At 38.2% G+C, this 72089-nt stretch overlaps 1 long non-coding RNA gene across 1 annotated transcript; it reads left to right on the top strand.

Moving 5' to 3' along the window:
* Positions 1-30704: 30704 nt before the first annotated feature.
* Positions 30705-56929, top strand: LOC122688651. Its single transcript, XR_006339532.1, has 3 exons — positions 30705-30717; positions 43700-43703; positions 56791-56929. It is a non-coding gene; the product is annotated as an uncharacterized LOC122688651 (long non-coding RNA).
* Positions 56930-72089: the final 15160 nt, after the last annotated feature.

Genomic DNA, 72089 nt, shown 5'->3' with positions numbered 1-72089 from the left:
AGCTTCTATTAAGTTTACATTTGTCTTGTAGCCAACTATGCTACAGGAGCTATGCTTTGGAAGGAAAATATTGATTTAAAAATTATTGACTCTCATTACTTTTGAAGAGACTGGCAGCATTAAAGGAATTATTGATACTAACATTCTAAGAATTTTATTTCCTACTATGTCAGGGGCCTCTTAACTACTTTTAAGAGACTAAGTTTGAATTAATTGGAGTAAACATAATTTAAAAGTTTCAGAATTTGAATTGCTATGAATTTTAAGTATGAAGTTTTGTAAAAATATTAATTTCTTGGTATTTGCTAACCAGACAGGCTGTTGGAAGTGACATCTAAAATCAACATTTAGTGGTAGACTCAAGGCTAATTTTTTTTTTTTTTTTTTTGGTAAAATGATGTTTAGTTGACATAATCATTATATTAGTTCCAGGTATATAATGTAATAATGGGCTTCTCTGGTGGCTAAGTGGTAAAAAATCCACATGCCGATGCAGAAGACACAGGTTTGATCCCTGGATCAGGAAGATCCCCTAGAGAAGGAAATGGCAACCACTCCAGTATTTTTACCCGCACCAGTATTCTTGCCTGGGAAATCTCATGGACAGAGGAACTGGCAGGCTACAGTCCATGGGGTTGCAAAAGAGTTGGACATGATTTACCAGCTAAACAACAATATAACATAATGTGTTAATATTCATGTATATTGAAAAATGATCACCACAAACAAGCTAGTCAATATCCTTCACAATTTCCTGTGATGATATCTTTTAAGATAGACTCTTAGCAACTTTCAGCTATGCATACAGTATTATTAGATGGTATTATTTAAATCTTTTTATGAACCCTTGAAATCAAAGTCTGGGCCACTAATTTTGTAGAAAAAGCACTGATTTTGGTGTTAGACTCCGGTTTGAAGTCTGAGATTGTCATTCTATATTCAAATAAGACAGTTTTATGTTCTATACAGCTGTGAAGTGGTTTCTGTGACATCCAGGAGATGCTGTGAAGCACAGTGATGGAGGACAGAGATCCTGAGCCGCCTTCTGTGCTGACATCCTAGACCCTCCTCTGGCTCGCTCTGTGACCTGAGGCTGGCTCCGGAATCCCTCTGCACGCTGTGAACAGGAGGACATTCATAATATAGCATGAATATTGAGACTTAATGAGTTAGCAAATGCTTTTAAAGTCTTCTGGCACATATTAAGTGTAGAAAACACACTAAAAAGTTTGCTATGATCACTGTTATTTGTTTATTTTAATTGGAAAAATGTAAATATTATGGAATTTTGGAATGATGGGCTTTGTTAACAGATACATCTATATTCTAATCTATTATTACTCTAACTATATGTATTTTCAAGGCAGTATCTGATATTTCTAAACCCTGTTTTTCATGTATGAAAAGAGGATAGGGATAAAAAACTACTTCAAAAATTATTACAGGATTTCCCTGGCAGTCAGTGGCTTAAGACTCCACACTCCCAAGGTGGATTTCAATCCCCTATCAAGGAACTAAGATCTTGTATGCTTCCCAGTAAGTCCCCTGCCAAAACAAAAAAGGGGGGGTTAAATAAACCATGTAAAAGACATAGCTTTTACACATAATGCATGTATATGTGTGTAAATGCATATGTGTATGCGTAATTGCATGTAGTATATATGTAATCAAGATACCAGTGGAAGTCTTTTAGCCCCTGAGCTGAAAAGGGCCTCAGAGGGACATTAATTAAACATTCTCTCAGTAGCGCAGAACCCTCCATCACAGCTGGAGGCAGTAACCAGAAAGCAAGACAAGCAGCTTCAAGCAGAACATTTATCCACACCCAGCTTAGAAAGCCTTTGCGTTCCCAGTGGGGACTTGCCTTTTCTCCCCTTCACCTGGTCTTTCCCTCTTTAACTCCACTTTTAAGTGTTCTCTCCTCTCCTCTCTCCTCTTCCTCAGAATCAAAATAAAAGATCTTACCTTATTTTATGTAAATTACTCTGGGTAATTTTTACTGTCTTGGAAAGTTTTGATGCCAAAAGGTAGAAATAAAAGTATGTTTCTATCTTAATGTCTATTCATTTCTTACCATATTAAATGAGAACAGATCAATAGATTCTAAGTAAATCTGGAGAGTATATTTAAAATAGTATGTCAAAAATATAAACTGTATTTATATTTATAAAATGTAAATATATAGTTTACATATAATATACACTATAAATTATATTTTATATAAATATAAAAATATCAGACTTCAAATTAAATTTTTAGGACTTCAGAGAACACCTAGTTATTATCAATTTTTTAATCCACTCTGAATACTGAATCACATAGCTGAAACTTCTTTAAGAAGAGATTTTGTTTTATTTTATTGAAGTGTAATTTATTTACAATGTTGTGTTAGTTTTTACTATACAGCAAAGTGACTCAGTTATACTTATGTATACATTCTTTTCCATTATGGTTTATCAGTAGGGTCTTCTTGTTTATTCATTCTAAACATAATAGTTTGCATCTGCTAACACTCATACTTCTAATCTGTCCCTCCTCTACTCCTCCTCCACCTTGATAAACGCAAGTCTGTTCAAGAACAGATTTCTTGTCTTTACATTAAAAATTGCCATAATTTGATGCACTGGAAATGTTTAGTCAGTAACTATCATGTGATTGCATTTATTTTATTTTTATTTTGTGAACCAGCATCATAAGGCCAGTTATTAGCCAAATAAGAACATCATCATGAACTAAAGATTAAAATTGTGTGAGTGCCTCTACACGAGGTGACAATAAGCTGCATGAGAATGAGCCATTTTTCCCACTCCCACGAGGTCTTGGATGTATCAACACAAGTGAAACAGCGATGTGGAAAGAGTACAAATTCGAAGGGGTGGGCAATCCTCTTTCAGAACTTTCATTTCAGCTGAAATTAAAATGTATATTACTGAACCTGAGCTTGGTCATTTGTAAGTGAAGGTAACAGCTCTATTTTGCAGGCTGGCTATGAGCGTTAAAAAAGATGAAACAAGCAAACCGCAGAGAACGGTTGGGCATATCCTGGTTGCAAAATTACTCTCATTCCTTTGAGGGTTCTCCCCATTTTCTTCCACTGAGTTTTTAGAGACAGTCAACTTCAGCCCTTGTAATGTCACTTTTCTTCTAATGGTCTTCTGCTCCAGAAAGTAAGTTCAACACACTGACTGTATTCATTGCTTTTTCCACATCTAAATAAGTATCTGACCCAGCCCTCGCCACCACTCTCTCCCATAGCCCCAGTGTAGCTTTGACACTTGACAGTTTGTTGTATATGGTGTGTTATACATCGGAGGTCCCCCAATAACAACACCTTTGCACAAACAGACTTACTGACCAAACACATAGTGTCGCTATTTTGCTCTTGAATCTGTCCTGTTAGTAAGTGAACTGTCTTTTGCCTAAGAAAATCCATAGCCTAGCAGGGGACTTTTTGGTTGAACATTTTTAAGCGTCAGGTTGGGAAGTGCTCCTTTGATGAGTGAACCGGGAGATGAGTGCTGCTAACAGCTTTTTAGCAGAAAACTTGGAGGCTGCGAGCAGTTAGAGCTGGGTTTAAAGTTAAGCCGTGTGCAGAGGGACCACTCCCAGGAGTTAAAGGAGGTTCAGAATGTCAGCTCACTTCCACCTGTCCTACCGCAGGAAAAGATGAGTCAGCCTGTGGGACCATTTGAAATCTAGGTACAAGTAAATACAAACCAGAAAAGAAGCATCCACTTAAAAAGCTTATATATGTATATGTGTACACACACACACACACACACACACACACACACACACACATATATATATAGTCCTGGAAGCCAACTCTGTGCATCAAGCCCCTTCAAGGACAGATAGATCTTCCCCTCTGGTGGTGGTGTCTGGTTTTTCTTTGATGGAGACATTCTCCTAACTTTCCTTTGATGACCTGACTGCCAGTAACAGACATGTATTGATGGTGACTGCCTTTGATCTACAAATTTGCAATTGTTTGGGTCTTGGAAGATGCCAAATCTGACCCAGGACTAATCTGTCATTTTCTCTGGCAAGGTTTACAAGTATACTTGCAACTCATGTGTACAAAGTCAAGGCACACATTCTAGGTGTGGTGATTACTTTTAGATATGTATTCCACTTAGATCTTTCAGAAACACAAGTGAAATAAGTGGCTGTGATGCTATGCACATTCTTAATTATCTGCACTTTTTATATTTATAATGTCATTTATTAAATGACATTATTATGGCATGCACACATGGGCATTCCTGCTCTGAAGCAACACTTTCTTTACCCTTTCTTCTTTTTCTCTTTTTCATTTTTAAACACATTGCTAGTTTACATATTTCTTTCTAGAGGGACCAAGTACTTTTGAATTCTTTCTCAGAGGAAACAAAGGCAAAACAAATTTCTTTTAACTGTATTATATATCTCCTTTATGTCCCCATAAAACGCAGGTGCTAAGATGCTCTTTCATCCCAACACCTGCATTTTATGATTCTTATGATATAATATATTTTATTTGTGACTCCTTAAAGTAAATTTAAATGCAAACAGAAGAAATGGGATTCATTTAAAATGAAAGACAGGATGGCAATATGTTTATCTGAACTAATATTTTTAAATACCTATCAACCCAGAAAGGATTCATATAGGCTCTAAAAGATAAATGAAATAAATAGTCTTATCTGCCATTTAGTCACCTTTTATTCCTTTTATTATGGATCACAACTGGAAATTTTTGATCAAATTGCAAGTCGATCTCTTAAATGATAGGCATTATTATACTTGGATCTGAGTCATCTATGCTTACAAAACCTGACAAAACCATGAAAGTCTCAAGTTTTGTATAACTCAGGTGCTGTAATTAATTACACATTCAAGAAGATAAAAGAAAATGCCTAACTGAAATTGGCTATAACACTTCTAATTTTCAAATAATGACAGAATTATAAGTGAAGCTTCATAATGAGTTTTCTTTTGTTTTTTAGTAGCATAGACCTAATCGAGAACCAACGTCTCAAAGTAGATGCTGCATTTATAGTCTAGGTAGGCTACCCACTCCAGTATTCGTGGGCTTACTTAGTGGCTCAGCTGGTAAAGAATCTGCCTGCAATGAGGGAGACCTGGATTCGATCCCTAGGTGGGAAGATCCCCTGGAGAAGGGAACGGCTACCCACTCCAGTGTTCTGGCCTGGAGAATTCCATGGGCTGTATAGTCCATGGGGTTTCAAAGAGTCAGACACAACTGAGCGACTTTCACTTTCACTTTTAGGGCACAGAGGAATGCCAAGGGGAAAATACATGACAAGAGAGGAATATTTTATTAAACAACAGTTTTCCTGAAAATATACTTCTGACTAAATTACAAGACTTTGGGGAAAATGATTCCTTTGACCCACACTCCGTTTAGGGTAATTCAGAACTGAATAAAGGCACAGAATGGTTGTATTGGCTGAGATCAACTTTAAACATAATGTCTTCAATTTCATAATTACAGAAACAAAGGAAGAAGCCATGAGAGATGTCCAAAGATAATCTATCACTGGACTTTATGTGGAAAATCATCTTCTCCTCACACAATTGTGTTTTTAGGGTGGGTTGGTTATTTTCAAATCAACCTAGAAAGAGGTATCTCCCCAAAATGAAGCACTACATTTAAATGAGAGTTTCAGTCTTTTCTTAGAGGCTGTGAACTTTTAAGCAACAGCATCCTATCTCTAACACTCAGTAAACCATCCTGAAGACAGTCATGACAAATCTACTTTATGAGGTCGTTTGGTGAATAAATAATGAAGTCCCTCGTGTAGCACTGCTTCTGTGCTCTGAAATGACTGGAAAGGTGTAATGACTCATTCCTTTAGTAGTATGAAAGTATGCACCCAACTTTATTCCCCAGTAGGCAAGGATTCCAGGCTATGATGGAAATTGTTTTTATTGCTAGCACTCATGGCCTTTCAGTCAGGCCCAATACAGATACTAAAAATGGTATCATCTCCTTTAACTTTCCTCCTATGTTCCTTGGCCGTGGCTCTCTCCTGAGTCTGGCATTATTATATCTTTGGGTAGAATTTCGTTTGGACCATAGACCCTGCAGTGTAGGTCAACTGTACATAAGTTAGTCTTTGCTTTCTCTCTCCTGCTAATGTAGTCCACCTCTCCTGGCACAACCATGGGAAAAGGAGGAAGTAAAGGCGTTTAAGGAATGAAAAAAAATACCACAGTTCACTGATGGATACAAAGCATAACAAATGGGGAGGTAAGGTAAATTGTCTGGCTTACTCTCTGAGCCATCCCTTACAAACTGCGTGACCTCAAATCACGCTACTCTCCTGTGAGTCAGTTTCTTCACCTATAAAATGGGTGATAATTTAGAAGTGTTATAAAAATGAGACTATCAGAGGAGTTAAATGAGTTAAGAGTCATAAGGCATGTAGAACAATATCTCTAAGTTTTACTAAGTTAAAAAAAAGTGAAAGTAACCATCTTTATTATGCAAGCAGGTGGCTCCTATTTAAGTTGTCTTGAACTTATGAATTAGGGACTGTATTTCCCTAATTGGACATTTTAAAGGTGATTTGGTTGCTGACAGCTTTATTACAATGAGCATACAAATGGCTGATATCAGTCTTTCCTTTTAACATCTTAATTAAAAAGAGAGAAGACAAAAAGAATAAATAAGCTGTCGTCCCACATTTCAGTCATTAGAGGAATCCCATTGGAGTGACCATCTGAAGTGAAATTCAGTTGCTCAGGCATCAACTTTAAGTGGATATTTGATCCACTGAATCACAGAGTCATGCCCAAGATCTCACACAGGTGGACAAGACCTGCCCCTTCTGGGAATGTCTACTAGGAGGATGATGGCCACGCAGAACAAGAGAGGAAATCCACATAGAAATCCAGCAGTCACGTAGGAAGAAACTGCCCATTTCAGAGCTGAAACTTCAGGAAGATATAGAAACATCATAGATAAACTAACAGAATATCATTTCTGGTTCTTGGTTTCAAGGAAAGTGTTCTGATCTCACTAATTTCAAGAGAAAAATAGAATTGGTACTTGTAGTTTTTACTTTTTTGTCTTCCATTAGACAAGAACAAAAGTTCAGTTGTTTTTTTTTTTTTTTCCTAAACCATCTGATTTTAAGGAAAAGATATGTTTCACTTGTAGAATTCTAGCAGGAGGACTTTATCTAATTCTGAAAGACTAGTTTAGGATACATTGAAATATGACATGATAAAGGGGAATGAGGTGGCGTCCCCCTTTACCAGTGATAAAGAACCCACCTCCCAATCCAGGAGACATAAGAGACCCAGGTTCAGTCCCTGGGTTGGGAGGATCTCCTGGAGGAAGGCACGGCCGCACACTCCAGTATTCTTGCCCGGAGAATTCTATGGACAGAAAAGCCTGGTGAGCTACCGTCCCTGGGGTTGCAAAGAGTCAGACATGACTGAGGTGACTTAGCATACACACGCAAGGGGGATAAACAAAGAACATCGTCCTTGGTCTGAGAGAAATGTTCTGGGGATTTCCTTGGGAATCCTGGCACTGCCTTGGGTGGTGTTTCCCGTCTGAGCCTCTGGGTGCTCGTCTGCAAGGTGAGAGCAATTGAGCTGCGGTGTGGATTAGGTGAGGTGTCTCAGGCAAAGCTGTGTATGATTGCATCTGACATTTAGTGGGTACTTACAAATATTTACTTATCTCCCTTTAATACCATCAAAGGTAAGCTGAATATACAAAAAAAATTACCAGGAATGAAGAAAAGCTTAATAATTGCTTGTTAAAAATAACTGTTCATGCTTTGAGTGCATGTATCAATGTCTTGAATGTTTTCATATGATGACAGATGGACAGTTATGTCAGCCCTCTGTCCTGACCCCACACTCTAAAGAAATTTTTCTTTAATAATGTTAAAGATAGGTTTATTTTGTTTGCTTGTTTGGCAGCAAGTACCATTTATAAGTATCAAACCTTTGCCTAGAAAGGAAGAGGAAACTTTGAGAAAGTCATTTAATCTGCACATAGTTCCTGTTTCTTTAACAAAGATGTCCTGAAATATGACTCATGGGGAGTGAGTTTGCAAAGTATTTCTCAATTTATCATTAATAATAGAACATATTTACACCACCACCACCAACAAAAAAAAACAGATTGTAATACTAGGTTATCTATGTGTCTAAAGGAAAACAGATATGATTTTAGACTGAGTGAACCATCAGATTTCGAACTTTCCTTATTGGTACATCTCAGATCTATTAAAACTTTATACATTTTTATCTCTAGACACTTATTATTACATAAGCCAAAAGAACATTAAGCTATGGTATTTAGAAGTAATCACTCAATCTTTAGAAATACCCCACTTTTATATTTGCAGTTTTAATTAAGCCTGAGTGGGTAGAAAAATGTTTCAAAACCGCCAACCTATTCAAAAATGAAATGCGCAAAGGCAGATATTTGTATTCTGTGATCAAATTCATGGAAAACCTGTTGAAGTGGGAGACGTCTAGTGCTTCTCAAGATAGCGACTGTTCTGCTTAATGGATTATCAAGAATTTATTATATAACAAATGCTGTTTAAATGTAAGCAGTTCCTTTCTTTCAGTAGAGAAGGTTTTAAACAGTATGTGATGATGATGCCCATTCACTAAGCCTCTTCCAGCCACTCTCACAGAGACCCTGGGTTTTTTCTTTTACCTAAATTATTCCTGATCCTTTGATTCCTAGCCCCACCTCCAAATGGGGACCTTATCTTGTTAATTTTTCCCCTAATTTCCTCTCTCCCAAGAGAAGGAGTTAAAGGGTCCTCTCTCCCTCCGACAAGCGCAACCACCTTGTTTCACCCTGCAGCCCACTCCATCACTGCAGGAGACGCGGGGCCTCTGGGATGGCTGCCTGGCGCTGATACCAACGAGGGTTCTTGGCCTCCTTAATCAATAGAAATTGACTAGAGGCAAGACAAGAAATTCAGGCAAGGCTTTATTGTGGCCCATGCACCCACATGAGGGAGGGAAAACAAGTAAAAGTTTCCTTGGCTCTTTACCTGAGCTGGGAGTGGGGGGTGATTTGGCTCTTTATATGGGGCAAGGGCAGGGATGTGTCTGGGGCTGGGCCTGAGGGATGGGTTAGGTGGTTTGCACACCTCCTTGTGGCAAGAGAGTTCCAGAAAAACATCTACTTCTGCTTTATTGACTGTGTCAAAGCCTTTGAGTGTGTGAATCACCATAAACTGTGCAAAATTGTGAAAGAGATGGGAATACCAGACCACCTGAACTGCCTCTTGAGAAATCTGTATGCAGGTCAAGAACCAACATGGAACAAGAGACTGGTTTCAAATTGGGGAAGGAGTACATCAAGGCTGTATATTGTCACTCTGCTTATTTGACTTCTATGCAGAGTACATCATGAGAAACGCTGGGCGGGATGAAGCACAAGCTGGAGTCAAGATTGCTGGGAGAAATATCAGTAACCTCAGTTATGCAGATGACACCACCCTTATGGCAGAAAGTGAAGAGGAAATAAAGAGCCTCTTGATGAAAGTGAAAGAGGAGAGTGAAAAAGTTGGCTTAAAACTCAACATTCAGAAAACTAAGATCGTGGTATCCAGTCCCCTCACTTCATGGCAAATAGATGGGGAAACAGTGGAAACAGTGTCAGACTTTATCTTGGGGGGCTCCAAAATCACTGCAGATGGTCATTGCAGCCATGAAATTAAAAGACACTTGCATCTTGGAAGAAAAGTTATGACCAACCTAGACAGCATGTTAAAAAGCAGAGACATTACTTTGCCAACAAAGGTCTGTCTAGTCAAGGCTATGGTTTTTCCAGTGGTCATGAACAGATGTGAGAGTTGGACTATAAAGAAAGTTGAACACAGAAGAATTGATGCTTTTGAACTGTGGTGTTGGTGAAGACTCTTGAGAGTCCCTTGGACTGCAAGGAGATTCAACCAGTTCATCCTAAAGGAAATCAGTCCTGAATATTCATTGGAAGGACTGATGTTGAAGCTGAAACTCCAATACTTTGGCCACCTGATGCAAAGAGCTGACTCATTTGAAAGACCCTGATGCTGGGAAAGATTGAAGGTGGGAGGAGAAGGGGATGACAGAGGATGAGATGGTTGGATGGCATCACCGACTCAATGGACATAAGTTTGAGTAAACTCCAGGAGTTGGTGATGGACAGGGAGACCTGGTGTGCTGCAGTCCATGGGGTTACAAAGAGTCGGACAAGACTGAGCGACTGAACTGAACCAAACTCAACTTGTAGTGTTTAGTTTGGAGGGGCATGCACAGTACCCTGCTTTTGCTCCCAACACCTGGTTTTTGCTGCTGACTCCAGAGAGGCAGTTAGGTCTTTTGGTTTTTTTGTGTCTTCATCCAGCATTTGTTCCAACTGCACACGCATGCAGTTGTTTTCAGTCCCATACAATTTCTTTGTATTTTGTTGTTTAAGGAGAGGTTTTCCCAGGACCAGACACTGCAGCATAGTGTTCTGGATCCCAGCCTGTCTCAGTCCCTTGATGAAATCTCCTGATGGCTGGCTGAGAGTGTTGTGAATTCTCAGCTCTGAAATAGCACTTGGGGCCTCTAACTGGAGCTTTCCTTCCAGACACCCCTCTCCTGACTCTTCTTCCCATTTTCTGATCTCTCTAGCCATCCCAGTTTTCATTAGCTTCAGTGTCATGTGTGAGTGTGTGCTCAGTCATGTCCAAAACTCTTTGCAACCCTGTGGACTACAGTCTACCAGGCTACTCTCTCCACGTGATTTCCCGGCAAGAATACTGGAATGGGTCGTCATTTCCTCCTCCAGGAGATCTTCCAGACCCAATGGTTAAACCGGCATCTCCTGTTTCTCCTTCATTGGCAGGCAGCTTCTTTACCACTGAGCCACCTGGGAAGCCCTAACGTTACTATGTCATCATCCGTTATCTGTCTAGAATGCCTGCTCCTTCCTGTTTTCTCTTCTTTGAGAAGCAACTATACCATCTCTTGCCCCTGGTAAAAAGTACATCAGCTATCCCCTCCTTTATAAAGCCTTTCTAATGGTATTTTGTTCTCTCAGCCATACTGCTCTTTGATCACGTATTGCTTCTCCTACAAAAAACAACTCTGTAATACACGGACATACTTATGGATGTGTTTCCTTCACCACAGCAGGAGTCCCTGCATGGATGGATTCTGTGTCAGTTCTCTCTGCACCCACAGAACTTAGCATATTAAATATGCATGCTTTAAAATTAATAAACAAAAAAGCAATTAGGTAATATTTTGAATAAAATAATAGTCAAATGAATGAATAAATCAATGAATAGTCAAGTAGGTGAACAGATACATAAATACACAAGAATAAAAGGATGAGACTATAATGACATTTTCTATTAGTTTTCCATATTTGCATGTTCCTGACCAGATGTAAATATTGCATATGCTTGACAATGCAACTGTGGGTGTGGGAGCTGGTCAAACAGATACGCCTGGATATGCAGAACTCTAGACTACCAATTACACCCGAATTATCCCCACTTGGGAAAATGGAGCCACATTTTTATATATCAGGGCTACTCGTAGTTGAGGTTCAGACTGTGGGTGGGATTGTGTGGTGAGACAGGGACAGGCGTAATTTATTATCAGACACTAGTCACAGTGACTAGGAGCTGGGGCACCACCTGGGAGAACTGTTCAATAATATATGAATCTTTAACCACTTATAGGACAATGAGATGTGTTGACTGAGATATGTGGGTTTTCCCCAGGAACACTTTATATTAGGAGCTTCCTCACTATTGCAATGAAGTGCCAAATCCAGTTCAGACATTTCCTTTTTAATGATGCACCATCTGCCCAACACCACACACACACACACACACATACACACACACACACACACACACACACACACACACACAGAGCCACCACCAGTCTCAAAGTTCTAAATATGGTTTTAAAGTAGAGCAATTGTGAATAGAAAGTTATAAAGCTCTTGAAGTTAGTAAGTCACTGCCTGAAATTCTACATGTGTCCCTTTCTGCTTCCTTGGATAAATAATGAGAGTGGGGCGGCCCTGAGAGTCCAGTGGTTGAGACTCCAAGTTTCCAACGCAAGGGACATGGGTTTAATATCTGGTCAGGGAACTAGGTTCCCACACGCCATGCAGGGTGACTAAAAGATAAAAAATAATAAAAAATAGCAGACGCTAAGAGCTTTATTTTTCCATCTACATAATGGGATTGCTTCCTTGTGTGCTGTGCTGTGCTGTGCCAAGTCAGCCAGTCATGTCAGACTGCTTGCGACCCCATGGACTGTAGCCTGCCAGGGTCCTCTGTCCATGAGGACTCTCCAGGCCAGAATACTGTAGTGGGTTGCCACGCCCTCCTGCATAGGATCTTCCCAACCCAGGAATCGAACCCAGGTGTCCTGCACTGAAGCAGCTTCTTTATCATTTGAATCACCAGGAAAGCCCAAGAATCCTGGACTGGGTAGCCTATCCCTTCTCTAGGGGATCTTCCTGACCCAGAAATCAAACTGGGGTCTCCTGAATTGCAGGTAGATTCTTTACCAGCTGAGCCACCAAGGAGGCTTCCTTGTTTTAATTAATGGTTTGTCTTCGAGGGATTTAGATTCAGTTCAGTTCAGTTCAGTCGCTCAGTTGTGTCTGACTCTGACCCCATGAACCGCAGCATGACAGGCCTCCCTGTCCATCACCAACTCCCGGAGTTTACCCAAACTCTTGTCCATCGAGTCGGTGATGCCATCCAACCATCTCATCCTCTGTCGTCCCCTTCTCCTCCTGCCCTCAATCTTTCCCAGCATCAGGGTCTTTTCAAATGAGTCAGCTCTTCGCATCAGGTGGCCAAAGTACTGGAGTTTCAGCTTCAGCATCAGTCCTTCCAATGAACACCCAGGACTGATCTCCTTCAGGATGGACTGGTTGGATCTCCTTGCAGTCTAAGGGACTCTCAAGAGTTTTCTCCAATACCACCGTTCAAAAGCATCAATTCTTCCGTGCTCAGCTTTCTTTATAGTCCAACTCTCACATCCATACATGACCACTGGAAAAACCATAGCTTTCACTAGATGGACCTTTGTTGGCAAAGTAATGTCTCTGCTTTTTAATATGCTGTCTAGATTGGTCATAACTTTCCTTCCGAGGAGTAAGCATCTTTTAATTTCATGGCTGCAATCACCATCTGCAGTGATTTCGGAGCCCCCCAAAATAAAGTCAGCCACTGTTTCCACTGTTTCCCCATCTATTTGCAATGAAGTGACAGGACCGGATGCCATGATCTTAGTTTTCTGAATGTTGAACTATCACTTTTAAATATTTTCGTCATTATATTATTACTGTTCACATTGTTGTTACTCCACCTGCACTAATGTTATTTCAAAGTAAAAATTGTTGAAAACAAGCATATTGTTTGCTAACCTTCCTTCAAATTTGGATTAATACATTTATTCTGAAGTGATGATATATATATATAAGTATATATTAGCATATTATGAATTTAATAATATTGGCTTAAAAAATTTTGGTTGAAAGCAAACTAGTTGATTAGACATTTGATTGATAGAATAGGGAAGTAATGAATCTTTACTATCATTTTACTTATCTTTAATTTTTAATACTTTAAAAGAATTTTTTGCACACCATAAAATATTTGTAGCATTTATCCTACCTTTTGCTGTTTTTGTTATTTATTCTAATTTCTTTTTAGCTTTTTCCATATACTTTGATTTATTCAGAAAAGTGAAAATTTGAAAATCTATATAAGTATGAAAAATAAATATATCATTAAATAAATCTAGGTATATCAGTTTCCTGGACTGTACAGTATCTAATGTAGAGTATGTATTAAAATTATGCTGTTGTATAAAGATATTGAATGGCATAGGAAAATGGTTATGGTATATAAGGGGAAAATATGTAGCCTATGACTTAGAATATTCAGAGTTATCCCAAATACATTGGGTTGGGGAAGGTGCTGAAAATACATTCACCATAACATGGTATAAGGTTGAAGTCACTGATAAATAATTTTCACTTTTTGGCATTTTCTAAATTACATACATTGAATACATAACATTGACTATGTTATTTTATTAGAACATTTAAAAAATTAAGATGGGCTTCCCTTGTGACTCAAACGGTAAAGAATCCACATGTAATGCAGTAGACCCAGGTTCAATCCCTGAGCAGGGAAGATCCCCTGGAGAAGAGACTGGCTTCCCACTCCAGTATCCTTGCCTGGAGAATTCCACTGACAAATGAGCCTGGCAGGCTATGACCCATAGGGTCACAAAGAGTCAGAGAAGTTTTATGAGTATTCATTTTCAATTACATATTTCTCCACAAACAAAACTAATCCAAACTAAATTTCCTTTTAAACTAAGTCTGAAAGATCTAGTGTCTGCCTCTAGTAGTGACCTTTAAGTTATATTTCTTCCATATTTTATGTATTTTTTTCTCAAGTTGGTCCTCAAACTAGCTAACTTAACTGTTTCAAACTCATTCCCTGTAAAAATGTGTTACCAGTCTCTAACATTCTGCTTTCTATCAAGACTCACGATAAACCCCACCACTATTTCCTGACGCCAACTTTAATTTCTAAGTCACTGGCTATGGCTTGTTGGAGGCACTTGAAGTCAGTCGGACCAGGGTTTGAAATCCAGTTCCCCACTTTGTGACATGGAGAAGTTTATTTATTTCTCTGAAGCACAGTTTACTTACTTAGCAAAATGAAATAATAATGCACTTACCTCTCAGAATATTCATAGAAATGATAACATTACATTTACACATTTCTCCAGGTGATTTCTTGCATATAATAAGTCCTCATTAAATTCCAGTTTCTAACTTCACCCTCTTCTGGCCTTGTACTCATGCTTAGCAATCAATCCTTATGCTGATTATCATTTCATAGTTACTTTGAATATGTTATTTGTTCTATTGTTTATTGTTCCTTTCTTAATTAAAAAAAGTTCTATTATTTGGTAAAGCAAGCATAAAACCATTGCAAGTGATGAACCAATGTAAAAGTACATGGAGAAAAACTTAATTATAGACCTACATTCTTGCCTCTTAATGAAGTAATTCATACTAACAAGTTAGAATGATGATTTCCAACTCTCTCTGAGCACATACAAATAAAATTACACACATCTGGGATATCTGCTCTTGTTTTTGTTTCATTTTAACAACTTGCTTTAATTTCATCGACATCCTTGTAGAACAATGATATCAATCTAGATACACATTCAGATAATTTCATAATTTTACTATATGTATAAACTCTTCTGTGCTCAGTCATTCAGTCATGTCTGACTCTTTGCAACCCCATGGACTGTAGCCCACCAGGCTCCTCTGTCCATGGGATTCTCCAGGTATGAATATTGGAGTGATTTGCTATTTCTTACTCCAGGGGATCTTCCCAAACCAGGGAATTGAGCCTGAGTCTCTTTCATTGGCAGGCAGATTCTTTACCACTATGCCACCTGGGAAGTCATATATATATTACAGTTTGTTAAATTTGTATGATTTTGATATACATTTAATTTTTTATTTTTTGACACTTTGTCTAAATCAGAAAGCCAGTTCCCACTGTTAACATAATCCTGTTCCCTCCCCCAACATTCAAAGGATGAGTTATGATGGGTCTACTGAGTGTTTATTTCCCTTTCCAGATGAAAACACCATAAATTGTTGTTAAGAAAGTGTTTTAGCCCTATGGCTCCAATGGTAAAATTCTGCCGGCAATGCTAGAGACCAGGGCTTGATGCCTGGGTCAGGAAGATCCCCTGGAGAAGGGGATGACTTATCCACTCCGGTATTCTTGCCTGGAGAATTCCGTGGACTGAGGAGCCTGGTGAGTACAGTCCATGGAGTCATAGCCAGACATGACCGAGTGACTAACACTTTCACTTTTCCTTGTTACTTAGGACTCCATTCATTGTGACTCAGGATTATGAGGAAAAGATCAACAGAATTTCAACAGCTCCAAAGGAAACATTGGTGAGTCACCAAATCATTCATGAGACCACCAAACTTTACATTTCTTGTTATTTAAACAATAAATGTCCTCTGGTTGTAAAATTTTGTTAATTCAGTCTCCCCTTAATTGTTAATAAACACCTTCAAGTACACACATAGCAGGAAGTTTTGAGTGTGTATGCTGCCAAAGCAAGCATGAATGTTAATATTTTAATTTCTCAAGTGGATGAATGAAGGTTACATATGAAAACCTGACGACCTTTGTCTCTTTCTAAGTTTCAGTTGGCCCTTTATCAGGAATGGAGCCCACTCCTTGGGTAACATATTACTCAGTATGGTAGAGCTATAATTCATAGATCTGTAAACTCATGCAATCTGTTTTTAGAGCTAAATATACTTTAAGCATCAAAACAAACTTGAAATGACATATAATCCATGCTTGAGGAAGTGGTTTGGGACATTGGTTAGAACATTAAATTAGCTCATTATTCCTTAAGACATGTTTTAACTGGTTCTTATTCCTTTCTTATTAACCAGGTTTGAGGTCCATCTTTACTTTCAAGTCAAATATTAGCTCTAATTATCCTTACTTAATACTTATTATGATCAGGATGCTACATTATATACTAGGAATACAAACACATAAGAAACAGTCCTTTTTTAATTCAATACTTCTTTCAATGAATATTCCTTGAGCATCTTATGATACCTTTACCTGATGCTTGGATAATATGTTGTGTTAGAAGTCAGGGAGCTCACAGAGCTTATAGGAAAGGGGCTGTTCCTAATAACTTGGTGAGAATGTGTAAAAGAAGAAAAAAAGGAAGTAGGGATGCACTTTAGGCATGAAAGATTGCATCAGCAAAGCCAAAGAACTGGGAATGCACAGGATTATACTGTGCATAAAACATAAGCATAAATATAAATATAAAACATGTATATAAATAGAATATATATTGTAATATATAATATATACATATATTACACTGTGCATAAAACATAAACAGAAGAGTTTGAAACGTATACACTGAGCCTGAGGAGACCATCTGGGACGGTGGCCAGATACCCCACCCCGGTTTCCTTCATCTGACTGTGCAATGCAAGTGATGATTGTAGGGGGAATGGGGGTCTGAAAAGACTTTCAAGGAGGAACTTGAAGACATTCTTAAAAACTAAGAAAGAAGTCTCAAAAGCATAAACCTATTTTCCCATTATTTATCGTAATTTAAGGAGAGTGCAATATGTCCGCACAGAGAACATTAATAGGAATCAAACAGCCCTCCCCTGTTTTTAGGGCGTGAGTGACTACTGCGGGAGTATGTCCCCCAGGTCTGAATCGGACTATAAAGACAAAATTTTTGAAAAATACCACACGCTGAGAGGCCTCTATGATCGTTGTGTTTGTTTCTGAAGTGTCACTACAAAGATTTATAATGAGATGTTCTGGAGGACATACAGGAAACTTCAGCCAATTATAGGGAGTGGTTCAAATCCAGCCTACCACCTGTAGGATTTGTAGGGTGCTGGAGCTAAACATAGTTCTTACATTTTAAAATAATTTTTAAAAATAACACAAGAAGAATAATTTTTCACAATAGAACAATTATGTGACGGGGAAGTTTCTGCGTCAGTTAGATTTGGGGGGACATAGTCATGTTTGCTTGTTTATGCTATCTGTGGTAAATTTTGCACTAAAATGGTGGCGCTTAGTAACTGTAACAAGCTATAAGGCCTGCAAAGCACACAAACCTCACCACTAGGCCCTTTATAGAGTTTATTTCCCTGTTCCTGACAGAGAGGTAATCATCAGCTAGCTAGTTATGCCCACAAGCACCAGGGGTGACTGTCTAGGCAGGTGTACTGAGGGGGGTGCTGAGACTCAGGGGGACCAACGCTCTGATCTGGCCGCACATCCTCCTCCTTCCGCAGCTGGTCTCCTGCTCTGGCCCCCACGCAGACAGAGGCCCAGGCTCTCTTAATTCTCTAGCACTGACTTTCACTGTTCAAAAGAAACGTCAAATTTTACCTGTCTGTTAAGAGAGGGAGTTATTAGCAAATGATGTGATCAATAAGAGGTCAATTTCAAAAATATACAAACAGCTCATACAGCTCAATAAAAAAAATAAATAAATTTTTAAAAAATGGACAAAGGACCTAAATAGGCATTTCTCCAAAGAAGACATCCAGATGGCCAGCAGGCACATGAAGAGATGCTCTGTATTGTTCATTATTAGAGAAATGCAAACCAAAACTACAATGAGGTATCACCTCACACCAGTCAGAATGGCCATCAGTAAAAAGGCGACAAATAGTACATATTGGGGGGGGGTGGAGAAAAGGGAACCATCCTGCTGTATTGACAGGAATGCAAATTGTTGCAGCCACTATGGAAAAGAGAGTGGCAGTTCCTTAGAAAACTAAGAATAGAGTTGCCATATGATCCAACATTTCCACTCCTGGGCACATATCTAGAGGAAGCCATAATTTGAAAAGATACGTACAGCCCTATGTTCATAGCAGCACTGTTCACAATAGCTTAGACATGAAAACAGCCTAAGTGACAGATAAATGAAAGGATTACATTATATATATAATGGAATACTAGTCAGTCATAAAAAATCATAAAATAATGCCATTTGCAGCTACACAGATGGCCCTAAAGATTATCATACTAAGTGAAGCAAATCAGAAGGAGAAAAATAATATATCATTTATATGTGGAATCTAAAAATGTGATACAAATTCACTTACAAAACAAAAATAGATTCACAGGCATAGAAAACAAACTTATGGTTACCAAAGAGGAAATCAGAGGAGGGACACATTTGGAATTTGGGACTGACAGACACACCCTCCTATGTATAAAACAGGTGAACAAGGACCTACTGTATAGCACAGGGAACTATACTCAGTATCTTGTGATAACCTATAATGTGATAGAACATGAATGTCTAAAACATTGTAAATCTTTGCTATATATCTGAAACAGTGTAAATCAACTATACTTCAATAAGAAAAAAAAAAGTTAAAAGAGAGGGAGGGTTTAGAACCAGCTATTGCAGGTTGAAGGAAAGAGGTGTTTTGCTTTAGGCCTCACCTGGGTGCTCAGTTCTTTGTCCCCAGTGTGCTTATTTAGGCTGTGATGGTGGTGGCCAGGTGGGGATGGATACATATTCATCTCTCCCATTCTGCACCATTCTCTCCCAAAACCACATCCAAACTTCATGTTCTAGTTCTGAATTCAGCTGTTTGCCATTCTACTCTCTTTGATTTCTCTGAATAATGTCTCCCTGAATTCTGAGCCTCTTTACAAAGGTTCTACTGTCCCTTACTTGAGCTTACTCACATAACACGAGCTGATAGCATATATATATATAGCTTGGGCTGCCTTCAGGAGACTCCTGAGTCTCAAGTAAACACAAATAGAGAGATAAGTTTTTTTTAATTTACCTCCAGATGAAATAGGTTAGATGAAATTTTCAAAAGAAGAACATGCTTTGGGACTTCCCTGGTGGTCCAGTGCTAAAGCACTTTCACTGCAGAGACTGCAGATCAGTCCTGGTCAGGGGACCACGATCCCATATGCTGCATCGTGTAGCACGTGTGTTTTTCATGAATTTCCCAATGGTCTAGTGATTACACCTTGGCATTTTCATTGCCTAGAGCCCAAGATCAATGTCTGGTCAGGGGGCTAAAATTCCACAAGCTGAGTAGTGTCACCAGGAAAAAAAAAAGGAACAAAACGTGGACACTTCTTCCAATAAAAGTCAAGGTGATAATTTGATCGAGGGACAATCTGACCCTTTAAGTAGACATTTACATTTGCAAGGACACAATAATAATAACCCTTTCCTTAAAAACACACTTGTGCTAAGCAAATTTAAGTAAAGCACCAGCTAAACTAATATTGTTTAACATCTATAATAAGGTTCACAATTTCCTGTGACCCTTGTCATTCTGATTTTGTATTAAATGTCATCCTGTAGGTAAGATATGGGTGAATGGTGCGATGTAGTCGATGATGATTTGAGTGCTTCTCCCCTGAGAGTCTGTTAAGGTATACATCTCAACTCTTTTCTATGATTTGTATCATATTAACTTAAAAAAAAAGTATTTTATTGAAGTACAGTTGATTTAAAATACACTAATTTCTGTCATACAGAAAAGTGATTTAGCGATGCATATATATGCATTCATTGTTTTTCTTTTCCATTATTGTTTACGATAAGATGTTGAATAAAGTTCCCTGGGCTATACAGTAGGATCTTGTTGTTTATCCATTCTCTATATTCTAGTACATTTGTGTCACATTTTAAATTTCACATGTAAGTGGTATCATATGGTTTTCGTCTTTGTCTGACTTTATTTAGTGTGATAAACTCTAGGTGCATCCATGTAGCTGCAGATGGCATTATTTCATTCTTTTTATGGCTGTGTACTATTTCATTTTGTATGTTTACCACATCTTCTTTATCCATTCATCTGTCAACAGACATTTAGGCTATTTCCGTGCCTTGGTTATTGTAAATACTGCAGCAATGAACACTGGAGTGCATATAGCATTTTGAATTTTAGCTTTGTCCTGATATGTGCCCAGGAGTGGAATTGCTAGACAATATGGCAACTCTATTTTTAGTTTTTAAGGAACTCCCATATCATTGTCCATAGTGCTTGCACCAATTTACATTCCCACCAACAGTGTAGGAAGTTTCCCTTTTCTCCATATCCTCTCCAGCGTTTATTGTTTGTAGACTTTTTAATGATGGCTCTTCTGACTAGTGTGAGTTGGCGCCTCATTGTAGTTTTTATTTGCATTTCTCTGATAACTGGGGATGTTGATGTTGTGGAAATTGCTTTAGAAATTATGTCTTACCATTGCTTAAAAAGCGTGTGGCAAAGGCAATTTTAATTTCATTATCCTGTCTATTTGTTCTTATTTAGATTCTGTATATTCCATATTGAGGACTTACTTCCATTTCAGTGCCTCTGCATTCTCTTGTAACCCACTATTACATTTGAAATCAACATGAAGCTTTCACTATTTGAAACATAGACCTCTTAAGGATTTATCATCGTGAAGAGAAAATGTTTTTATAGTAGTTGGCACTGCACCAGTCTTTGCTGCACTGTTAGAACTGAAGGAAAGTATTTTTTAAAGTATTTTTTCACTTTCAACCAATACCTTTGGAGTAAGAGAATAAAGAAAGTGGACACTTGCTTCTTACTGCCCCTGGTGAAACAAGTTTGTGAAAGAGCTTGGATAGTTTTAGCAGAATGAGGTTTCTTGGGGACCACCAAGAGGTCATTAGCAGTGCCAGTTTGGGTATTTGAATAGGCACTGTTTCTTTTCACATTTAATACACTTCATGGGAAGATAGTTCTGTTCATTATATTTTATTTATGTCTGATGTTCAATGACCCAGATAATTTGCCTAAAATCATGCAGCTTTTTGAAAACTGAGGCAAGAGTCTGTCTGTCTCCTTGATTCTTTGATCATAAGCTGCCTAGTCACTTGCTCACCATCCGCCCATAGAGGATAGAGTCTCTGTGGACAGCTTCTAGTCACAGCCTCCTCCTTAAGCTTTATCACCTCACTTCTATCAAAGTCCCAGAGAGAAATAGCCAGATGGTCAAATTAAGCTTATTAAAGAGGTTTTACTCATAAAGGATCAATTTACAAAGACATAGACAGAATGCCGATGAAACACACACAAAGTCCAGTAACCCAAGGCCAGATAGCAAAGAGGGAATAATTACTGGGACCTTGAAAGATAGTTGGGCAGATCAACCTTCATTTACAGAAACCATGATGATGGGCACAATCAGTCCAAAATAACCAAAAGAAGTAGAAGCCAGAGGAACAAATACCTTGATTTAGTTTTCCTTCCTTCTCCAATCTTCTGGTTGAATCCATAGGAGCACCTTGATATTACCTACACAAGTCTGCCTCATTGGTCAGAGGACAGAGAGAGAGAAGATCTGCTGGATGGAGGCAAAAAGGGGAGACATCGGGCATCCTTCTGCTCCCTTTCACACTCTCGTCTTGATCGCCTCTCTAGTCACAGATACATAGGCTTTAGCCTCCTTTCCACTCCTTGAACATGCACACAGACCAATAAATTTCTTTTTTAGGAAAAAAAGGAACAGAACATGAAGATTTATAAAAGCATGTCTATCCAAACAGCAAAAAGTAAGAAGTCTTGTTCTGAAGAAAACACTAAGGATGTGCCTAAACAATCATTTGATAAAGAGATCATGATCTCAATTATTCATTTTAACAGAAGCTAGGAGTAGAGATAAGATCATAAGAGCAAAGTCACTGAGAGCTAGAACTAAACGGGACAGACAAAGTGAGATGGAATGAAGATAGCCGGACTTCTTGGAATTTATTGGATGGGACCATAAGGCTATTTGGCTGTGAACAGTGCACTATCCTTTAAGAAAAGTACGGAAGGAACCTAAAGGTAATTGAGGGCTGACATTTTCTCTACAGACTCACACTGCACAGGCCTGGGAGCAAGGCTGCCTCCATCCTGGCTTCAGACAGTGAGACTGAAGAGCATATAGCCCCATGGGTGAGGCTCAAGGCATGGACTTCATCAATGTCTTAAACAAGTTACTGCATAAAAAAGTTACTGGGCAGCAGACAGCTGAACCACTTTCCTCATTTCTAAATTTCATTGCCTAAGAGAACATTTCACTGGATCCCATCAAAGTTCAACCATAGTTTACTATTTGTCTTAGGATAAAAGCATTATTTGGCCTTTCTTTCTTAGTCCAACTTTACTTTTAAAAACTACATATTTGGAACATTATACAAAACTATCATTCATCTATGTTTATTTCCCAGTGGTGTGTTGGGCTAGAGGAGACCCTCTTGGCCTAAATTCTCTGGTTGGTGAGTAGAGATGGTTTGAGACAATTGAAGCCAGCTGATTGTGATTGCATGACTCATCTCACGTGAATTTAGTTAGAGATTCCTCTGCACCACACCTTGGTCATGCAACACGGAACAAGACTGAGAAGGCCACACCCACCGGCAGTCAACATCACAGAGAAAAATGAACACGCACGCAGACCAGTGAATTATGTAATTTCACACAGTGAGACACTGATGAGAATGGGTTAAGGAGGTCTGTGGAGAAATCACAACAACACAGGTTGGAGGCTGAGGGTACTGATGAACATGGAAGATTTCTCAGGGAGACCAGTGAGAAGGTAGTCAAACAAAAGCCACGGCCACAGCGTGTGTGAAGATCTGGAGTGAGGAAGGCTCTCTTCAAAGGTGAGCAGGAAGGATGTGACGCTCTAGTGGCATGAGCATCAGGAAGGCACAGAGAAGCGGAGTGAGAAAAGGGCAGGGTCTCTTTTAGAAAAACCAGGAAGAAACTATGAAACTAAAGAGGAAGACCTTTTCCTTACTCAAGACCATAGAGTATGGGAATCTAAGACCCCGGTCAACCTGCATAGCCTTTTCTGCCTACACTCTGCAGTGACACTGACCTGGAGCAAACTACGATAAAAGTGGTCTGAAACTTAAGCCCTGGGGTTGCTTCTCCGTCCTGGCCTATCCTACATGCAACACGGTCTTCCAGTTTCATTGGAAAGCAACCGTTTAACCAACTTGCCATCCAGTTGGATTTCTCTGTGCCTTTGCTATTAAAAATTGTGCCCCCAAGCAGGACCTTGGGTCCATTGGCACTGTCAGTGATGTAAGCATTTCCTGGGAGGAGGAAGAGAAAACTTTTCACTACCAGTCTGCTGGGGCCTGTGCAGACGGTGCTTCAAAGGAGTCCCTCTGCACTTGGAGTCCATGAGCCAATGGGCTATGCAAAGACATACATTTCAGGACTGGTTTCTCTGTTCATGTTCAATTCTGGTGCTTAGGAGCAGGGACTTGTGCTGATACTTTGGGCAAAAAAGACACTTCCTTTAAGGAAGGGAGCAGGCCTGACCCTTATGCTCAGTAAGGGGTAATCGTAGGCTTTTTATTTTTCTTGCTTTTATTCCTTTTTGTTGGCCTTGTAATGGGTTTGCTTACAAAAGATGTATTTTGTTTAACCAAATATTAAAAATGGAAACTTTGTACATAAAAATAAATAATAATAATTCTGTCCCAGGTACAAAATAATTTCATCGCTATATCACAGACAACATTCTACTTATCCCCCACTCAAATGCCAGATCTCTTATAAAATAAAACCTAATACCCAGAATTATATTGAGTTTCTATGTCCCTATATTATCACTTCATGTTCATTTGTTTAGTATCACTATACTTATTTCATTCTTCTTGCTATTACAGTTATGTATCTTTTGTTTGTTTGTTTCATCTTGATTCTGGAATCCAGGAGATCTGAGACGTCATGGGTCCTAACATCATTTTCTCATTTGATCCAAAAAGCATCTCCCGAGAATGCCTGGTGGCAGAATGAAGCTTTCAGAGAACTTGACCAAATACTGTGTTTTGCAGACTTGTTTTTCCACCCTCTACTCATCTGAAAGAACTGAGCACAGGTCTTATTTTATTCACATTTACACCCATAAGACCAAACAGAATTCCTTACAGCATGCAAATGCTCAATAAATAGTGATGAATGATAAATGAATAGAGGTTGGAAGTTTAAAAAAATGTTATTTACTGAATTCAGTTTAGAAATTCAGAAAAAGTCAAGAAGTGTTTTTGAATACTCAGGTTGTACAAATGAAATTTACTAGGTATTGAAAACTAAAAATTACAATTCTAAGTTAGAATTCTCTTACTTTTTGAAATAGTTTATTGTGGAAAATTGTAGTACTGCTTCATCAAAAGCTCTTAAAAATATGAACATTATTAGGGTTTGATTTCACCAACAAAATGATATTTATCTTGTAAATAGAAAAGCATTATTTAGATCTCAATTTTTACATCAATTTTTTTTATAAAATGAAAGTCTACAGTGCTAGAATATTTATCATTATATATTTATATCAGATATAAATATGATTTATAGTACACATTTTCAATAGTAGCTCAAAACTTTATTAATAAAATGTACTTCCTATATCAATATTATTATAAAACTTGTCTTATATATTTGTATAATTCATAATTTGTACCTTTGCTCAATGAAATTGTGGGTTTTTCTTGTGGCTCAGCTGGTTAAGAATCCCCCTGCAACGTGGGAGACCTGGGTTTGATCCCTGGGTTGGAAGATCCCCTGGAGAAGGGAAAGGCTACCCACTCCAGTGTTCTGGCCTGGAGAATTCCGTGGACTGTATAGTCCATGGGGTTGCAAAGAGGACAGGACTGAGCAACTTTCACTTTCAGTTTTCAATGAAATTGTAGACAAAGTATATTAAATATTGGTATTTATGATATCAACAAATTAATGGGTGATTTAATTATAATTAAAAATGAATTACTTCAAGCCCATGATTAAAAGACTACTGGTGTCTAGTTACACTTAGAAATAATTCTCAGTTTGAAATGATGTATCAGAATTGGGGAATGTAGCTAAGTGTTGAAGACAAGTGAGGAAAGAAAGTGACACTTAACCATGACAGCTATGATGCATTTGCCCAAGTAGAGCAACATTACAGCAGGAGAAAACGGGTGCATGTGTATCACTACCATGAATTATGGCAGGAGGATTGGATATCGTCTTCGCTTGCCTCAGCATTATCCTTTCCACAGTCATCACTCCTCTCCCCCCTCCCACAGTTTCTCCCCCCTCCCACAGTTATTGCTGGTGTTTTCCTAAAGGATAAGATGGGAGTTTGCTTCACAATCCCATTTGTTCTCAAGGCATTCCACATTCATCCCTTCAGCAAACTTCCACTTGCAAAGTCTTTCATGGAAGAAATAGGAGAGGCCGGGTTGTACACCCAGGTAAAGAAAGTAGACATTAGATACTGAAAATGAGGTCCTTTCATTGGTGGAGTTACCATCAACATTAAGTTACTTTCTCTCCTTCATCCTGCATTTCCCCATGGAAGATTATTGACAGAGAGGCATCTATGAATCTGTTCCAATTCTTGAAGATATCTAGCTCATAATGTACAATAAAAATATGTTTATGTTTCCCCCAAGAAGATGAAAATGTTTTCTTCACCTTTCTTTACAGAAAACACACTTCAAACTCAATGGCTCAATGGAAAAGACTTCTGCGGATCCTATCATAGCTCAAAAAAGCAATATAGAAAACACTGATCCATTTATAATATAATACAGTTTATTTAATGGGGTATGAATCATATTTTCATACCAAGTAGAAAGAGATGTGACAGTTTGAGACAGATTCCTCAAAGCTGATGCTAAGGAAATTTCTGTAAGAACAAATGTTTCTTTAATCACTTCTCTTCTAGTATTGGAGATACGCTTGCATAATAAAAATGTTAAAGTTGACAAAACTGAAATTCAACCAGAGATGGAGTGGGAGCTTGCACTTGGCATGGGGAGCATTATGGTCATGTGGGATTTCATTTCTCTTTTTTTTTTTTTTTTACTTTGCTAACCTCTCCTCTATTATCATCTTTCCTAATAAAATAAGAAATGAAAAATTTCATTCCCTTCCTCTTCGCTCCCTTGCAAAACTCCCAGAATTATACCCACAACTCCCATAACTTTACTTACTTGGAGAAGTAATCACTAAAACCAAAATTTAAAAGTCCTAATGAATAATAAAAATGCTAATAAAGCACATCTTACCTTTCAGTTTCCATCTAGTTCTATACAATAGGCCATAACTTTGATTTACCAGATAACTAAAGAGATACTTGTTTTTAAACAGGAATATGACCATACTTGTTTTTAAACAGGAATATGGGTTTCTATGAAACCCACCATAGAAGGGGTTTCTCTGGTGGCTCAGAAGATAAAGAGTCTGTCTGCAGTGTGGGAGACCCGGTGGGTTGGGAAGATCCCCTGGAGGAGGAAATGGCAACCCACTCCAATATTCTTGCCTGGAAATTCCATGGACAGAGAAAACTGACAGTCTACAGTTCATGGGGTCACAAAGAGTGGGACATGACTGAGCGTCTTCTCTCTCTCCCTCCATGACCACAGAATTGGCTACAATGAGGCCATGACATTAGGTCCTGGGCAGAACTAGGGGGCAGAGGAACACCATTATTAGCCCTTGAGTTTCTGAGTAACCTTGAGTAAGTCACTGAAATTCCATGTCAGTTTCTTTAAACCTGAAATGAAAAGCTTTTGCTAGATAAACAACATGTTTTTCTAGGTATACAATTACAGATTCAAAGTGAGTGTTGAAGGTAGAAAAATAATCTAAGAATTTTGCTAACCTGATCAAGGTATCACCAAAAATCCAGGCAATTTCAAACTCCCAGCAATGTCTTCTTTGAAAATGAGCGGGCACTCATGAGTGTTGTGAGTAAAACATGATTTGGATGAAGAATCTTTCACAGACACGGCTGAGGAAAAGAGTCATTTTTGCAGAACACATTATCATTTAAATTATTTTCCATTGACACATCAAAATTACCGATTAAAAAGGTTTTAAAAAAAAATTGAGCAGACAGGAGCTAGCTCTGAGAATTCCTGGTATTTCTTTTGACTTGAAAATGTATATTGCTATGCTAAGCTTATGATTGAATAGTTTGCAAATTGCCTTTTTTTTTTTTAATAGTTTGAATATCTTTGTAAAACAACAGTCTCACCTTGAATTTTTAGGTGCTTTCACTACTTTAAATATGACACAATTAAATGTATCTATGAAACAGAAATAGACTCACAGACTTAGACAACATTACTTGTGCCAAAGGGGATGGAGGGGTGGGGGAAGGATGGACTGGGGGTTTAGGATTAACAAAGGTAAACTATTTTATATAGAATGGATAAAGAACAAGGTCCTACTGTATAACACAGGGAACTATATTCAATACTCTATGATAAAGCATAATCAAAAAGAATGTGAAAAAGGATACATATATAGGATTAGCCAAAAAGGTCATTCTGGTGAACTTACACAAAAATTTCATTTGAAATTTTGTAATGAATTTTCATTTGAAATGAATTTCATTGAAATTTCATTTTCATTTCATATATATGTACATATATATGTACAACAAATGAAATTTATATATATATATATAGGAGAAGGAAATGGAAATCCACTCCAGTACTCTTGCCTGGAAAATCCCATGGACGGAGAAGCTTGGTAGGCTACAGTCCATGGGGCTGCAAAGAGTCGGACATGACTGAGCGTATATATATATAAAACTAAATCACTTTGCTATACAGCAGAACATTGCAAATTAACTATACTTCAGGAAGTTTTTTTTTTGAGGTTTAAAGGCAAAAAACAAAAACCTCACATTTTCAAACTTCACTTTTATGGCTAAGAAACTGTTCATGATAAATATTGTAAAATAAATGTATATACTTATTAACTGTTTCACTGCTGATATTTATAAGTTGAATTCTAAAAATATATATATATATATATTTTGAAGCAACCAGACTCCTTTTTTTCTTCTGCAAAGTGAACAAAAATATATCTTGGTTAAAGGGTCATTTGGATGAAGAATCTGGCCAAATTTAAACAAAGACATGAATATAAGAGTGGCGTGACTGAGTGGTTAATTCTGCTGCCTTTTCAGTTTGCTATAGTAAAGTGATCACAAGAACTATCACCATTCTAGGGCAACAGCTGATTTTAAAACTTAATGTTATGTCTACTTTCCAGCGCCATAATGCCTAAAGTTGTCCTGAGCTCCCGTAATCATCCCTGTAGTCCCTGCTGATTGATTTTTTAATCCCAGATTAATAGAAATTGGGGATCAGAATGATGACAGTAGAAATCAGAGATGATGCCTCATGCCTTTGAAGAAGCCGATGGGAAATTACAATTTATTTGAACTTTTGCATTTACGTCTTTATGAAATTCAAGAAATAGTGGCTCAAAGCAGATCACATGAGAAAAATCCTTTATTTCTTAAAAAAAAAAAAAAAATAGTGCTTGCAGATTGTCCAGCTGTTATAAACGAGGAAACTCATAGACACGGGTAAGAATATTCACTAATCAGTCTGACTGTGAAATGCTCTTGATAGATTAGGTTAGACAAGAGCAGGAAAAGCTTGCTGAGAGAAAAGCCGGGGTCTAGAAGGATTAAAGAAGCCAATGCAATGTTAAAATGAGAACACGGCTGAGCACAACCCTCCGCACGGAGAGATGCCTGCCTGAGACTGACACATAAGCTTATGTGAGCAAACAGTCCCTCAATGTACCGTTTAGTTTAGCAAATATTCCCCCCAAGCTTTGCTGAGTAAACTTTCTTTTAATTATTTTGACCTTTCGGGTTACTCAGTTTTGTTCATCGAAAGGTGTGAAACAACAAAACATAAAATAAGACCTAAAAATAAACATAAGCAGCATCTATCCATTTCAATAAATATATGTGGTTGAATATGTAATTAATTTGTATATCCCATTATATTGCCAAGAACTATAAAGACACAGACCTTTCTATTTTAAAAATAAATGTCTTAGAGCTCAGAACAACACCCTTCAAGGATGTTTTCCATCCATCTTCAAAATCTTTGCTATGATTTAAAATTGTCCTTGAGACCCCTGTCGAAGGACTCCGCCGTGGTCAGAATTCAGGGAAAAGGGGAACAAGGGGCCTGCGTTCACCTCCTGTTGGAACTTTTCCAATTGCAGTTACTCTCGCTACCACAAGGTGGCAGTAGTGAAAACCAGACCATCGCGCCTGGTGGACTCCGGTCACCGCGTCCACAGCCGAGCGTCTCTTCACTCTGCGGAGTAAAGGAGCAGCTGAGAACCCCGCTGTCTCGAGCTTAGGGACGTATCAGCATGCTGGCACCTGATTCAGTAAAGGTGCTCTGCAGACGCAGGGCAGCTGCTACCTTCCAGGAAGGGGGCTTCTTTCTTCCCAGAGAGCTTTTGCTAAACCGTATTCACCAGGTGCTTGGTGGTAGTAGCTTTATATAGCTAATTGAAATAATAGCAGTCATTATTATAGTTTATTATTATATAAATGTGGCTGTATGCTAGAGTAGTTAGTACAATTTACATATGTTCGCTTAATCTTTACAATCCTAGGAAATTAATCCCGTGGCTCTCGTTGTACCGACAAGAGACTAAGGCGCAAAGAGGTCTGCGATTTGTCCGCAGCCACGCCGCTTGCAGCAGCGTGTATTAAAGAGCTAGGATTAAAGCCCAGTTCCTCTGACACTACTGACCGTGCACTTCCCCAAACAGGGCAACTCTCTCAGCTAATGCACAAGCACCCTCCCCGCCCAAGCTGTCTGAGGGGGGCTTATGGGCCCTAACACGGAGAAAGCCCCTCAAACTCTCAGACCCCCAAGGCCCAGCCCTATTTTTAACCCAAAGGAAAAAGTGGGTGATTGCAGTGGACCGCTTTGAGAGTGACTTTTAGTCACTCGTATTCAGTGTTTTTGTTTCCAGGAAGCTGGGAGGACAATAGGATCTCATACCTTTGCAGTTAGGGATGCTCCCAGGACCGGTTCTAACTGGGACTGAAGGACGTTTTGTTTGTTCAGGCTGAAACATTTCCAAGTGATGCAACTTTAGCGTGTCTTTCATACCATTGCCCTGGAGGACGTCATCACTTCCAAGCTGAGTGGCAAAAATGCAGTGGGAAACAGCTCATAAAGCTCTATATAAAAATAAATAGATAAACCAATCAAAAAAATGGGCAGAATATCTAGACATTTCTCTAAAGAACACATACAGATGGCCAAGAGGTATGTGAAAATATGCTCAACATCACTAATTATTAGAGACATGCAGATAAAAACTACAATGATGTATCACCACATACCACTCAGAATGGCCATTATCAAGAAATCTACAAATAATAAATGCTGGAGAAGGTGTAGAGAAAAGGGAACCCTCTTGCACTGGTGGTGGGAATGTAAATTTGTACATGGACTGTGGAGAAGAGTGGGTAGGTTACTTAAAAAAATGTAAGTAGAACTACCATATGACACTGCAACCCCATTCCTAGACATACAACCTGAGAAAGCTATAATTCAGGAAGTTTATATGCACCCCAATGTCCATTGCAACACTATTCACAATATCCAGGACATGGAAGCAAACTAAATGTCCATCAGCAGATGAATGGATAAAGATGTGGTACATAAATACAAGAGAATATTCAGTTCAGTTCAGTTCAGTTGCTCAGGCGTGTCCAACTTTTTGCAACCGCATGAACCACAGCACGTCAGGTCACTCTGTCCATTACCAACTCCCGGAGCTTACCCAAACTCATGCCCATTGAGTTGGTGATGCCATCCAACCATCTCATCCTCTGCCATCCCCGTCTCCTCCTGCCCTCAATCTCTCCCAGCATCAGGGTCTTTTTTAATAAGTCAGCTCTTTGCATCAGGTGGCCAAAGTACTGGAGTTTCAGCTTCAACATCAGTTCTTTCAATGAACACCCAGGACCCATCTCCTTTACTATGGGCTGCTTGGATCTCCTTGCTTTCCAAGGGACTCTCAAGAGTCTTCTCCAACACCACAATTCAAAAGCATCAATTCTTTGGCACTCAGCTTTCTTTATAGTAAGAGAATATTACTCAGCCATAAAAAGGAACAAAATTGAATCATTTGTAGAGATGTGGATGAACCTAGAGTCTGTCGTACAGAGTGAAGTACGTCATAAAGAGAAAAACAAGCATCATACATTAACACATTATATGGAACCTAGAAAATGGTAGTGATGAACTGATTTGCAGAGCGAGAATGGTGGTGTTTGGTAGTTTAGTCACTAAGTCATGTCCGACTTTTGCAACTCCATGGACTGTAGCCTTCCAGGCTCCTCTATCCATGGGATTCTCCAGGCAAAAACTCTGGAGTAGGTTACTGTTTCTTTCTCCGATCCAGGAATTGAACCTGGGTCTCCTCCATTGCCAGCAGATGATTTACCGACTGAGCTATGAGGGAAGCCCAAAATGAAAATCGCTCAGTTGTATCCGACTCTTTAAGACCCCATGGATTATCCAGTCCATGTAATTCTCCAGGCCAGAATACTGGAGTGGGTAGCCATTCCCTTCTCCAGAGGATCTTCCCAACCCAGGGATCGAATCCAGGTATCCCTCATTGCAGGCACATCCTTTACCAGCTGAGCCACCAAGGAAGCCCAAGAATACTGAAGTGGGTAGTCTATCCCTTCTCCAGCAGATCTCCCAAACCCAGGAATTGAACCGGGGTGTCCTGAACTGCAGGTGGATTCTTTACCAGCTGAGCTCTCAGGGGATCCGCATGTAAAACCGTAACTAGTGGGAACCTATTGTATATCACAGGGAGCTCAGCTCAATGCTCTGTAATGACCTAGACGGGTGAGATGGGCTATGGAAGGGAGGTCCGAGAAAGAGGGGATACAAGTATATGCATATACATATATATTCATATATATAGCTGTTTCACTTTGTTGTAGGGCATAAACTAACACAACACTTTTAAGCAATTATATCCCTATTAAAAAATAATCAAAAACACACTGGAACCTCATCAGCCAAGGAGGGTGAATGAGTGTGTGGAGCCAGGCTTTGACCCCATCCCCACCTCCCCACTAAATCATAATGGAAAATGGACCCAAAAATAAAGAAGTCTTTACTGTGCTATGAGATCCTGTTTAGTATTTTTTTTTCCATTTAACCTATTTTAACTCATAGAGGAGTTTCACATGCATCACTCAGACAGATTTTAGCAATTCCCCACTCTCTCCATGAACACCTATATGAAAACCTGAAGGCAGATTTTCTGGCCAACTTGGAAGGAAGATAAAAAGGAGTTGACTACCATAAACAGATGAAGGAATAGGAAGGTGGGTTCTGGAAAGAATATGGCTGAAGAAACTAAGAAGATGGAAAGATTGCCCTTTAATAGAGGGGGCCAGAGAGCTAAGACACTGTCAGACATGAACCTGGTCTGACTTGAATGAAACCGATCACCTTATTGAGACTATATCTAGGACCACTGGCAAAGGGCACTGCAGTGATGTCTGCACGTGAAAGCATGGCCAAACTAGAGCCGATGGACTCCAGTCCCAGCCAAGAGAGCGAGACTGCCTCTGCCCGTGAACAGACACCAGGTCAGCACCCTTGCTTGTCAAGTGCTCTCAGACCCAGGGCTTTTCTTTCATTTAAAATCACTTATTAGATTCATGGGGAAATATTTTTAAAAAACGGAATTATACTATAAACACTATTCCTTGCTTTACTTTTTAACAATTATCTATGTAAGAGATCTTGTATATCAGTTAAACTGAAACAGTTTAATAATATTTCATTGTATTCATGTATCATAATTTTAGTTTTTTTCTTTTTTTTTTTTTTTAAATTCAGGTATCCAAGTTCTTGTTGTGACTGAAGTTGCTGCAATGGACATCTCTTGTATATTACATTGGTAAGTGTGTAAGATGAATTGGAAAAATGAATCCCTTAGCTGCTGGGCCAAAGTATATATGCATTTTTACTTTTAAAGACATTGCCAAATTTCCCTCTGGAAATTTTGTGCCAGTTTATACTCCCATCAGCTTTTATGAGAGGTCTTGTCTCTCCACACACAGGCTGGTATTGGGAATCATTAAACTTTTCTCATTTTTATTTTTCTGATAGAAAATCCTTATTTTATTGTTCTGACTTTTATTCCATTTGTATTTTGCTGCTGATGCCAAAAATCTTTTTATATGCTTATTGGGCATTGTTCTGTACATGGTAAACTGTCTGTTTATATTTTTTGCTGATTTTTAAATCTCAGGTGGCAATATTTTTTCTTATTGATTCATATAATTTATTTTTAATTAATGAAATTAATATTTTATATATCATATTATGATTACAAATTTCAACTTGATTTTCATTTTTTTGAATTGGTTCACATTCTTTTCTGTCATAAATATATTTGAAAGATAATATAGTACTACATGTTAGACTATCTAGATATAAGTTACAGTTCTACTGTTTTACTAGCAATGTGATATTAGGCAAGTTACTTAACCTATCTGTGCCTCAATTTTCTCATTTATAAAATGGGTATAATAAGTTAACCTACTTGTAGGGCTTGCTGAGGATAAATAAGCCTGTACCTGTAAAATTGTAGCATGATGTATAACTTATGGTAATTTTATGTTAGCTCTCATTTTTTTCTCTTTTTCCTGTGGTCAAATATATCAATATTTTCCTTTATAGATATAGGATAATCAGTTTTGCTTAGAAATCAGAAAGTTTTTGACACAAATTTTAAAAGCAAGTAACATGAACAAATTAGATCTCGATATATTTGGCCTGTGAATTTATCCAAGATTAACTATGTAATTAAATCTAAGTGCACCTCTGGGATATCTGATATCCCAGCAACTTGGAATGCTTTAGAATTTGCAAAAATGTTAAAGAAAAATGTGAAAATTGTTTAGAATTATACAGTCCCAGTGATGTGTGTGTGTGTGTGTGTGTGTGTGTCTGGAGTCTCCCACTTCTAAACTGTATTTGGAATGTGTAAAATACCCTCTTGCCCACGATGTTCTTCACATAATTGGTCTCAAATAATAAGGGTAAAAGGGCTGGGCTTCTTGGAGAGGATTTTGTTATTTTTCCTTCTAAGGGAGGAATGCTGCTGAGACATATACCCTTTATTGCTCCACACATTCACCTCTGGAATGTGGAAGTTGTTTTATGCAGTCAGATGATTTATATAAGACATTCATGAAAGGCATAATTTGCACACCCATGTCGAGAGTTCCTAGAAAGACAGTATCTGAGTTATATGTCTAAGACAGAGTGCAAATATCTAGCAGTGAAGCTTCTAACTGGTAGACTTATGTCTACCAACATAAGTAGATCATGCAAAGATCTAAGGAAAATCGCCTGGTCCCTAGGTGGACAAACTTTAACCAGTGGTATAATAGAGGTGTTTAAAGCTCTTTCTGTGCAGAAAACATTGGTTCATGGAATGTCAATGTGGCTAGATAGGCTTTTAAATTCTGTTAAAATTCCAAAGTGGAAGCACAAGCCCCTCTTCTCCCCTTCTTCCCAGCCTCATGTGTTTCTCTAAGTAGCACGGACTTGAAAGTTGAGATAAAACTAGACTTAGTGTCTGGTTCTATCATTTAACTCTGTGTATCCTTACTTTCAAATGTAGATGTTAATGTGAAACAATCAGGATTATTAATGAAATTAACCTACAGAGGTGACATATATGAATGACATAACTTTTGTTTACCTACTAATGTTTTTGCTATTGTCATTAATTACTCTCTTCAATATAAAAGTTGATCACATCGCAGATGTAGAATAGTGAGAGTTTTATTCTCATGGTATATTTACATGTTTTAGAGGAGTCAGAACCAGGTCACAATTTTATTACGGGGAAATCACCTGTCTTTGCCATCTTCAGGAAAATATGAGCATTTTCTAGCATACAGGGAGGACAGCAATGCGACCTGACAAGTCCTTTCTCTGAGCCTCGTCCTGATCGGACTCCTTGCTGACCCCCCACCTACGTCTATAACAGAAAGCCGAGTGTCTGGGAAGGACGGTGCCCTGAGACTGCCGTGCCCGGTCTTTTATTTTTATTTTTCAATTTTTACAATCACTTTTATTGGAGTGCTTCAGTGTTAGTTTCAGCTGTACAGAGAAGTGAAACAACTATGTCCATACATATGATACATATGAACATGTATCTCCACTCTTTCTAAGACTCTTTTCCCGTGTAGGTCATTACAGACTTTTGAGTAGAGTTTCCTGTGCTATCCAGTCTTTTGAATACTACATTTAGAAAGCACTCCTTGAGAGATGTACTTAAATCACATTATGGTGATTATATGGTATAAGAATATGGAAATTGACAGAGACAGTCTTTGGATAAAATCTCACCACTTGCAGTAATTGATTTAACAAACATATATTGAGCGTGAACTATGTCCTTAGCTCTGTGCTAAGCTTTGTCTGACTGACTTTGTGATGGTGAGTAATTTAAAGACTATATCTGTATAAAACTATAACATTTATATAATAGTATAGTGTACATGCTCATTAAATGTTAAGCAGATGTCATTTATACCATCTGTGCACATATATAATGATATATTTTAAAGTTCTTAACACTGAAGTTATCTGCAGTATGTGTTGTATACATGTGGATTCAGTTTTTAATCTACTAAATATTAATGTGCTATCAGCCTCCTACATAGTAGGACTTTCAAAGATGACATTAAGTCTTTATGTACAAAGCAATCTCACTTTTAGCATGACAAGGTGCTTACAAGTTCTAACAAATTATTATTCCTAACTCACTACCACCACTCTACTTAGAAATCATAGCCTTGAGAGGACAAGTAGGAGAAGGGTTTGATAAGAATATTGGAAAATGAAATTCTATAAGATAAGGGCAAGTGAAAAAGAGCTAATATTTTCAAAATAACTCTCCCAGGCACTTATTAGATATTTGCAAACTTTACTCTCATAAAACCTTATAAAATGGATAGTATCTCTATTTTTCATAAGAGAAAAATGAAGCTTAGATAAGTTATAAGCTTTGCTCAAGATTACACAACTAATAAAAGGCTCTGCTGGAATTGAAAATAAGGTTTGCTCATTTAAAAACTAACAAATTTGTACACAATTGAAAGTGGGAAAAAACCCTTAACTTTTCTCAAACAAAATAAAATATGAGACTAACAGGAAAAAAAAAAAAAACAAGTAGGGAAAAATTATTGTCTAAGGTCAGAGAACTTGTTCTGCTTGTTGAGAATGTGTATCCTTAGGAGGGTTTCTACTATAGAATGTGATGATTTTAAATGGCTTATTTACTGTAGAATCAGGGCTTCCTAGAAGTGTGTCATGAACAAAAATAATTAATGAGAAAAAATCAATAATAAGATGAGAAATAATGCAGAGAAGATTTGGGGGGAAAAATTAGAAGGAAGGCACTTAACTTTAAGGCTAAGAGACATATTCAGACAGCTGACTATAATTTGGTGACCAAAAATCATTGAATATAAGAAGTCTAGTTGAAAGTCACTCTTGCCAACACAAACCGATGTTTAGCGAAGATGTTTTGATGCTAGGTTTAGTTTAGGGCTCACTATGGTGTATAACACATTGATCAGGATTCCCAAAGATTTTCTGGATAAATGCAGATGACTCAGCAAGACATCTGTGGTGCTGTTACATGTTGGGGGGGAGACAGAACAAGCAACCACTGCAAATTTCTGTCTATAAAGTGGTTGAGGAGACCATGAGTGCATCTCACCCTAAAGACCCTGGAATAAACTGAGGAAAAAGGTGGTCAAGATGAGGATCAAGGCAGATTGGACTAGCAAAAGTTCAGGAACTTGACAAATTATGCCCATACAAAAACCTGGAAATGAATGTTTATAACAGCTTTATTCACAATCACCAAAGACAGTAGCCAATCAAGATGTCCTTCAACTGAATTAACATATTGGGCTACAATTATACAATGGAATATTTTCAGAGATAAAAATAAATCAGCTATCGAGTCACAAAAAGACATGGATGACTCTTAAATGCTTATGCTAAGTGAAAGATACAAGAAAAGGCTACATACTGTGACTGCATGATTCCAAATATAGGACATTCTGGAAAAGGTAAAGCTATAGCAGTGGATGAAAAGGCAAAATTATAGTGATTGCCGGGAGTCTGAGGAGTGAGGAGGAAGCTTGATTGGTAAAATGCAGAGGAATTTTTAGAGTGAGAAAATTTTTCTGTACAATACTATAGATATATGACATATGCACTTGTTAAAATCAATAGAACTTTAGAGAAAAAGATGAACCTCAATGCATGCCCCAAAATATTAGAGGTAAGGTGATCTCGGGATAGAATACAAGATATAAGAAAATAATTTCACTGTATTACAAAAGTATGAAGCAACCTCTCTGAATGAAGTAGGAGGGGAAGATGCTCATCTAAGTAAATTTGGATATAAGTTGAACCTGTAAATCTAAAGATACAAGAAACTATACATAAACATTGTAGGTAGGGCTCCCCTCATGGTTCAGATGATAAAGAATCTGCTTACAATGCAGGACACCCAGGTTCAATCCCTGGGTCAGGAAGATCCTCTGGAGAAGGAAGTGGCAACCCACTCCAGTATTCTTGCCTGGAGAATTCCATGGACAGAGGAGCCTGGTGAGCTACAGTCCATTGGGTCAGAAAGAGTCAGACATGACTGAGTGAATGACACTTTTCTTCTTTCCTCTGGATAAGTAAACTCATTATTATTTTGTAATAAAGAATTGAATCATTACTTTGGAATAACCCAGATGGGAAAAGATTCTGAAAAAGATTGTGTACATATATACATATAACATCAAACAAAATTCTGGTAGTCATTTTTTCCCCCAGGAATCAACAAGCTAATACTAAGATTTCTATGGAAAAATTAAATAGCTTCCAGTAGCCAAAACAATAATGGAAAAAGCAATAAAATTGGAGGAATCACACAGCCTGATCCCATGACTTACTATAATTCAGTTCAATTCCATCACTCAGCCGTGTATGACCCTTTGCCACCCCGTGGACAACAGCATTCCAGGCTTCCCTGTCCATCACCAACTCCCAGAACTTGCTCAAACTCATGTCCATCGAGTACGTGATGCCATCCAACCAGCTCATCCTCTGTCGTCCACTTCTCCTCCTCCCTTCAATCTTTCCCAGCATCGGGACCTTTTCCAGTGAGGCAGTTCTTTGCATCAGGCGGCCAAAATATTGGAGTTTCAACTTCAACATCAGTCCTTCCAATGAACATTCAGAACTGATTTCCTTAGGATGGACTGGTTGGATCTCCTTGCAGTCCAAGTGACTCTCAAGAGTCTTCTTCAACACCACAGTTCAAAGGCATCAATTCTTTGGCCCCCAGCTTTCTTCATAGTCTAACTCTTACATCCATACATGACTACTGGAAAAACCATAGCTTTGACTAGATGGACCTTTGTCAACAAAGTAATGTCTCTGCTTTTTAATATTCTGTGTAGGTTGATCATAGCTTTTCTTCCAAAGAGCAAGCGCCTTTTAATTTCATGGCTGCAGTCACCATCTGCAGTGATTTTGGAGCCCAAGAAAATAAAGACTGCCACTGTTTCCATTGTTTCTTCATCTATTTGCCATGGAGTGATGGGACCGGACACCATAATCTTAGTTTTTTGAATGCTGAGTTTTAAGCCAGCTTTTTCACTCTTCTCTTTCACTTTCATCAAGAGGCTTTTCAATTCCTCTGCATTTTGTGCCATAACAGTGGTATCATCTGCATATCTGAGGTTATTGATATTTCTCCCAGCAATCTTGATTCCAGCTTGTGCTTCATCCAGCCTGAAACATTTCCCATGACGTATTTTGCACATAAGTTAAATAAGCAGGGTGGCAATATACAGCCTTGACATACTCCTTCCCCAATTTGGAACCAGTCTCTTGTTCCATGTTGGTTCTTGACCTGCAAACAGATTTCTCAGGAGGCAGGTAAGGTGGTCTGGTATTCCCATCTCTTGAAGAATTTTTCAGTTTGTTGTGATCTACACAGGCAAAGGCCTTGGTGTAATCAATAAAACAGATGCTTTTCTGCAATTCTCTTGCTTTTCCTATGATTCAACTAATGTTGGCAATTAGATCTCTAGTTTCTCTGCATTTTCTAAATCCAGTTTGAACATCTGGACGTTCATGGTTCACATACTGTTGAAGCCTGGCTTGGAGAATTTTGAGCATTACGATGCTACCATGTGAGGTGAGCACAATTGTGCAATACTTTGAACATTATTTTGCATTGCCCTTCTTTGAGCTTCCCTGATGGCTCAGAGGTTAAAGCAGCTGCCTGAAATGTTGGAGACCCAGGTTTGATCCCTGGGTCAGGAAGATCCCCTGGAGAAGGAAATGGCAACCCACTCCAGTATTCTAACCTGGAGAATCCCATGGAAAGAGGAGCCTGGTAGGCTGCAGTCCAGGGGGTCACAAAGAGTCGGACATGACTGAGCGATTTCACTTTCTTTCACTTTTCTTTGGGACTAGAAGGAAAACTGACCTTTTCCAGTCCTGTGGCCACTGTTGAGTTTTCTAAGTTTGCTAGCCTATTGAGTACAGCACTTTCACAGCATCATCTTTTAGGATTTGAAATAGCTCAGCTGGAATTCTATCACCTCCACTAGCTTTGTTCATAGTGATGATTCCTAAGGCCCACTTGACTTTGCATTCTAGGATGTCTGGCTCTAGGTGAGTGATCACACCATAGTTATTATATGGATCATGAAGATCTTTTATGTATAGTTCATCTGTGTATTCTTGCCACCTCTTCTTAATATCTTCTGCTTCTGTTAGGTCCATACCAGTTCTGTCCTTTATTGTGCCCATCTTTGCATGAAATATTCTCTTGGTATCTCTAATTTTCTGGAAGAGTCATTCATTCCCATTCTATTGTCTTACTCAATTTCTTTGCATTGCTCACTTAGGAAAGCTCTCTTATCTCTCCTTGCTATTCATTGGAATTCTGCATCCAAATGGGTATATATTTCCTTTTCTCCTTTGCCTTTCACTTCACTTCTTTACTCAGCTTTTTGTAAGGCCTCCTCAGACAACCATTTAGCCTTTTTGCATTTCTTTTCCATGGGGATGGTCTTGATCCCTGTCTCCTGTACAATGTCATGAACCTCCGTCCATAGTTCATCAGGCACTCTGTCTATCAGATCTACTCTCCTGAATCTCTTTCTCACTTCCACTGTATAGTCATAAGGGATTTGATTTAGGTAACACCTGAATGATATAGTGGCTTTCCCTACTTTCTTCAGTTTAAGTCTGAATTTTTCAATAATGAGTTCATGATCTGAGCACAGTCAGCTCCCAGTCTTGTTTTTGCTGACTGTATAGAGCTTCTCCATCTTTGGCTGCAAATAATATAATCAATCTGATTTTGGTATTGACCATCTGCTGATGGCCATGTGTAGAATGTTCTTTTGTGTTCTTGGAAGAGGGTGTTTGCTATGACCTGTGTGTTCTCTGGGCAAAACTCTATTAGCGTTTGTCCTGCTTTCATTCTGTACTCCAAGGCCAAATTTGCCTGTTACTCCAGGTATCTCTTGACTTCCTACTTTTGCATTCCAGTCCTCTATAATGAAAAAGACATCTTTTTTGGGTGTTAGTCTAGAAGGTCTTGTAGGTCTTTATAGGCCCATTTTATTTCAGCTTCTTCAGCATTACTGGCTGGGGCATAGACTTGGATTACTATGATATTGAACAGTTTGGTTTGGAAACAGAGATCATTCTTTTATTTTTGAGATTGCACCCAAGTACTCCATTTTGAACTCTATTTTTGACTCTCATGGCTACTCCGTTTCTTCTCAGGGATTCTTGCCCACAGTAGTAGATATAATGGTCATCTGAATTAAATTTTCTCACTCCAGTCCATTTTAGTTCACTGATTCCTAAAATGTCAATGTTCACTCTTGCCATCTCCTGTTTGGCCACTTCCAATTTACTTTGATTCATGGACCTAACATTCCTGTGAAATACTGTTCATTACAGCATGGACTTGACTTCCATCAGCATGGACTTGACTTCCATCAGCATGGACTTGACTTCCATCAGCATGGACTTGACTTCCATCAGCATGGACTTGACTTCCATCAGCAGTCGCATCCACAAATGCGTGTTGTTTTCACCTTGTCTCTGTCCCTTCATTCTTCCTGCAGTTATTTCTCCACTTTTCTCCAGTAGCATACTGGGCACCTACCGACCTGGGGAGTTGATCTTTCAATGTCATATCTTCTTGCCTTTTCATGCTGTTCATGGGGTTCTCAAGGCAAGAATACTGAAGAGGTTTGCCATTCCCTTCTCCAGGGGACCACGTTTTGTCAGACCTCTTCAGCGTGACGCATCCATCTTGGGTGGCCCCACACATTGTGGCTCAGAGTTTTATTGTTAGACAAGGCTGTGGTCCATGTGATCAACTTGATTAGTTTTCTGTGATTGTGGTTTTCATTCTATCTTTCTCTGATTGATAAGGATAAGAGGCTTCTGGAAGCTTTCTGATGGGAGAGATTGACTGTGTGGGAATCGGATCCTGTTCTGATGTGCGGGGCCTTGCTCAGTAAATCTTTAATCCAATTTTCTGTTGATGGGTGGGCTCTGTTCCTTCTCTGTCCTTTGACCTGAGACCAAACTATGGTGGAGGGGAGGAAGGTAATGGCGACCTTCTTCAAAAGGTCCTGCCCATGCACTGCTGCACTCAATGCCCTCACCTCTGCATTCGGAGACACCTGGAGGGCTCAAATAGAACCTTGCGCTCACCAGGACGCAGAGACCCCACGGAGACTGAGTCAGACCTGTGTCTGAGTCTCCTGCTGCAGGGGAACCCCTGTCACACAGCCTGGGGCCTAAGCCCTCTTGGAGGAGGTCACCGTTAACCCCCCATAGATCCGCAGAGCAGATGCCCCACAAACTGCAGAACAATTGTACCAAAGAAATTCTCGCACTGTTAAGAAAGTTCTAGGACCCACAGCAGGTTCCCCAACCTGGAGACCTAGCAAAGGGACTGAGAACTTCCAGAGAATTTGACTTTGGAGGCCAGTGGGATTTGATTACAGAACTTACACAGGGCTGGGAAAACAGACTCTTGGAGAACACAAACAAAACCTTGTGTGCACCAGGACCCAGATGAAAGGAGCAGTGAATCCACAAAAGACTGACCTAGACTTGTCTATGAGTGTCCAGGAGTCTCTGGTGGAGGCATGGGTCAACAGTGACTTACTATAAGGCTACAAGATTTAGGGACATATTAGTCAATAAAGCAGAGTGAAAAACAAACAAACAAACAAAAAAACAACCACATACATATACATGTTTAACTAGCTTTGGAGTAATAATAATTGTATGTGATATATGTAAATCTAATCTTGTATTAAAACTCATGAAATTATATACAGAAAATAAAGTTAATTTTGCTTTTTGTAAATTTCAAAATTTGAATACTTCAGAGAAAAGACATGCAAATAGTCAATAGTCACATGAACAGAAATATTTAACAGAATTAATAATAAGGCTGTTTAGTTGCTAAGATGTATCTGACTCTTTTGCTATCCCATGGAGTGTATCCCCTCAGGCTCCTTTGTCCATAGGATTTCCCAGGAGAAAATCCTGGAAAGGGTTGCCATTTCTTTCTCCAGGGACTCTTCCTGACCCAAGCACTGAACTTGCATCTCCTACATTGGCAGGAGGAGTCTTTACCATTAAGTCACCAGGGAAACCCTAGTAGCAGGGAGATTCATATTAATATCACAGCATGATACAGTTAAATACCCATTTAATTGCTAAAATTACAAGGAGTAACTGTACAAAGGGCAGCAAAAATACATAGCGCTGTTGTGGGGTGACGGTGTGAAACACACCTGATAGAGTCTCTTTGGAAAATAATTCAGCAGTTCCTAGTAAAATGCAACATGCATTTATTTCAATCTAGAAATTATACCCCTAGGCATATACTGAAGGAAAATGAAAACATACCTTCATATGAAAACTTGCACACAAATAGTCACAGAAACTTTTTTCAAAACAGGTATAATTTGGATATAGTTCATCAATGATTGAATGGAAAAACAAATTATTGTATATTCATACAACATAATACTACTCAGCAATAAAAATGCAGGAAGTACTGATGCACAAAACAGCACTAGTGATTCTCATAAACATTACTATAAACAAAGGAGGCTGACAGAAACGTGCACATCACACGATTCTGCTTGTTTGAAACGATACAAAGATAATTTGAATCTTTATTTAGAAAGGTATTAGTGATTGTGACAACATCACGAGATTGTCCTAAAAGAGAACTTGTTTATTTATTTATTTTTGGCCTAATAGAAATATTTTATATCTTTACTTTAGCATTGGTTACATGATGTATAAATCTGCCCAAATTCATTGAAAGACACATTGAAGCCAGGTCATTCTAACATACGTAAAACTACACTTCACAAGTTTGATTTTAGGAAATGAAGTGAAATAATTGCATTTTGCCTCAGAAAAAGTGGAGAGATTTTATCTTTTGCTGCTTTCAGTAAAAGAATTGCTGAAAAATGTTCTCAGAGTGACATGACTCCATATGAAACCTCACATCTGAAGGAAAGAAAAAAGAATACCAGACAGTGCTTTAAAAAAAAAAAAAATCTATCTTTGTGTCTATCTATCTACCATGTACCTATGATCTACCTGTCTGTGTATCTACTCAGCTCTCTATCTGTCATTTCTGTGTCTCTGTTTCTCTCTTTCTGTCTCTTTCTATCTAGTCACCATCTATGCATCTACCACCTAACCATTTATCTTTTTTTTTTTTTTCTTTTTTCTTTCTGTCTATTCACCATATTCTCTTTCACCTAAGAAGTACTTCTGGCTTTGTATATCTCTAGTAGAGCACATGCTACATTGTAGTATAGTTGGCTGTTTTATATGTCTGATTAATTTGATTTTGTGTTTCCCAAGTGTGTAGACTCCATTGGTCTTTCTCACTAATATTTTTGCAACAGTTTGAATGGTTTCAAGCTGATTCAGCAAATAATTGTGAAAGAATGAAAAATTTAACTGGTGGAAAAGCTGAACTCTTGATGCTGAGAAAACGTTTCCTATTTTTCATAAGAAAAGTCCATTGATGAGTGAGAATTTAAAGTTTAGGGACCAACTGTAATTTTTATTTACCATGAAAGAAAAATAAAATAATCATTTCTTTTTAAACAGACTACTCTAGGCAACGCAACTAATGCAGTGTAGCTTCCACATTGGAAAAGATAGTGGTCTAATTGAGATTAGTAAAAGGCCTACACACATCACAACATAAATATTAGATACACAAGGAACAGTGATATTCAGACTTTATGAGAGGGAATCATTCGAAGGACATAAAAAAGCAGAGAAGAGAGAGTGTCTCTGTGGATTAGTTGGTAGGTTAGTTTGAACAACAATATTTTGGTTGAAAAATAAAGGGCATTTCTAGGGAACAAAGGAGACAAACAGGAGAGGTTTTATACACAAAGTGCAATGAACTCAGACAGGCAAGTTATGTGGGGATCAAATTAAGTGTAATCTTGAAGGACAAACCTAGACAGCGTATTAGAAAGCAGAGACATCACTGCCAGCAAAGGACCATATAGCTAAAGCTATGATTTTTTTTTTTTTTGCCAGTAGTCATGTACAGATATAAGAGTTGGACCATAAAGAAGGCTGAGCACCAAAGAATTAATGCTTTCGAATTGTGGTGCTAGAGAATACTCTTGATAATCACTTAGACTACAAGGAGATCAAACCAATCAATCCTAAGGGAAATCCACCCAGAATCTTCATTGGAAAGACTGATGCTGAAGCTCCAATATTTTGGCCACCTGGTGTGAAGAACCAACTCATTGGAGAAGACTCTGATGTTGGGAAAGATTGAGGGCAGGAGGAGAAGTGGGTGACAGAGGATGAGATGATTGGATAGCATCACAGACTCAATGGATGTGTAACTGAGCAAACTCCGGGAGATGGTGAAGGACAGGGAAGCCTGGCATACTGCAGTCCATGGGGTCGCAAAGAGCTGGACACGACTGAGTGACTCAACAACAACAAAATCTCAAAGGAAGTGACAATAATTTACTTGCTATTTTAGAGATGCTATTGAAAGCTTTTTATTCCTTAGAGTAATCCACTGCACTCATATGCTGAACAATATCTTAATAACTTTTATGTGCCGCTCCCTGAGCTAGGCATTTCATATACACTATGCTAAAAAGCTATCACAATATCCCTAAACTGAGAGTAAGATAGGTTACTGACATTGTCCAAGATCAAATAGGTAACAAGCAGAGGAGAGCTGTAACGGACTTCTATGACTCCAAAGAGTCCTGTACTCCTACTCTATCTGATTATAAACAAGGCTATGCATTTCCAACACCGTTTAGAATCCTCCAATCCTCCATCCCAAGTTATTATCACAAGATGTGCTAGCCTGAGCTTTACACTCCCCATCCATTTCCAATTGCATTTAAATTCATACCCATGATCTTATAAGAAAGATCTTTACTTCATTGGGTGCTGCCTTAGTCTCCTAGCAGTATCTACACCTAGCAGAAGATAGAACTTTATCATCTGTGATAACCTTGAGAAAAAAACAAAACCAAACCGAAAACCAAACCCTGTTTATTTGGAAACCAACACTTCCCAGAGTTTTGTTTCTTAAACTGCTTGAAAATTCCCAAGAAATAGGTTTCTGCTAGATCTGGCTTCTCTTACAACTCCTGCCTTGTCATTACACTCCATGGGGGAGTGGGGGCGGGAAGACTTGAACTCTGTTTGAAGGAGAATTTTTAAGGTTATAAGGTCTGCAGATTAGCTTTTACACATCATTTTAGGAAATTTTCAAAGTCCCTAACAGCCCACATTACAAAATGAATGAGGATGTATGCTCCTCACCCCATGTGGTTTCTCTCTATTTAGCAGGATTACTTCCTGGGCTTAACAGATACAAATCACTTTTTAATGATCTTTCCCATTCAGACATTTGATCTCCTAAAGAGCTGTTGGGTGTATTCAGTGATATGCAATAAATGAGTGCTGCACAAAATATAAAGCAAGGGAGAAAATGGTCCATTGACTCTGGCTGAGGCACTATTCAAATATCTCAAGACCTAATATTCTACTTTAACATGAATCCTTTAAAGTTGTATTTGTGTGATTTCTAGAACAAGTATGCTCCTGGCTCACTGATCGGAAAGGTTCTGTCAGCTTTGTAGGCATGAAAACCCTCAGAGAACAGATTCTGTTAGTGAGCTACAGTGATCAGACACAGCAGGTTAAATTTCCCTTGGATTATTGTTCTTAGGATAGCATATCAAGACACAAATGCCATCACCAAATTATGTATACATCCTGACCAAAGACAGGGGTAGAGAAAAATAATTATGGTGAATGGTTGTCTGATGCCCCTGAGATTCAACATTCTTACTCTGGGAAGATGTTTCTCTTTATCATTCTTCTCTGCTGTTGCCTCTGCCATTCACTTTTCCCAAACAATGTGTCACCGTATCAAAAACATGTATCCAGTGTTTATTCATGTTTCTTTATCACTGGCTATTGTAAATATGTACAGGAATGAAACATATTTTGTATTCATGGGATAGTGTGCTAAAAATAAGCCACTAATGACACTTTCATGATACACCTCATAGACTGCATTCCATGAAGACAAGACATCTCTTCCACAGATTCTTCAGGCACATTAAAATATTCCTAGTGTTTGGGAAGACACCCCAATTTATAACTACCATTTTAGGGCTTGAAGACCCCATACCCTTTGAAAATATTTCAGAGATTTATGGTATGTGTTTTTGTATGTGTTTGTATGTAGAAAATCCTATTTTCTCGTCTAAATGCTAACTCTCTCAGATACAAAAATCTGGCAACATAAGTCTCATTTATTTTTGCATCCAGATGATATTTTAGGCTTTATTCTTTCTAAATTTACTTTCAGACATACAATAACTTAGTCTGTCTGTACATACAAACAGGAAAGCTATGACAAACCTAGACAGCATGTTAAAAAGCAAAGGCATTGCTTTGCTGAGAAAATCTGTATAGTCAAGGCTATGGCCTTTCCAGTAGTCATGTATGGTTGTGAGCGCTGGACCACAAAGGCAGAGCACTGAATAATTGGAACTTTGGAATTGCAATTCTTTGGAATTCCAGTACTTTGGAAATGTGGTGCTGGAGAGGAGTCTTGAGAGTCACTTAGACAGCAAGCAGATCAAACCAGTCAATCTTAAAGGAAATCAACCCTGAATATTCATTGGAAGGGCTGATGCTGAAGCTGAAGTTCCAATACTTTGATCACCTGATGTGAACAGCTGACTCATTAGAAAAGACCCTGATGCTGGGAAAGAGTGAAGGCAGAAAGAGAAGAGGGTGACAGAGGATATGATGGTTGGATGGCATCACTAATTCGTGGACATGAACTGGGGCAGACTCCGGGAGATGGTGAGGGACCACGAAGCCTGGCGTGCTGCAGTCCATATGGTCACAGAGAGCTGGACACACATAGGTGACTGACAACAGCAACAACTAAACTTTAGACAAAATTATTTTGATTCATCTTCCAACTCACTACCTCTTCATCTGTATCCATTCTATTCAACATCCAGTCTGTTAAGTTTTCTAAGTCTTAATTTTGGAAATAAATACTCAAATTCTAATGCTAATTTATTTGACAATTTGTAAACCAGAAGACATATTCCTGGTATCTCTATGAAGATGTGACCTCCCCAGCTATGAGACATTCTTTTCTGTTGATTTTGGCTCCTTTCATATTTTTGGTTGAATTAGTGAATTTTAATTATTCTGCTTTGGCAAATTCCTGCTTAACTGCCTGTGTTATGTGCTGAAACCGGCCAGCTGAGGTGGTGGTAGGCAGGGTGTGTGCTGCAGGTGATAGCGGGTTTTCCTAAGGATGTGGAGAATTCTTTCTTTCCCTGCTTTGAGAAGGCTAAGGGGGCAGCTTCCGATGGATGTGACCTCTGAGTAAAAGCCCTTGCAGATAGCTCCTTCACGTGAGCAATGTAAGCAGACGCACGTGAAGGTTTACCTTCTCTGAGTACAACCCTTTTATTTCCTGACTGCCGTCTGGTGGTAAGAAATTTCCCAGGACTTTTTTTTATTGCATTTCAGGCCATGCTGTTACCTGGGTCTATGTATTTGGCTTGTTTTGCTTTCTAAATTTGGAAATTCTTCACCATGTATGATCTGCTAATGGCGCTTTTTTACTTTTTCACACAGACTGCTTATTAACGATGCTTCCTTGTGCATGTACCCTGTAAAGACTACTGTTCTAGAGCTCAAGTTCAGGATTCAGCATGAACCGAAGGGACAAAAGCCCTGTTCTTACTCATCAGTTTGGAGAACAAGACCATTACCAGACAATTAAGAAACAATACAGACAGTTCAGGGCTTCCGAGGTTAACACTGAGCTTAAGAGTATGCAGGCCAGTGCAGAAGACAAAGGAGACTGAGTCAGGAATATCCCCTGGAGTGAGAGATGGAAACCCACTGCAGTATTCTTTCCTGGAAAATTCCATGGACAGAGGAGCCTGTCCATGGAGGCTACAGTCCATGGAGTTGCAAAGAGTCGGACATGACTGAGTGTCTAAGTATGCATAGATAGTTCAATGACCAAAGTTAAGTATCTCTAAATTTGATAAAGAAAGAGAGGAGGGAAGGAAGGAAGATAGAAAGAAAAGGAGGAAGGGAAAATAGGAAAAGGAGGGAAAGAGGAACGGACAGAGAAGAGGAGGAAAGAAGGGAGCGAGCAGGGAGCAACAGAGACTGACCGGGTGCCGCTTCACGCTGCGCGGGGAGTGACGTATCTCTGAACAAGTGCCCTTTGAACAGTCACTCGAATGAAATGACGGAAGCATGGATACGTGTGGGAGAAGATAAACAAAACAATACGAAGCTTTGAGGGAGGTATGTTGCTCATAGATAAAGGGTAAGACATTTGGAAGGCCAGGGCAGATGGATTTTTGTGAGCAACAGGGGGAAGAATAGTAATTTGAGTAGGTGGTTGTAGATCCAGGCACATGATGGAGACCTGGTGCACTGGGAAGACCCAGAGGAATCGGGTGGAGAGGGAGGTGGCAGGGGGGATCGGGATGGGGAATACGTGTAAATCCATGGCTGATTCATATCAATGTATGACAAACCCACTGGAAAAAAAAAAATAATAATAATAAAAAAAAAACTATAAAAAAAAAAGAAAGAAAAAAAAGAAATACAAAAAAAAAAATAAAGAGATAATTACAAAATAAAAAAAAATAAATTATATCATCATCATGTCAGATTATCAAAGTTCTATATTTCATCCATAAAAGGGATTAATTCTTTTTAAAAGCATTTCCCATTGATATTTTCCTCTTATGATGACTATTGATATTATAAGAAATGAGTACTTTGTAGAACATATATCTTGAGAATCTTGCAATAGGAACAGTTGCTACTACATATTGGTGATTTTATGATTTTGACTCAGAGGTCAGATCTACATTGCCTGACTTCTAATCAAAATGCATTTCTATAATTCCACATCTTGACCCAATCACATATATTAAATTTTCCCCATTTCCTCACAGGTTGCAAATCATAGCATATATCTTCAGTTTAGAATGTAAGAAACAGAAAAGTATAAAGCTTTTTGAGAATCAATCTATAGGTATTGCCAGCCATAAAACTTAAAGGCCAAAGTGTTAAGATTAGATGTTGCATAAGTCAGGAACTTATGTGGGGATTTTGATTCTGACTGCATTGATATTGTATATTCTGTATTGGTTTTAGTCAGTGATAAGAAGTTATCTATCATTGTAATTGTCACTTTTCCCTTTCATCCTGTATTTTAAAAAAAATTATAATATTTTAAATACCTTGATTTTGATAGTAATAAATTTATCTAAAGCCAATTCAATTTAGGAGGAAAAAAAAACTATATATATATATATATTTTCAAAATATCCTTATCGTGTACTAAACACTTGCTGTTCACAGCCTTACATGAGTCTCATTTCATGCTGATATTACACATTTGAAGCAGATATTAAATCCACATTTTAAAAAATAGCAAAGTTAAAAATTATTTTCTTCTTGCTTAGAGAAATGTGGTAGGGAGATAATAGAATCACATTTCCAGCACCCTTTCTAATGCTAAGATCAGTAGTAAATTACACTCATTAACCAACGTTTATATTAAAAAATACAAAAGTCAGTGATAGAATCCTTACCTTTAATAATCCTTACCCCTAAAATAAACTTCATGCCTAGCATTGCATTTATAATAATAATACTGACAATTTAAGATGTTTTTCTATACATCATAAATTCATGTCTTTTATTTTCCATACTCCTTAATGTAAAGATAAAGAAACAAAGGTTCTGATGGATCACAGTTTGCCAAAGTCCTGCAGCTGCAGAGTGGCAGAGCCGAAACGCAAATGCAGCTGCTCCACCCCAGACCATTTCCCAGGGAGCTCCTGCTGTCTCTCTGCGCCTCACCTCTACCTGTGCTAAGCTCAGTGAAGCTTTCTCTCTGGGGGTGAATTAGCTATTTCTAGATATAAACTCAAGGTCTTAAAGAAATGAGCACAGTCATGATTTTTTAAGATATATGTTGAGCTCACTTATCCAGCCTGATCAATGTCTGAATACAGTGAATATAGTGGGGAGGGGAAATGCATAGGAGGAAACGAAAATAGCATTATGCAAAGTGAATACAGAAGGCGGTGACAAGTTCTGCATGATTTAAGGGCAGACAGAAAAAGATTGGTCTTATTTTCTTCAGGATGAACCCTTGGTCTCTCCTCATTTCACAAGGGAACAGCATATCTCAGAAAATGAATGTATCTTCAGATTTTAATGTCATCACCACAGAACTCTCCGGAAGGTGTTGTTATGACCTTCCCCCACACTGGAGGATTTCATGATGTATGTTCTGTTGATGAAAATTCAGAAGACCAGGGGAGCTGATGAAATATAACTAAGTGATTCAGAGAGTAAATATTGGGTTCAGTGCCTGGTTGCCTCGTATTTTAAATATTTCAGTGCTCCCTGCATGACTGGACAGGGGTAAAGTATTCACTATTTTGCAACTTCAGCCACACACACACACCCCTTAACAACATCATTCAAAATGCGTACTGTCCTCTTTAGAGTCATGGGCTTTTGATGATAGTAATCAAAGAATACTGCCTTTGTAGATTGGAGTCATAGCCATGTTGAGAAATGATAACTGTTAAGGACATTTCTTTTCGGTAACTGTGTGCTTTGCTAGGTCCCTTTCTATGATTTAAAACTGCTGACAGTGGGATTGGAGGGAGCAGGGTTATTTTCTCCCTAACAGAGTGAAAAGTAACATAAGGAAGGCAGATATCCATGCCTGGAATATGTAAAAAAATTGATCTGTAAAAATAAGATGCACTCTGAAGGAAAAGCCAATAGGAAAGATTAGAGATTAGAAAGAGTGGTTTGCATACTAATGCAGGCCAGGATTCAGAGACCTGGGATGTTAACTTAGAAAATGGGATTTAGATGGGAGATGTGTGTTTGGGGGCTGAGGGAGTGATAGGCAGAGAAATAATGCCTGGGGTAAGGAGCAGGCTTCCTTGTATTCATCTTGCCTTTAATGAAGAAAGGAGATCTGATTCAGGAGACAGAGACAGAAACATTTAAATATAGAAAATTCTCCTGTTCTCTATGTAATGAGTTATTTTCAGTCTTCTGGTTTAAGTACCCTGACAGTTAAGCAAATACACAGAAATGAAACCATGAGGATGACAAACTAAACTCTTGAGCATCTGGTTCTATAATGCATTAAGCTTTTCCCATAGTAAGAGTCCCCTAGGAGCCACATAAAATATGAGTAAGTAGCTTGACAACTAGGAAAAGGTTTTGAACTGGGAATCTGGAAGTGTGCACTGTGATCTTATGCTGTTTACAATGACTGTAAGCTTTGTCTTCTTTGACCTGATGTTTCCTGCCTGGTAGAGATCACATCCCTTTAGGTACATATGTATGATATTCATAGATGAGTTTTTTTGTCTCCATATTGTTATCTAATCCTGGTAAAATTTTGTGAGATAAATATTATACTTTCTTTAGGGACAATGAAACTGATGCCTAAAGAATTTCAGTAATTTTTACAAAATCACATTTCAAAGTCTTGTGGAGACAAGACTAGGGGAAAAAAAAAAATTTCTTTTCTCGAGAAGGTGGTTATGAGAACAAGAAGGGCTTCCCAGATTGCTCAGTGGTAAAGAATCTGCCTCTAGTACAGGAGACTCAGGTTTGAGCCCTGGGTCGGGAAGATCCCCTGAGGAGGAAATGGCAACCCACTCCAGTATTCCTGCCAGGATAATCCCATGGATAGAAAAGCCTGGTGGGCTACAGTCCATGGGGTCACAAGAGGCAGACACAAATGAGTGACTGAGCATACAGGCATGAGAGCATAGAAAGTGTAGGGGACTTTATTTTTATATCCTGTCTACATTTGTAAACATACTTGGTTAGGGATCTATTTGTGTAAAACTCTGCAAAATAAACATAATTATTTCATGGCATCTTCATGAAAATTGAAAGAAGGAACACACTTTTTGAAAAAAATATATCTTAGAAAATGGACCAAAACAGACTGGACAATCTCTATACGTGTATTGTGTGTAGATTTTTATAGATATCTACCACCACCAACGGAGAAGGCAATGGCACCCCACTCCAGTACTCTTGCCTAGAAAATCCCATGGACGGAGGAGCTTGGTAGGCTGCAGTCCATCGGGTCTGGAAGAGTCAGACATGACTGAGTGACTTCACTTTCACTTTTCACTTTTATACATTGGAGAAGGAAATGGCAACCCACTCCAGTGTTCTTGCCTGGAGGATCCCAGGGACGGGGTCACACAGAGTCGGACACGACTGAAGCGACTTAGCAGCAGCAGCAGCAGCAACACCACCATCAACTCTTGAGAGTCCCTTGGACAGCAAGGAGATCAAACCAGTCAATCTTAAAGAAAATCAACCCTGAATATTCATTAGAGAGGCTGATGCTGAAGTTGAAGCTCTAATATTTGGCCACCTGATATGAACAGCTGACTCACTGGAAAAGAAGCTGATGCTGGGAAAGACTGAAGGCAGGAGAAGCGGGTGACAAAGGATGCGATGGTTGGGTGACATCACTGATGCAATGGACATGAACTTGGGCAAACTCCAGGATATGGTGGGGACAAAGGAGGCCTGGCATGCTGCAGTACATGGGGTAGCGAAGTCGGACATGACTTGGCTACAGAAAAACCACCACCAATTACAGTTTGAACAGATTCTTTACTTTTCCCCTAACCATTAAATCTGAAAGATCTCATATTATTTGTAAATAATTTTCTCTTAGACTATCAGATTTCATCACATCTTTTACAGTCCTTTACATAGTTGCCTCTCTCTTTCCCATCCCCCAAGTTAGAGTTGCATTTGAAGTTAACTCTTGGCAATGTGTTCCTTTGTACATTCACTTCTGCATGTGGTTATTGTTTTGGGAAATGATCAAACATTGAGATTGGGGGTCGGAATATTGCCCCTAAACTGTTAGAACCATTTCTGTCAAAATATGGAGGACTAATCATGTTAGACTAAGAAAAATGCATTCTGATGACTGAGTCCAAATAACTCAACTCTGTCATGAGAAACTGCTATCCAACAACAACAAAATATCTTGGGAAAACTCACACTCCAAGTTAACATCAAGGCAGAGACTGGAACTTGTGTCCTGGTTCTTGATCTCCTGGGTTTTTCTTACTTTCAATACTCTTATAAGATATATAAGACATTCCTGAAACAAGGAGTCTTTCACCAGAAATTGCTAAAGCCAGTGTGGAGTCAGTGTGGCTGGATGAAAACACAGAATAGCTCTTGAACTACTTTTACCTTAAAGATATTGAACCGGGGGACTGCCCTGTATTCATCGCAGGCATCAGAGGTTAGTCGTGATCCATCTGTGAGTCCCAGTGTGAATTTGTTACCCTTTTCCATGCAGACTTTCAAGCAGCCATCACTAGTTAATCTCAACCAGCCCATTTGGTTGCCAACTCACAGAGCAGAGCTATAAAATGCACCACCCCATCAGCCTCAGTCAAAGGACTGGACTCTGTCTCTACCACTTACTGGCTCTGCAACCTCCTGAAAGTTACTACCCATGAGCCTCAGTTTTCACAGTGTGCAAAATAAAGATGAAATGGTTTCCACCTCTAAGAGCAATGCTCCTCAAACTTTGGCATGCAGCAGACAATCTGGAGAGCTAAATACATCACAGTGGCCCAAGCTCATTGAGGTACAAGCTCCCCGGCTGACTCTGATGTAAGCCTGCTTGTGAACCATTGTCCTAGAGTATAAAACAGAGCAGGAAGAGCATTTTTCACTATGTGACACAAAGATCCAATTTATTACAATTACCTTCTTCTATGTTAAATGCCTTTAAGCTCCATTTTAATTTTAAATGTCTATAGTTCTATGGTTCTATGAGAAAGATGCTTTAGCAATATATAAAAGAATTAACTAACTGAAAGGAATTCTCATTTTTACTCAAATGAAATTAATAAGCCTACAAAAATTGTTAAACATAGGTAAATATGCACTGTAATAGGTTTTAACTGCCCATGGATAATACCTATTTAATAGCAATATAGAATATTGGAGGTGTTACTGTGGTAAGAATAGAATCCTGTATTCCCATGTCAGTAACTTGACTTAGTAATAAAAGTAAATAATTCTGCCTAGCTTAAGTGGCTTGTGAAATGTACCTAAAATAACATCTTCAAGACATGTTAATTCCTTCTAATTGACAGTTTGCAAGGATTAAGGTCTTCCATCACTTCAGTTGAGTGAAATGTAGGCAATTGCTTAATAAACCAAACCTGTGCTTTGTGGAAATTTCCATGGCAAGTAAAATTCTTGAAACTCTAAAGCGAACTAAGATACAATCTACTCCTTTGTTACCCTTCCATTCTCAACAGCCTGAATCTTTAGATATCACATGTCATACCTGGTATCTTTGTCTAAGACAAGTTACAATGCCTTTGCCTTGTGATTTCATGTGATTTCAGTAGAAGAGAAACATTTCAGCACCAGACAGGTATAGACAATAATTTGTCTTAAAATCACAAAACCCTGTGGTAGAATCGTTTGCTACTTAGGAACAAGATGATAGACGTGGCTTTACAAACAAAACTCATAGTCCAAGCTATTGTGTATATATATATATATATACTACAATAGCAGGTACACACATGGAAAACAAGAATCAAAACACATAATTAAAAGCCTATAATATATTTGGCATTATCTTAGGCATTTTACTTATTGAAATTTCCTCTTAATAAAAAACCTTCATAAGAACAAATACTTCAAATTTATTTACATAATAAAAATAGAGTCATGAATATGGAAAGCAAATTTATGGCTACCAGAGGTGTCAAGAAGACATAGAAGTACTATACAATAAATATCTTAATGACCCAGATAACCACGATGGTGTGATCACTCACTGAGAGCCAGACATCCTGGAATGGGAAGCCCAGTGGGACTTAGCCTGTATCACTATGAACAAAGCTAGTGGAGGTGATGGAATTACAGTTGAGCTATTCCAAATCCTGAAAGATGATGTTGTTAAAGTGCTACAATCAACATGCCAACAAATTTGGAAAACTCAGAGGTGGCCACAGGACTGGAGAAGGTCAGTTTTCATTCCATTTCAAAAGAAAGGCAATTCCAAATAATATTCAAACTCCACACAACTGCATTCATCTTACATGCTAGCAAAGTAATGTTCAAAATTCTCTAAGCAAGGCTTCAACACTACCTGAACCAAGAACTTCCAGATGCTCGAGCTGACTTTAGAAAAGGGAGAGGAACCAGAGATCAAATTTCAAACATCCACTGGATCATAGAGAAATCAAGAAAGTTCCAGAAAAACATCTACTTCTGCTTTATTGACTATGCCAAAGCCTTTGATTGTGTGGATAACAACACACTGAGGAATAAACTTAAAGAGATGGGAATACCAGACCACCTTACCTGCCTCCTGAGAATTCTGTAGGCAGGTCAAGAAGCAACAGTTATAATCCAACATGGAACAATGGACTGGTCCCAAATTGTTAAAGGAGTACATCAAGGCTGTATATTGTCACCCTGCTTATTTAACTTATATACAACATTCATCATGCAAAATGGTAGGCTGGATGAAGCATGATTGTAGGGATGAAGATCAGTAACTTCAGGGATGCAAATGGCATCACCCTTATGGCAGAAAGTGAAGAACTAAAGAGCCTCTTGATGAAAGTGAAAGAGGAGAGTGAAAAAACTGGCTTAAAACTCAGCATTCAAAAAACAAAGATCATGGCATCCAGTCGCATCACTTCATGGCAAATAGATAGGGAAACAATGGAAACAGCGACGGACTTTATTTTGTTGATCACCAAAATCATTGCAGATGGTGACTGCAGCCACGAAATTAAGACACTTGCTCCCTGGAAGGAAAGCTTTAACAAACCTAGACAGCATATTAAAAAGCAGAGACATTACTTTGCCGACAAAGCTCCATCTAGTCAAAACTGTGGGTTTTCCAGTAGTCATGTATGAATGTGAGAGATGGACTATAAAGAAAGGTAAGCACTGAAGAATTGATGCTTCTGAACTGTGTTATTGGATAAGACTCTTGAGAGTCACTTGGATTGCAAGGAGATCCAACCAGTCCATCCTAAAGAAAATCATTTCTGAATATTCATTGGAAGGACTGATGCTGAAACTGAAACTCCAATACTTTCACCACCTGATATAAAGAACTGATTCATTAGAAATTACCTTAATGCTGGGAAAGATTGAAGACAGGAGGAGAAGGGGACAACAGAGGATGAGATGGTTGCATGGCATCACTGACTCAATGGACATGAGTTTGAGCAAGTTCTGGGAGTTGGTGATGGACAGGGAGGCCTGTTTTACTGCAGTCCATTTGCAAATAGTTGGACAAGACTGAGCGACTGAACTGAACTTTCTCTGTATGCCATCTTGCGACTGCTTTATCCCAGCTTCTCTTGTTGAAATCCAGGTCTTTACTTCCTGCCTGGGATGCTGTAAGAGCTCTCTTACTGGTCTTCCCCTGTCTCATCCCAATCAGTTTCCCCCTCCAGACTCCAGAGAAAGATCTTTGCAATTTGCCAAGGTGATCATGCCATCTGCCTGAAAGCCATTTGATGGTCTGAAGTTAATAGGATCTGTGATTGAGAAGAGGTCAGGAAACTAGGAGGATTAAAAAAAAAAAAAAAAGAGGGAGAGAGAGTGAGTAGCTCAATGAACACCAGGTAGGTGGACAACTCTTGTAGTTGTTTCTTTTGTTCCCCAAAACGTAACTGGGTGGGCTAGAACTGTCCATTTACACAGTTCCTGAGTGGAGAAAGGAGGTTCTGGATTTTATTAATAGCTTGCCTTTTTTCTTTTTTTCAGTTATAGCAATACTGAAAACAAAGGAAAAGAATCTTGAAAACAAAAAATCCTATGTACTTGGATTGCATCAGATGTTATTAAGTCCATGTTTGCTGGACCTTTGTCTTCTCACCTAATAATCTTTATTTTTTTAATTAAATTAACATTTGTGTTTATGCTAATTACATTATTTTTAATAATATCATGAATACACCATGCATTTCTTCAGAGTTTGCTCTTTAGGCAATGTCTATATATAAAGTAGACAGTCTGAGCCCACTATTACTGAACTAGTTAAGCAAAGACTTTTATTAATGTGCACTGCTATCCCCTTGCCAATGTACAGGTACAGCTCTTCATTGTTTTTTGTCTGTCTTTCTCATCCTGGAAATACTTTTTCCCCACATGGGAACTTTATGTTGTATCTATCTGGATGCCCCAGACCCAGTAAAATCTATGCCAACACATCCCTTACCAAAAATTATTAATACCCCCATTTGCCAAATTTGAAGGAACAAAATTATCAGGATCCAATTGTCCTGAATGCCAATCTGCATTTCTGTTGCACTTTATGATTCAAAAAAATAAACATACTAAGAAAGTTTTCAAAATGCAAATTTCACAGTTTCTTTGATAGCATCTTTAAAAGTAAGACTCTCCTGAGACAGAGACAAATACAGTGGTCCCTACTAGCTTTCTTGAAGAAGCTTTTGTAATTTAATTCTCTACAAGGTAAAGTCTGGATGAAAAAAGCAAAATAAAATAATTTAACTTCTATGACAGAAAATGAAATTATATCCAACAAAGGCTGGTGCTCAGCATGTTAAGAACCACAAAACAATAAAAGCAAGGCAACCAGATATCTAGAAAAACGGGCAATGAATAGAAACAGACAAGTTGGGAAAATATATATATATATAAAACAGTAATGTTACATTGAATAAAATTTTCTAAGTTACTAGCAATCAGAGAAATCAGATTAAACGATCATTTTTCACATATCAGAATGTAGACTTTAAAATGCTTGATATCAACTCTTGGTGAGTTTGCTTGGAAGTTGAAATGCGTATATACTCTTGTGAGAGAATAAATTGGCATGGGGAAATTGAATAGCATTTTGAAATTGCTATCAAAATACAAAGTACAAATGCCACATGATCCAGTAATTCTTTGAGGCATCTTCCTTAGAAAATTATTCACATGTAAAAACAACAAGATCTGAAAGAGGATTTTTATTAAAGAAAAACAAAAAATTAAGAAGGTAATTTCTAAACTGATATATTCATATGTTAGAATATTGCATACTATTTTATAAGGTTGAAATGGACAGAAATCTACTGTTGAATAAAAATAGCTTGTGAAAAATAATATTTACTGGATAATAGAATTTTTATAATTAAATATTACATATTTTATACATGTGTGTGCACCATAAATGTCAATGCATTATAAAGAGTCAAGAAGGTCAAAGCTAAGTTAATAACTATGATATCTTAGGGAAATAGATGGGAGAAGAAAGGGGGGTTGTTTGAGGACTATAATATAAGTCCAATTTCCCTACTGTCATGTTTTAATTTTGAGTAAAAGGAAAACATTTATGAGTTCTCTATTTTGTAACTAAATATTAATACTATTTTTTAAAAAAAAATAAAGGAAATAGAGAGGTGCTATAAAGTATAGCATGCATATAATTAGCAGCAAGCTTGGAAGCTGTATAGCTAGCATTCCCTTTTGTTTTTGCAATACTGGGGCTTATTGATCTCAAGCACCTCTGAGCAAACTGTCAAAACGGGGGAGGCTGATGCCTGTTGGCTTAACACAGGGGCTTTAAGTCATGTAGTTCTGATTTCTGAAACCACCACCTGAAGATGTTCATCTTTGTCAAATTGCTTGACCTGTATATACTACAATCGCCTCATAAGTTCAATAAGAGTATTAAAAAAAGAGTAATAAAAAAATACCACCTATGGTAATGGTGAGAATAAATGGACTCCTCAGGAAGTCATTAGACCAAGGTGAAGGAGGTCGTGAACCTCAGCACATAAGAGCCCCTTTAGTGACCTGCTGTGCAGAAAGTTCCCCGTTCTTTCTTTACACACACGCTTTGTTCTACACGTGAAATCCCCAAGAAGCAACATTCAAACTATGATTCTAAAAACATGAATTGAGTACTTTACAAAAGCAGGAAGATGTAGTATTTTTAACGTGTGTGCATGTCAGTTCTGTCCGAGTCTCTGTGACCCTGTGGACAGTAGACAGCTCTTCCTAGGTGGCACTAGTGGTAAAGATCCTGTCTGCCAATGCAGGAGACGTAAGGGACAGGGGTGTGGTCACTGGTGGGGACGACCCCCTGGAGGAGGGCACGGCAACCCACCCCAGTATTCTTGTCTGGAGAGTCCCGTGGATAGGGGAGCCTGAAAGGCGACAGTCTATAGGGTTGCAAAGAGTCAGACACAACTAACGCGACCTACCATGCATACGTGCACAGACTGTAGATACCAGGCTCCTCTGTCCATGAGATTTTGCAATCAAGAATACTGGATTGGGTTGTAATTTCCTTCTCCAAGGGATCTTTCCGAGCCAGGAATCAAACCTGTGTCTCCTGAGTCTCCTGCATTACAGGCAGATTGTTTACCACTTGAGCCATCGGGGAACCCCAGTACTTTTAATATCTCCTTTTAAATTATTTCCCATATTTATGTAAGATGAAAGTTAAAGTATCATTCATTCTTTTCCACCAACTTGAAAAATTTCAGCTCTTATCAGGAAGTTTGAATCAACCTGATGGTTTATTTAACATATGTTTATCAATCATATATTCAGTGACATAAAACAAGACATTAAATTGAGCCAGTTTAAAATTGGCTTCAAAGATTTACAACTTCAAATTCTTCATCTATTTTAGTTTAAGTTTGGATTTGTCATACTCTGACATTTTTATATGTTACCAAAATGTCATCAAACTTGGGCAAAAGAAGCTAGTATATCAAGTGCCCTTGAAGTGCTTCCTACTCCAAATTCTATGTTAGTTATGGCTGAAGTGCATGACCTATATAGGGAAGTAATTTTTTTTTTCAGAGTTCAAGACAAAATGTTAAGTTTTAGAAGCCAAAGATTATAAGGCAAAGGCCTTATCTTAATCTGATTCTCTCCATTCCATTTATCATCAGTGCATTTTAAGAATCACACACACACACACACACACACACACACATTTCCATTTAGAAGGTGAACTTCCACAGAGATCATGACTATTAGAACATTCTGCTGCTATAAAAAAAAATCATAAATATATTCATCTTCAAAATCTTCAATGATAGCCTAATTCTCCAAATCCAAATTCTTCTCCTGCGTTTGAGGTTCTGAACAATCTATTTTGTTTCATCCTACCAATGCGCTCTTACTTCCAGCATTACTCTCACTGAGTCTGTAATGACTTTACTATCTTGAAAAGCATGATGATAATCGTTTTCTTTACTTTACTCAGCAGAGACTGCCTTTCCTCTCTTTTCAGCCATTTGAATTTTTAGTCATTCTTTGGCAGCCAGGTCACACTCACCTTCCTGACGACCTCAAGCCTTTACGAGTTGGCCAGCACATATTCTCCACATCAACCAACACAAAGCTTTTTAAAATATTATTTAGTTTGCTGAAGTTTAGTTTAGTTTGAATAAAGACAAGTTTCATTCACATCTTCAAAAGTTGAATGCAAAATCTTTGAGAATTAAGATTTAGAAGCAGTTTTACATGTAAATGACTTTGTTTCATAGGGCAGACAAAAGAGGGCAGATGACTTATATTTGATTATCAATGTAATATTTCAAATTTATTTTGCAAAATAACCTCCAGTACACATAAGTATTCAATAAATGCTTATTTTGAATTTATTAAGCTCTGGATCTTTTGTTAGGCCCTGGGAATACATCAGTGTACAAGTCAGACTTTTAACCAATGTCCTCAAAGTGTTTACAATTAACAATGTCAGGTAGAGGTAAGAAATTCGTGTATTTGTTACAGAAACAAAGCTACGACAAGCAGTGACTGGGATTCCTGGTGACAGTTTGATTTAGAGGCCCAGGTTTTACACCATTGTCCAAGCCCGAAGGAAAAGAGGGGATCCAAAGGACCCTAAAAGAAAAATAAAAGCACATGTCCCCGTGTAAGGCCAGGCTTGTCTATGTGGTTACACATAACTAATCTTACCACACTGATCAGGTTCCTGGAATGCATAATCAAGGCGTCTATAATCAATTATATTCAAATAAAGGCCATTTAATTAATAAGGAATGACAATACAATTTATTATTACTATCGATGGTGCCAGAGTTGATGCATATAAGAAAAGAAAACAGCTTTCTTCAGACCCTGCAGGAGATCATACCAGGCACCCTCAGAAATATTTGCTGCCAGGTTGTAGAGCTTAAGTCCTCTTTAGCCACGCACATCCCATTCACGGATGAAGGTAGTTTTGCTTAAAAACAGATTTAATAAGGTGAGCAATATTCCTGGTTTCAATTTTCTTTATAACCTTCTATCATTATTACCTTGTATATACGTAAAATTATTTAAAGCATTTATTCTAAATTTATTTAGTTATAGAGGTATATTTAATAAATTATCACCTCCAGCTTTAAAAAATAATCTACTCTAGGGTCTTGGAGGTATTGTATTAATGCAGCTTCAAAAAGAGAACTATATACTCACTTTGTTTTCTTTTTCTAATTTAAAAGAATAACAATTATTGACTGTGTGAATTTTGATACTGTTTTAAGAGGCAATAAAAGTTACTATACAAGTGATATTCTCTAAATGATGAGATAATTTTTGTAGCATTTTTGGGAATAATCATGTTAATTTAGCTAATATTTTGCCAAATCTTAGTCATATTAGAAGTTATAGATTTATAAATTTTAATATTTTTATAAAAGAAAGATATATTTTTCAAATTGTATTATAGGCATCTTCTATTTTAATGGTTTTTTGGTTTGATTTATAATATTTAAACCTTTGGAAATAAGGAAAATGTACCTTGACTTGTCCACTTGACCCAGGCTATGTAAAAGTTAGGGGTGATGGTTTGGAATGTTTATCTCCATCCTCAAATACAGGAAAACCAGAGATCTCTGGAGAGGGTGAGCTGGTGGGACAAGGATCAGTAAGTGGAGAAAGAGAGGAAAAAATGAAGTATCTTTTATTACTTTCTAGACTTGGCCACCTCAATAAACTTCCTGACCATCTGGATATGGGCTCCTGGCAGACCAAAGCTTCAATGCAGACAGTGGAGTCAAGCCTCCTGAAAATCAGAAGTCTTTGTTTAGAGATGAGTTTTATCCAGCAGGACACTGAGTGTTGTCTTTCATCCAGGAGGGGATGGGGCCTCTCTGACTGACAGGAATCAAGACAAAGAGGCTGAATAGTTTTGAGGGAGATGAATAATATGAATATAAATAAGCCTGTCTTCACAGCAAGTAGGGTAAGAGAGCTAAATGATTTAGTGATAAGTAGAAAACTAGATGCTGAAAGCCATGAATTTAATGGGCTTTTCAAAACCATCAAACTTATAACCAGAAGCAGGATACATTTACTGTTGAGTATTAACACATTCATTTTATTATTCCAGACAAAGAGAGTGCCTGATCATGTGGAGGAATTTCTCAGTTAGATACATCATACTTAAGATTTCAGTTAATAGATTAGTTAACTCAATATTTTGGCAAACACTGATAATGAAACAGACCTCAGTTTTTACATTTTAGTTCATCTCTGCTAAAATCCCTTACAAGAAAGTATTTTCCAGTTTCTATAGAACATAAGTATAGCAATTAGAAAGCTAATGTGGGGAATTCCCTGGTGGCGCAGTGATTAAGACTTGCCCTTCCAATGCAAGAGGTGCAGGTTCTGTCTTTGGTTGGGAAGGTAAGTTTTCACATACCTCACAACCAACAAACTAAAACATAAAACTGAAGCAATATGTTAACAAATTTACAATATACTTTAAATTGTCTACATCAAAATAAAAAAAAAAGGAAGAAGAACTCTTTAAGAAGGCTAATGTAAATGTTTTCTGAAACTATTATTGATACAGATAGCTCAGCTGTCATTCCAAGTTCTTTTCTCAATACAAAGAGTTGATACCCTCACAAAGTTTTAAGTAGGACACCCAAAATGGGCACAGTTCAGCCACCTTTTCCCAACAGACAGGAATGCAGTGTCCCAGGATTAAGCATCAACTCTCATTCTCATTCATTCTACTTCACTAGGGTTTCCTTGGTGTTTTGGATGGTAAAGAATCTGCCTGCCTGCAATCTGCCTGAACCCAGGGTTCAGTTCCTGGGTTTGGGAAGATCCCCTGGAGAAAGGAATGGCAACCCACTCGTGTATGATGGCCTGGAGAATCCCATGGACAGAGGAGCCTGGTGGGCTACAGTCCATGGGGTCCAAAGAGTTGAACATGACTGACTGACTAACACTTTCATTTTCTCATTCTCTGGCCAAGAGTTGCCATCTGCTGATCACCCCGTTTTCTTCTAAGAGGAAGCCTATCCCTTCTCCAGCAGATCTTCTGAACCCAGGAATCAAACCAGGGTCTCCTGCATTGCAGGCAGATTCTTTACCAACTGAGCTATCAGGGAAGCACATCAACTTTATAAGGTTTCATCAGAATTATAAGTGAGTGAACGTATCTAAAGTGCTTAGTGTAGTGTGTGACACACAACTGGTGTTATAAAATCTACTGCTTTTACTAAATAATAAAAGAAAATGCTTGGTATTTAGCAACCGTTCCCATTCCCTTAGTAGCAGTTCTTAATATTACTCTTATTTAACATCTGTTTTATCTTCCTTGTTTTATAGCTCATCTTACTTGATGCATTAGGGACAGAAAGGAAGTAGAATAGTCAATAAGATTCAGATCACCATTTTCCCTTCCTCTTCTGATTTTTAAGAAATTCATATATAATTGTAATTATTCATTCATACATTTTATCCTGGATTCATTCATTGAACAAATATTTGTTGAAAAGTTGCTCTATTTCAGACTCCATATTGAGTACTTGAAAGTATATTTTAACTTTTATATAATTCTCAAAATAACTGGCCCTTAGGCATTATGGTACTCATTGTATTGAGGAAAACTAAGTGAGGACAATTCTCTGGTTGTCCAGTGGTTAAGACTCTGTGTTTCCAATGAAAAGTACATGGGTTCTATCCCTGGTCAGGGAACTAAGATCCCATATGGCATATGGTGTGGCCAAGGCAATATTTAAAAAATAAATAAATAAATAAATGAGACATCAAGAAACCTGTAAGGGTTCATTCAGAGCTCCGTATATAACTGATCCTACATTGGATTCCTCTCCCTCCCTCAAACTACCTTTGGCAGTGTTTGTCTACTCTGTTGTCCAAACCAAGTGTAGGACCTAGTTGTTTAAGAATGTAAAATGTACGAAAGACGATTAGTCTCTATAACTCCTATGTATGTGATGGTTTTACAATGTTTCCAAATTATAATTCTGTGCTTCTAAGAATTTAGTCTCTGAAAATTATGTTGTCATAGACAGACGTGGCTATCATAGGCAGCCTCTGAAACAACTATTTTTCAGGTGAAATGGTATTTCCAGCTGTATTCATAACCACTCTCTACAATTAATTAGTTCTGCTAGGTGGTTGATTCAATTTGGTCATCAGCTCAACTTTAGAAACCAGATGCATCATTTTTTATTTTTTTTCAACCAAATATTGTTGCTGATGAACAAGCCCAGCTGTAAGATTATATAGGGTGTTAGCAACCACTGAATTAGCTCCAGGGAAACATGGATTATTGGAAGACTAACTCAGTGATTCACTCACCAATGTCTGGGAGACTTGGAGGGAGATGGGGTTAGGCATACACTGTGTCTTGGCAGGCTCTTTTAATTCTCTTGAACATTGAATAAAAACGAAAAATTCCAAAAATTACATTTCTTCAAAACTATGGACCAGGTTTCTTTTCTTGATGTGTCAGAGTGGGAAACATTGCTAGTATAAGGGCTTCAGGAAACTTTCTTACTTTTTCTCTTTTTCACAAAAGCAGCTGATGTTCAGGTGGGCCTCCAATTTTTGCTTTCTGGTTCTATAATGATTTTAAATTGGCTTATCAGAGTCTTACATAAGGGAATTTTTCTCATTTTTTTTTTATTATCTTCACAAAATTTGTCATGTCTAAATAATATTCATGTGTGCATTATTATCAAATTTTCAATTCATTTAGGTATAATTGGATGAATGGTTGCTATGGCTTTAACTTTTAAATATAAGCTATTCAGACATCTCCCCTGGATCTTCATATTCATTACATTCATATTCTTTAAAATAAGTAAAGCATGGGGAAAAAAAAGAAAAAACAGTAAATAAGGAAGAACAATGCATGAGCTATTGACCAATAAAGAATTAATTCTTCTTTCAGGATAAAATATTATTATCATCATTGTTATCCTTAGTATTTAGAATCCATAATAATAGCAACATGCAGAACACAACACACCCCTTTCTTTCTCATCACCCTCTGCAGTAGGTACGGACCATTACCATAATATTGCTTGGGTTCATCATTCTCTTGAATTTCTCATGTCCCTTAACATGTAACGATCACAACCACGCTCTGTGCCCTATACGCTCAGGCTTTCTGAATTCATGGTGTGTGTCATCTACATTTTCTCTTTAGGACACTTCCCTCAACCTGTAAATTAGATTCATAAATAAAACAGTGTTGTATATCCAACAGGCATAGTTAGGGTTGCTTTTTCACTAATTTACACATAAAGATGCTTCCTGCATCTTTATTGATTTTTTTTTTTTTTTTAGAAAATATTGTCTTTAGGGTTAGGCTACACACTGTGAGGTTTTTATAATTGTCATTCTTCCACTGCAGGAGAAACTGCCCAGTCACCATTGAGTTTCATTCCATCATTCCTTTGTTGAAAGTCATGTTCTAATAAGATATATTCTTTTAAGAGATCAACCCACTGTCAGGCTTTCTTTTCTCCAATATTGCTGCTTATACCTTAGAGAAGTATTGGCTAGATATCTATCGCTGTCTGGAGAGCTAAAATCCACACCCATTCCATTACCTCATCCTTTCTTTTCTGTAATTTACTCCCTTTTCTATCCTCTTAGAAAAAAGTTTTTGCTTCCCCCAATTCAGATAAGTTTAGCATCAAATTTGGGTGTGCAGTTTTAATATTGTGTATATAAATTCCATGCTACCCACTGGCCTTCATCGTTCGTCTTTGTTTTATTTTAATATATGTGCTTCAGCCTATGAAATCTTAACCATTTAAAATCACTTTCAAAGTGAGAATACCATTGCCTTTCAGAGAGATAATAATAGGAAGAACGATATTACCAATGTGAGTAGGCTTCAGGCATAGGTAAAATCAAGCTAATACAACACTGGAGGGAAGATTGAAAAGGCTCCTGAATACCTAGTGATAGAGTAACTGCACTAGAATCAAGAGGATGATTATACTAAACATAGATTCTTAGCTCCACCTCAAATTCTTTGAATCAGGAACTCCAGGCATGACTCTGTGTTAGTTACTATTTATTCTGTGTAACAATTAGACCAAAGTTTAGCTGCTTATAACAACATTTTCATTATCTCACATAATTTCTGAGGGTCAGTCATCAGTCAGGTGGTCCCGATCCAAGATCTCTCTTGAGGCAGAATCAAGGCATTAACTTGGCCATGGTCATCTGAAGACGTGATTCAGGCTGTCAGGTCTACATCCACATACCTCACTGGCATGACTGATGATTAAAAGCTTCAACTTTAGAAGGGGGCCACAGCTCCTCATCACATGGGCCTCTCTTTAGGATGGCTTTAGTGTCCTGATAATTTGACGGCTGACTATCTTCAGAGTAAGCTATCCCAGAAAGAGGACAAAGAGGAGACCAGGATGCATAGTCATCACATCACACATCATCACCTTCACTCTATTCTGTTCTTTAGAAGTTGGTTACTAAGTTTAGTCCACATTCAAGGAGAAGGAAATTAATGTCCAGCTCTTCAAGGTAAGAATCTTAACAGAATTTTGGATTACTGTCAAACGATCCCATAACCTTAACTGCAATACAGGCTCCTCCCCTCCTAAATCTTAAAGCACAAGCAGATTGGAAGCTAATATAGCATCCCTCTCCCAGTGCAGGATCCATGCTAGACAGCGGCGCCTGAGCCATGATGACTTATCTCTGCTGGAAGACCTCACTTCAAGGACCTCATTTAAAATGGTGGTCCATTCTCTCTTAGAACAGACCCAACTTAGAAAATTTACTTTCATCTATATATTATACTGTCTGTACTAAGTAATCTCCCTATATCAATTCTATTTTTTATATATTTAGGGAATTTGATTCTGTAGGGTTGTAGATGTTATTCTAAAATCTGTCTAAATTAATATAATGAAAAGGAAGGCCACAGAAATGTGGTATTTTCTGGAAAATTATTCAGAGTGAAGTAAGATGAACAAGGAGCCACAAAAAATAAAGCCTGGAACTGGAGGTGATTTGAGGTTGAATGCTTCAATGAAAGAACTATATTTTAAATGATAAAGAAAAATATATTCAAAATGTTGTTGCTGTTCACTCAGTCGTGTCCGACTCTTTGCAGCCCCTTGGACTGAGTGCACCAGGCTTCCCTGTCCTTCGCCATCTCCTGGGTTTGCTCAAACTCACGTCCATTGAGTCCCTGATGCCATCCAACCATCTCATCCTCTGTCGTCCCTTTCTCCTCCTGCCCTCAGTCTTTCCCAGCATCAGGGTCTTTTCCAGTGAGTTGGCTCTTCACAGCAGGGGACCAAAGTATTGGAGCTTCAGCATCAGTCCTTGCAATGATAATTCAGGGTTGATTTCCTTTAGGATTGATTGGCTTGATCTCCTTGCAGTCCAAGGAACTCTCCAGAGTCTCTCTAGCACCACAATTTGAAAGCATCAATTATCTGACACTCAGCCTTCTTTATGGTCCAACTCTCATATCAGTGTATGACTATTAGGAAAACCATACCTTTGACTCTACGCTCTGCATACACATGGCAAAGTGATGTCTCAGCTTTTCAATATGCTGTCTAGGTTTGTCATAGCTTTTCTTCCAAAGAGCAAGCATTTTTTAATTTCAAAATACATCTTCACAATGTTGTCAAGAAACTTGAATTTCATATGTGTGATATAGGTTGTGAATGAAAAATGCTGTCTCTATATCAGTAAACAAAGGATGTTACAGCCATCAAGCCACTGCAGATGTCCCTAAGGATAAGCCCTGTGGAGATTCAGGATAAGAAAGAAAAGGATATTGACCTCAGACAGCTAAGATGCATATCAAAGGAATGATTTCAATAAGCCCAGATGCTTGCATCTTCCCACATGTAGAAAATTCATGTAGTTAAATTCTTTAACTCAAGATCTCTGTTTTTCTTTAGTTAGCAATAATCTTTTGACATTCTAACTGCCTGCTTTTTGTTACAAAAACTCTTATATGTCTTGGCTTCACACCTACTTCTTTGGAGCAGTTCCTTAAAAGTATCCCAGAGTCTGCATCCTGGGCTGAAGTCAATAGTTTTGTCTGCCAAATAAAACATAATTCTCAACTTTTAGGTTCTGTATTTTTCAGTTGACAAAGTGCTATTAACAATTCAGAGCTGAGAAAAAAAAAGCTCTGTTTTTCTTCTGGAAGTTATACCTTGTATAGTCATCCTTCAGAAAAACAAACAAACAGCAACAACCAAAAAAAAACCTTTTAACAGTCAATATTCCATTGTTTATTTAAAAAAAAAGAATTGAGGAAAGAAGATAGTTATTTGAGGGCATAGCAGATCCTTTGAGCAACAAATAATTCTTCCTCCTTCTTGAAGTGGGGTGTGTGGCAGTAGGAATACAACTCATTTGCTTACCTCAAAGTGTGTGGTAGCAGAGATACCTGCAAGAGGACTCTAAAACAGAGCCACACCTCTCGGTCTCTGAATGATGGTGCTGAGACGCCAAGCATGTGCCCTATCTTTCAGCTATCATGATGGTGATGAGAATTTAGAGAGAGGGAATGATATTCTGCAACACAGAATAGGAATTCAGCAACTTCCCTGGTGGTGCAGTGGTTAAGAATCTGCCTTCCAAAGCACGGGACAGATATTTGATCGCTGGTCAGTCATGGAACTAATAACCCACATGCTGCTTAGCAACTAAGCCTGCAAGCTGCAACAAAGATCTAGTGCAGCCAAAAAGAATGAATAAGAAAGAGAAAAAATAAGGAAAAAAGAAGAGATGCAAATCTTTTCCTTGGTAAGTTTGACAGATGTGGGTGGAGTTTCCGCGGATCCTGTGAGCCCATACTAGATCATAGAAAGAGCTGCAGCCAGCAATGGCTGGCTCCCTATGACACTTCCTGGCTAGTGTCACACCACATGGAAACACAAAGACATCTGCCATTAGAGAGAGACTGTGGAGGGCGATGCCAGCCGTGACCTCAGGGCTGGGGTGTGTCTCTCATCTTCGCCCAGGTAAGACATCAGCGCCTGGAGACAGTAGAAAATGCACTGGGTCTCTCTTGCTTAAGTTCCTTTGCTACCAATTGGCCTTTACCCACAACATGAAAGTCCTTTCTGGCTCTTTATCTTCAACCCATCACTTCTACAGTGGAAACAGAGGGAAGAAGCTTTCAGACTCCCCTGATCTCCACCTCACTCCTTCAAGGACCACCACAGCTAAAGAGTATTCTATCTGATCTTTTAGACAGAAGTACAGAAACTATGGAGGCACTGAAATTTTGCAACTCTAAAGCGACTGAAAACATTGATTATGGGCGCAAAAGATCATCGAAGCACTAAGATAACATATATCAGCAGCTTCATTTTTTTCTCTGCTCTCCTCCTACTGAGTGTGATTTGCATCTTTAGGGTTGTGACACTGCGAACTCTGAATAAGACAATTTTTTTAAACCTTCACAAAAAATGAAACTCTTCCATACATTGCTGAGATGAAACTGTTAATTTAAATTTGTTGGAGGTCAGAGGATAAATTTGTGTCATGTAAAGCAGAAATTGTCACCTTCTTGACACTGAATAAAGTGGAAACAACATGATGCTGACTGATATTTACTGACTAAAGGATGTCATCACTAGGTTATGTCCATTGCAAGTATTATTTTGAATTTAATAATACTTCTGTTGGATGACATATGTGTCACCATTCATTTTAAATAACTGGAAACCAGGGTACAAGCTGGACTGTGGCAACAAATAAACCAGATTGTCAGGCAACTGGAGTTTGGTGTACAATGAGGATTTGAACCTAGGCAGTCTGATTCCACAGCAATAACCATCTTTTCTATATTCTATTTCTTTAATGAAAAGTAGGAGTAAAACCCACACCATTCCTTATCCTTCAAATGAACTACTCCCAACTAAGTCCCATGCTCTGTTTATTTTGAAAATGTGGTAGTACTGCTCACATGACTGGAAGATGTCACCCCATAAATATCCAAGTTGAACCCTCATTTAAAGAAGAAGATGCACTACTAACTCTTTTCTTTTCAGAATGGAAAGGATGAATGCTACATGCCTGGACTTCAATATGGATCTTAAGACACTGACAGCTTGCATTCATTTTTTCTGTTCAGTATATATCACATATTTCATGATTAAGTTTCTCAAATTTCATTTCACTCATTCATTAACTTAATCATTAGTTCACATAGTCATCAAATATTTATAAATTTATGAAGTATCTATTGTGAACAAAATACAGTGCCAGATGATGAGAAAACCAAAAGGATAAACATCAGATAAGATTATAAGTCCTTTGGCAAAATGATCCCTCAGCTATTTGGAGATGAGCAGGAATTAGCCAGAGAAAGAGGAAGAATCATTCAGGCCAAGAGAAGCAGAAGAGAAGAGAGGTTTCTCAGAGAATGATATGGCAACATGTCAGTTATTTCAGTTAGACTCACATGCACACGTGTGATCCTGGGGAGCTGGGAACAATCTGAACACTGTATTTTCTTTTAAGGAAATAGGAGCCTTTGCAGGGAAGAAAATAAACCCGAGCCAAGTCTTCTGATT

This window comes from Cervus elaphus, chromosome 33 (assembly GCF_910594005.1).
Source record: "Cervus elaphus chromosome 33, mCerEla1.1, whole genome shotgun sequence".
Taxonomy (NCBI): domain Eukaryota; kingdom Metazoa; phylum Chordata; class Mammalia; order Artiodactyla; family Cervidae; genus Cervus; species Cervus elaphus.
Note: the sequence above shows the minus strand (reverse complement) of the source record. Positions and strands in the feature narration are given on the sequence as shown.